Source organism: Lathyrus oleraceus, chromosome 7 (assembly GCF_024323335.1).
Source record: "Lathyrus oleraceus cultivar Zhongwan6 chromosome 7, CAAS_Psat_ZW6_1.0, whole genome shotgun sequence".
NCBI lineage: Eukaryota > Viridiplantae > Streptophyta > Magnoliopsida > Fabales > Fabaceae > Lathyrus > Lathyrus oleraceus.
Window position 1 is genome coordinate 353,816,521 of NC_066585.1, and position 72,089 is coordinate 353,888,609.

At 38.6% G+C, this 72,089-nt stretch overlaps 1 protein-coding gene across 1 annotated transcript; it reads right to left on the reverse strand.

Annotated features, from left to right (window-relative positions):
- Window positions 1-37,625: 37,625 nt before the first annotated feature.
- On the reverse strand, window positions 37,626-40,726 carry LOC127103818 (uncharacterized). The gene is made up of 4 exons (XM_051041061.1): window positions 40,003-40,726; window positions 39,285-39,822; window positions 37,878-38,925; window positions 37,626-37,631 (listed from the first exon to the last, which is right to left on the reverse strand). Exons 1-4 carry the CDS (start codon window positions 40,724-40,726, stop codon window positions 37,626-37,628), a joined length of 2,316 nt encoding a protein of 771 aa, XP_050897018.1.
- Window positions 40,727-72,089: the final 31,363 nt, after the last annotated feature.

Consider the following 72,089-nt stretch of genomic DNA (forward strand, 5'->3'; position numbering starts at 1 on the left):
AATGGTAATCACCAAAAAACATAAATAAACAATATATAATTGTCCATCTGCATAATATTTGGTCAAAAAATTCACTTCTCTAAAATCAAAATATCAAATCATTATGCAGGTTGGTTTCTAACCCCATTGAATATAATGATCCTTCTCCTTCTCCAAATTTTGAGTTCCCTGTGTTTGAGGCCGAAGAGGAAAGTGATGAAGAAGTGAGTGATGAATTATCTCGTTTTCTTGAGCATGATGAAAAGACCATTCAGCCATTCAAAGATCAGATTGAGCTAGTCAACTTGGGTTCTGAGGATGATGCGAAGGAAGTCAAGATTGGGTCTGGACTGTATCCAGATGTGAAGAAGGGGTTGGTTGATCTCCTTCGAGAATATTCAGATGTGTTTTCTTGGTCCTATCAAGACATGCCTCGTTTGGATTCTGATATTGTGGAGCATAGATTGCCGTTGAAGCCAGAATGCCCGCCAGTCAAGCAGGAGTTGAGAAGAACTCATCCTGTTATGGAATTGAAGATCAAGGAAGAAGTATAGAAGCAGATTGATGTCGGTTTCCTTGTGACCATTGAGTATCCGCAATGGGTGGCCAATATTGTGCCTGTGGTGAAGAAAGATGGAAAAGTCCGCATGTGTGTTGATTACAGAGATTTGAATAAAGCCAGTCCAAAAGATGATTTCCCTCTGCCACACATTGATATGTTAGTAGACAATACTGCTAAATTCAAAGTCTTTTCGTTTATGGATGGATTTTCCGGATATAATCATATTAAGATGGCACTTGAAGATATGGAGAAGACCGTATTCATTACACCTTGGGGAACATTTTGTTATAGACTGATGCATTTCGGTTTAAAGAATGCTGGTGCAACTTACCAGAGAGCAATGACTACTCTTTTTCCTGATATGATGAATAAAGAGATTAAAGTTTATGTCGATGACATGATTTCTAAATCAATTGATGAAGAGGAACATGTTGAGCATTTGTTGAAGTTATTCCAACGTTTGAGGAAGTATAAACTCCGCTTGAATCATAATAAGTGTACTTTTGGTGTTCGTTCTGGTAAGTTGTTGGGCTTTATAGTCAGTGAGAAGGGTATTGAAGTAGATCCTGCCAAGGTCAAAGAAATACGAGAGATGCCTGCGCCCAAAACTGAGAAGCAAGTCAAAGGTTTTCTCGGCTGCTTGAATTATATCTGAAGATTCATTTCACACATGACTGTCACATGTGTGCCGATATTCAAGCTTCTTCGGAAAGATCAGTCTTGTGATTGGACCGAAGACTTCCAGAAGGCTTTCGATAATATCAAGGAATATCTACTTGAGCCTCCGATTTTATCTCCACATGTTAAAGGAAGACCGTTGATCGTGTATTTGATTGTTCTTGAAGATAGTATGGGTTGTGTTCTTGGCCAGCAAGATGAGACTGGAAAGAAAGAATTCGCGATTTACTACCTCAGTAAGAAGTTCACCGACTGTGAGACTCGGTATTCTATGCTAGAGAAGACTTGTTACGCATTGGCTTGGGCTGCTAAGCGTCTGCGTCAGTATATGTTGAATCATACTACTTGGTTAATATCCAAAATGGATCCAATCAAGTATATTTTTGAGAAGCCTGCTTTAACTGGGAGGATTGCCCTTTGGAAGATGTTGTTATCAGAGTATGATATTGAATACCGATCTCAGAAAGCAATCAAAGGTAGTATCTTGGCTGACCATTTGGCTCACCAACCAATTGAAGATTACCAGTCAGTGCAATATGATTTTCCTGATGAAGAGATCTTTTACTTGAAAATGAAAGATTGTGATGAACCATTGCTTGAAGAAGGGCCAGAACCTGGTTCCCGTTGGGGCATGGTATTTGATGGAGCTGTTAATCAATATGGAAATGGCATTGGGGCAGTGATCATTACTCCTCAAGGCAAGCATTTTCCGTTTACAGCTAGATTGACTTTCAAGTGTACAAACAACATGGCAGAATATGAAGCTTGCATTATGGGGCTTGAAGAGGCCATTGATCTCAGAATCAAACACTTAGATGTCTTTGGAGATTCCGCTTTGGTTGTAAATCAGATCAAAGGTGAATGGGAGACGAATCAACCCGGTTTAATACCATATAGAGATTATGCGAGGAGGATTTCAACTTTATTTACAAAGGTTGAGTTTCATCATATCCCTCGAGATGAAAACCGGATGGCAGATGCTCTTGCAACGTTGGCATCAATGATCGTAGTAAAGTATTGGAATGAGGTTCCCAATTTGACTGTGATGCGTCTTGATAGACCAGCTCATGTATTTGCTGTTGAAGAGGTCAAAGACGAGAAGTCGTGGTATTATGACATCAAATGTTTCCTTCAAAGTCAGATTTACCCATCTGGGCATATTTGAAAGACAAGAAGACTTTGAGAAGATTAGCCGGAAATTTCTACTTGAATGGTGATGTACTGTACAAGAGAAACTTCGACATGGTACTGCTCAGATGCGTGGATAGACACGAAGTAGACTTGTTGATGACTGAAGTGCATGAAGGGTCCTTTGGTACTCATTCTAATGGACATGCAGTGGTAAAGAAGATGTTACAAGCAGGTTACTATTGGATGACAATGGAATTTGATTGTTGCAAGTTTGTGAAGAAATGCCACAAGTGTCAAATATATGCAGATAAAATTCATGTTCCTCTGACACTATTGAATGTTATTTCCTCCCCATGGCCCTTCTCCATGTGGGGAATTGATATGATTGGGATGATTGAGCCCAAAGCTTCGAATGGACATCGTTTCATTCTGGTGGCAATTGACTACTTCACAAAATGGGTTGAAGCGGCATCGTATGTAAATTTAACCAAGCAAGTCGTTGTGAGGTTTATCAAGAATCAAATCATATGCCGTTATAGTGTGTCAAGCAAGATCATTATTGATAATCGATCGAACTTGAATAATAATATGATGGAAGCTCTTTGTAAAGACTTCAAGATTGCACATCACAATTCTTCTCCCTATAGACCCAAGATGAATGGGGTTGTTGAAGCTGCAAACAAGAACATCAAGAAGATTATTCAGAAGATGGTTATTAAATATAAGGGTTGGCATGAGATGCTCCCATTTTCTTTCCACGGGTATCGTACATCCATCCGTACTTCAAAAGGGGCAACCCCTTTCTCTCTTGTGTATGGTACGGAAGCAGTGCTCCCCGTAGAGGTTGAGATTCCATCATTGCATGTGCTCATGGAAGCCAAGTTGACTGAGGCTGAATGGTGTCAAACCAGGTTTGATCAGTTGAATTTGATTGAAGAGAAGAGATTAACAGCCATGTGTCATGGTCAGTTATATCAGCAAAGGATGGAGAAAGCTTTTGATAAGAAGGTCAGACCTCATGTATTGAGAGAAGGTGACCTTGTGCTCAAGAAGATTTTATCGTTCAAACCAGATTCTAGGGGAAAATGGACTCCTAATTATGATGGCCCATATGTTGTTAAGAGAGCCTTTTCAGGCGGTGCTTTGATTCTTACAACTATGGATGGTGAAGAGTTCACTCGTCCTGTGAATGCAGATGCAGTCAAGAAATACTTCACATAAAAAGAAAGAACAACTCGCTAAGTTGAAAACCCGAAAGGGCGCCTTAGGCAAAAAAGGAGCGTCTCGGTGGATTGAAAACCTGAAAGGGCGATCCAGGCAAAAATTAGAGACATAAAACAGAAAAATTTATCCCGATAAATTGAGTACCCCACCTTGGGACAATGGATGCAAAAATTAGGGATTATGGCAAGTAACTGCATGCTACTGATCGTCAAGTATTGGAGAAACTTTGTTGAGCACAAGGGTTGATGGCGATTCATTATCCCCAGTGGCGGTCAAAAGAATAGTGGATATCAAAAGTTGGTAGAAGGATTAGTGGTCAATTGTATTCAATGTAACGCTTTCCATGTAAATTACCATTTTCAACTTTGTAAAGATCTATGGAGTCTTGTCATTTATAGACTACCATTCTATTAAATAAAGTTAAGCTTTTATCCAATTGTTTCTACTCTTATTAATTTCAGCCAAATAGTTTTAAATTTTATTATGATCATTTTTTAAATTAAATTTTTTAATCAAAATCATTTTCTTAGACATATAAAAGCAATAATTTTTCAGAGGCAATTTTAAAGCAATATCAACAGCATTTCGAAAAAACAGCAAGTCTTAAGTGTGGAGCTCTATTGGTTCCCCCGAGCAGTTAACCCTTCGGGTATCCTTAGCCGAGTTTGTTGATCCAATTCCCCTGCGGGGCGTTTGATTCCCAGTGGAGCTTCTGTACTTTTCCCAGCTGAGTTGGTTGATTCAGTCCCCGCCAGAGTTTGTATGCTCCTCAACAGGGTTGATTTTCTGTTACGATCTTCAGCAGAGTAAGATCGATTTACCTAGTGGATCGCGTTAGTTTCTCCGCCAATAATCATCCGACTCACTCCCTGTCAGAGTTTCCTCCTAGTTTCTGAGCAGCTATTTGTGTTTATCCTTTGTATGGTTGTCTCCCATTTGATATGGTGTTGGCCTAAAATTCCCTGCAGTTTCGATGATATTTCCTTTCCTCGGCAGATCTCCTCCTTCCCCAGATATGTTGAGCCTTTGGGATGTTGATCTCCATGTTCTCTGACAGTTGTATCCCTTTGTTATGGATTGACCAAGGATTGTACCGATGATTCAAGCTTTTGTGACACCTTTGTATCCTTTGCGATTGTTTTGTCCGCATAATCATCATACATATACATATACATATACATGTACACTCATATAATTTCATGATTACATATTTTTGCATAATCATATTTTTTGATTCATTGTTTGAGATTCTTATTCTTTGCTATGGAGGTACTTTATCCCCATACAAATTTGGCGTCTGTCCTCCCTTAATTGTAGAGTGTCAGCCCCTTAAGCAGAAAGAGTTTAACCTTTCTCCTTTCCCCACTGAGTTATTTCCTTGTGGATGATCATTGTTTTAGTTTCCTTCCCAAATGATTATCTGGAAGGAATTACTCCCCTTGAGTTATATCCTCATTGGGTTGAGTCTTGATTGACCTTTTCTTTCTAGATCTTACCTAGATAGATTCTTTTGGTCCCCTGAGAGTCTATTACCCGGTAACTGGTAATATTCTTCTCATGTTTTTCGCTTTTGCCCAACACCCAGCAAGAGCAACTTTTTCTCCCCAGCGGATTCGTTTTCACGTTTCCCCAGGAAGTATATCCTTGATATGTTCATCTTAACCGATGACGAATATTTTTTCTTCCCTTGTTTGGGTCTATCCTTGATATTTTCATCCTAACTGATGACGGATATTCTCATCCTTGGTATTCTACCCAGTAAAAAGGTAGTTGTAATCCCTATTTTGTTTCCCAGAGGGCTAATCCTTGATATGTTCATCCTAACCGATGACGAATTTCCTCCTCTTTGCATTCTTCTACCCAGTAACCGGTAGTTGTAAATCCTGCTATTCCCCTCAACAGAGTCTATCCTTGATATGTTCATCCTAACTGGTGACAGATTTTCTCTGTGATGGTCTTCTATCCAGCATTCGATAGATGTAATTCCTACTTTTTGTTCAGTTGGTTTATCCTTGATATGTTCATCTTAACCGATGACGGATATCCTCTCTGACAATTCCCATGCAAGTCCATCCTTGATATGTTTATCTTAACTAATGACGGATTTTCTTACCTGTTGAGTTTATCCTTGATATGGTCACCTTAACCAGGTGACGGGTATTCTCATCTTCGGTTATCTACCTAGTAACTGGTAGTTGTAAATCCTATTTCTACAGTTTTCCCCAGCACGACTATTCTTACCCAGTAACTAGTAATGAATATTCCCTCCTGGTGGTTCCCAGCGAGTCATCCTTGATATGTTCATCCTAACCGATGTAGGGTGTCCTCTCTGTTAGACTTTTATTATCTCCTTACCCAATAGCAGGTAGTGGATAGTAGATTTCTGCTCCTCCTGCGTTGAAGTTTATTTCTTACCCAGTTGAGTTAAGTGTGCATTTCCTTAGTGAAATCTCTTTTCTTGCATTGGTTCAAGTACTTTAGTTTTATCCTGATTTACTTGTAATCCCCTGCAGATGTTTTGTTTCCCCGATTGAGTCTTTCCATTTTATGGAATTCCTCTAGTCTGCCCAGCAGTTTTAAGTTGTAGCCTGGCCTACGCGTAACCTTTTATCCCCCCAGAGTCTCTGTCTCCTCAGTGAGTTTTCCTTACGGAATGCATTATACTCATGCGAATCTTCGAACTCTCTAATTTCTTTTCCTTTGTAGAAACATTTCCCCACAGAGAATTTACTTTTTATATTCATATCATATGCATCATGAGGTCTCTTAGGGACACAAATTTGTTTCTATGTTGTTATTTAAGCCCATTCTACTGAGTCGACGTGAAGATTTTAACCTTCACCTCCTCAGTTAGAATGTCCTTAAATAGGGGAAGCTGTAAGTGTCGCATCTTGCGAAAAATCAACCGGCGAGCTAAAAAATAAAAACACACAGAGCCGCCACTGCGCGTTATTTATCCCAAAATAGGGAAAGGAAACGCTCAGAGAAACCTGGAAAGAACATGGTCTCGCGACCAGAGAGAAAGGGTAAGGGAGTCGGTTACGCAAGGGGAAGGTATTAGCACCCCTCACGTCCGTCGTACTCGACGGGATCCACGTCCTAGAATAAAGAAAAGGTTGCTAAACATCATACACACACAGGGAACGCAGGTGGGGTTAAGAGAAGGGAGCTCGATAAGGTATCGCACCTTATGCCTACATATCTTGTCTGGAACAAGAATCAGAGCCACTGTAGTTCGGCTTACGCACGCCAAACAACACACCAAACAGACAAGGGTGGCAAACATGGAGCCCGACAACCACTGGATGGAATTACGTCGGCATCCGAACCAAAACACACTCAAAAGGGCAAACATGGAGCCCGACAGCCAATCCTGGGCTTACGTCGGCATCCGAACCAAAACACACTCAAAACGGCAAACGTGGAGCCCGACAGCCAATCACTGGGCTTACGTCGGCATCCGAACCAAAACCCAATCAGATAACAAACAAACACACGCAAAAAAGGAAAAGGTTGCCCGGAGAGGTCTCGCACGACCCCCTGCCTACATACCTTGTCTGGAACAAGGATCAGGGCGATGTAGTTCCCCTGAAAGGGACTGACTTGCTAACCAGAAACCAGGGAAAGACACACTACTAGGGAGCTGGACTCGAGCCTAGTGTTGTCATGCATCGTTACCCTAAGTTCGGTTTTCTATCCTACTTGCATAAGCAAACTACTCCTATCCAGGAAAGAAGCCAGCACACAAGCATACAGCATAATTCAAGCATACATCAAATGAGAACAAGCATCTCAAACAGATATTCACACAGCACGCACTATAACCAAACAAGTGGCTCACACAATAGGTTTGACTGCCGAAGCGAGTCGTCTGTACGGGCTGGGTTTGCTCTTAACCTTGCCATTACGAGGCTAAGGTGAAGCAGATGAGAGGTGGAGTGAGGATCAGACCTCACAGCTCTTATCCCTAACCAGGGAGAGCTTCTGACAAATGAGCATGGGTCCAGAATGGGGGAACCCTTCTATACTCAGAGACTCTGACACAATGTGCACTGCACGGATCTTGGGCTTATGATCTCAATGCTACAACCATGTAATGGGAGCAAGGAGAAGACTCACAGAATAGTGGGGGATAGATTGCTTATCCCTAACTTCCACCAATTGCCTCTTTAGAGGACTTTCACCTGCTTAGGCACAAAATTAAACAATCACAATCATCGCCTCTTAAGGAGGACTTCAGACATTTATTTGCCCGGCCCGGTAACAGCCGGGTCTCCAGACTACATGAAGTCAAGAGGACCTACCTCAATGCAAGTTGCTTAAGCAAAGCAAAGCAAAAGTTCACAAGGAACTGAGCAACTAAAAGTACCTGGAAACAGTCAAACACAGTTAGTACTCAGACAGACAAAACTAAACAGCAAAAGTTTAATCAGTTAATCTATACAGATCAATGCACAACAAAGCAAGTTCAAAGCTCAATCCCAAACTTCACAACCTACAAAACAATGTTATGTTAGTGTACAAACATCAAACAACATCAATTGCATTTAACTTGATTCATTCTCCATGTGCATTATGCTTTTGATCCTGAAAAATCAAGCAAATATTAGCAACAAGACCACTAGGCTAAGCCTAGGGTCCAAAGGCAAGAAAAATTCCTAAACAGCAAGGTATTCACCAACCAAAGTCAAATTAATGTCAAAAAAGAACCAACACAATTAGTCCCACATCCATATCATTCATCATGTTTATTTCATGCACAAAACAATCCAAACTAGTTCAAATGGAGCACCAAACATCCAAACAGAACTATTGCATTTAAATCCACATCAAAACAATTCTAAAAATTCTCAAATAAATTACACCTAAACAGGACCTAATCCAGGTATGCCATGTCAAATTTGAGCTTAATTGGGCAAATAGAACCATGTCAATGAAAATCAACAAAAACAAACACAGTTACATGCTCCAAATCACAACATCAACATATGCACTCACTTCGAAAATTCATAACTCAATGAAAACAGTAAAGAAATGAGTGAGACCAAAAGCATCATATCCTATCATGTGTCTACAACATTCCTACCAAATTTCATGATCATTCAATACCATATGAGCATTTCACACCAAATATTCCAACATATGTCACATGAACTTGCAAATTCAACTACCAGAGATGAAAAATGGAAATCAATTTGAAAATGCAACATAAAATTCCACTAAAATTCACATAGCATCTTAACATATTAATCAAACATCATGCAAAATTTCATGTCATTCCAACAAGTATAGGTCACTCAAAAAAATCCAGCAAATTGACATAATGAGGTGTGACACACATTGTCACACCTAAGTTCCAAAATTCGTATCTCAATGACCAGGTATCAAAAATTCATGAAATTTACATATAAATGAACATCAGCCAGTCAACAATCATCACAAAAATTGTCAAGAATTTATTTTACATTATGTGCATTTTATGAACAAAATGGTAGAATGTATCAAATTTGAACACATGTGAAACAAACCTAAGTCAATCCAAAAATATACCATGCACAACTTTGACCAATAGGTCAAACAAATTCTACACTCAACAACAAAGTCAACACAACAATTTCCATATTTTTCTGATTTTTCTACAATATTTTATGAATTTTTAAACATGTTAATGAATTTTTATGAATTATTTAAATTCAATAGAATATTCAGTGGCATTGTTGTAATTAGGTTATGGCGGGAGCGGGAAACACATTATTCAAAAATTTAAACAGAAAAACAGATCAAACATCGTTTCATCATCATCTTCAGTCCAGATTTTTCCAGAATTCTCACAAAATCGAAGAACACAAAATCTTCATGGAAATGAGCAAGCCTATAGTCATTCGAACCGTCTAAGAACATACAACACGAATATCAACTTATTTCAACCTAAAAGTTCCTATATCATGCGAATCGAAGAGGTTAGGGTTTGGACACTAAAATTCAAATCCAGATTTCGTGAACTACAGTCATCCATTTCACAAACCAAGCACATCACCATACTCTACGCAGCATGCTCTTTCAAACGCATATGAACATTAACCGTTTCATGAGATTCGAAAACTTGACATACCTGGAATGGCAGTGTAACTTGAGCTGTTCTTGAGCTTCAATTCCACAAAACAGATGAACTAGGATGATGAGGAAGATGTTTGATGCATTCAAATCCACTTGCCTTTGCTCCTAATGCTCAAAATCCGAATTCACCATTGATGAGGTTGATATGAACAGTCGAGATTCACAGCTCCTTCCCTTCCACACTCCACAAACAGTTGATGAGGATGATGATTGAAGATTAATGCAAAAAGAAATTCGAAGATTGGTTGAGATTTGATGATGAAATTTGGATTTGAAGTTTTGGTGTTCTTTATGAAATTGAGAGAATTTGGAAAGTTTCAGATCTGGATTTGTGATGAATGAATTTCTGTTAGGATTAGAAAGTGATTAGGCTTATATATGTGACCTTAAACCAAGTTTAATCATGTCATTAACCAAATGGAGTGTATTAGTGAAAATGGTTAACTTTCAAAGTGAGGGCAAAATAGGAATTTCACTTGCCAGCTCAATGCCACCTATTTGACAGCTCACACAACTTCCAAATGCCATGTGTGAGCTGTTGAAACTTGTCTCACTCTCATTGGTTGTGTAATTCTCAATTTCACTATGTATTTGCATTTTGTCCAATTTTACACTTTCATTTTTCAAGCCAAATCTCAAATTACAAGCCTTTGCCAAGAAATGATGATTCCAACAAATTTTAAATGCCATTCATGAGGTGTAGCAAAAATCCCCACTCAAAAATTCCAATTATTTTGAAAGTTGGACAATTTTGCCCTTGGTCCAATTTAACTGTCCAGTTGAAATTTGACTTTTTGCATTGACCACTTTTGGGAAAATCCAATTATGCACCATGAAAGTACATGTCAAATGGAGTTTGTGCATATAAAGAACTTGCAATTTGGACAAACCATGTGGAAGTTATGGCCTCCTGATTATGGATCATTTTTGAATTTCACTGAGCCCTAATTTTCCAACCATACATGGGATTTTCAAGTTCTTGGACTTTTTGGAAAGGTGAGAACAAGATCTACAACTTCCATGTTGAACAATTTTTCATTTGAAGCTTCCTTGGACACGTGGTCTTGAGGTCCAAAACTTTCCATTTTTGGAAACTTCAATTACAAGTCACTTTCTACTTTTGGCAGTTTTTGTCCTGACTTGATTTTCGTCATTCTTAAGCTTTGAGATGTCATATAACACTTGTTCCAACATGAATGAAATGTATCCAACTCATTTCCACCTCCACATCCATCAGATCATGTACAGTTGACCACAGTTGACTTTTCATCTGATAGATGAATTTGGTCATGCATAGATCAAATTAAGCCCCAATCTTCAACTGAAATGGCTCAAGGGTGAAACCCTAGCCTTAATAAGCTCAATAAAATCACAGAATGAACCCCATAACCACCATAGACCCCATCTCCTGATTATGCCCTGATTGGCCCAATGCAATTGATTAGGGTTGACCAGTGGTCAAAACCCTAATCTCAAGGAATGCTGATCCAATGTCCTGATGATATCCAACCATGATGATGATGATGTATCATTGCAATTAAGATGAAGACCAATATCCTTTGAGAATCATGAAACCCTAATTCACAGCCCAATCCTCAGATGGCTAATGATCAGTCAATAAACCCTAGGCTTGCACTTTGATTTTCTCATCCTCTGACCAAGACTTGGGAAGATAGCTTGCACAATGTAACCACATGATATGCAATGCCTAATGACCTAAAATGATATGTACAATGTTAATGCTAGTCCCAAGAGAGGAGGGCAAATTTTGAGGTGTTACAGCTGCCCCTATTCAATCCACTGTGAACCTGTCGATACGAAATAGCCTCGGCTTTCGGATGATCAGGATGAAGAGTGATTGAATACCAAGAACAGACGAACAATTTGCACTCTGATGGGATAATAATTAACAACGCCTGTCAGCATCGGTGAAGAAACCAACTCGAAAAACATCGACCTGGATACCAAAATAAATGGTAACGCAGGGATAACCATGGTCTGAACACCACTCATCCGCTCGGGATTAATATATCTCTTCTTTTTATGCTTTTCTTGAACCCCGAATTTTTTCTTTCGCGCAAATGATCCCAGATCACTGCATTTGAACCCCGAAAATTTTTCTTCTTCTTAGTCTGAAAACCACTTCGGTCTGGATACCACTTCGGTCTGGATACCACTTCGGTCTGGATACCGGGAAACTGGCCGGATTGCCACAAGTTCTTCGTCCTGATGGTTGAGAACCTCTTCGATCTGGAAATCGGAAACTGGCCGGAGTGCCGCAAGTTCTTCGTCCTGATGGTTGAGAACCTCTTCGATCTGGAAATCAGAAACTGGCCGGAATGCCACAAGTTCTTCGTCCTGATGGTTGAGAACTTCTTCGATCTGGAAATCGGAAACTGGCCGGAGTGCCACAAGTTCTTCGTCCTGATGGTTGAGAACCTCTTCGATCTGGAAATCGGAAACTGGCCGGAATGCCACAACGACCCATACTGAGGATGACAAGCCCTGAGCCGACTGCTCTCTATTCAACCCTGGCAGACAAACACTTCGCGTTTAGCTGGGGATTATCTTCTTTCTTGTTTTTCTTGAACTCCGGAATCGCGCTGATCGCGTAACGTCTTCTGATTTTATTTCCATCTCTGTCCGACGGAAACATTTCCTCCAATATCGCACTACTGGGGAACATTGCTGATCTGACGTCGTGATGCTGAACTCCTCGGAGTACCATCTTCACCATCTGATGAAACCAAACCTTCAAGCGGTAACCACGGCTTGAATCATGCTGATCGCGTAACCTTTCCATCTCTGCCCGACGGAAAAATTTCCTCCAATATAGCACTACTGGGGAATATCCTTGATTAAAACCATGATGCTAGACTCCTCGGAGTAACACCTTCACTGTCTGATGAAACCACCTCTCAAGCGGTAACCACGACTTGAGTCGCGCTGATCGTGTAACGTCCTCTGATTTTATTTCCATCTCTGTCTGACGGAAACATTTCCTCCAATATCGCACTACTGGGGAACATTGCTGATCTGACGTCATGATGCTAAACTCCACAGAGTAACATCTTCGCTTTCTGGCACAACCACCTCTCAAACGGTAACCACGGCTTGAGACTAGCTCTATGCTTGCAACAATGATGCATGATCTTTTTCTGCGTAATGCTCCATAATTATGGAAATGCTACGCGATTTATTATTTTTTCTATGCAATATGCTATGCTTACTCTACATGATGAATGCATAAAAAGTATCCCCCTCAAGGGACTCTTCTGAGGAGCACGAGACACTCCGTTGAGGAACTCGTCAATACTCCGATCTCCACCCTGCTGGGGAATAGCACTGTTGCTGGGAATAAGGCAACCCTTGCTGGGGAAGAACCTCCTTTGCACCCAATCCACTCGAGAAACTGCTGGGGATAAACACCACCCACACTCTGTGGGGATACAACAATCTGACTTGCTAAGGATATCAATCCTGACCCTGCTTCAGGAAACCCTCACAGATACCTGACGACTTCACTGGGAAATGCTCACAGATACTCCGCTGGGGAAATAGCAATCTCCAGGCCTGGCGATTGGGGAAGCATCAATCTGACACCTGCTGGGGATAACCATCCTGACCCTGCTAGGGAACCGCATACTACTCCGCTGGGGACAACCCATGCAATCCATAGATAGCATCAACTCAGCTGGGGATGCCAGAATCCATCCGCTACGGGAACTTGTTCAATCCACTGGTAGGATGAACACTGTTGGAGATATATTTCATTGAAAACCCGCTCCACTCGGGGAACTGCTGGAGATATATTTCTTTGAACCCGCTCCCCTCGGGGAACTGCTGGAGATATATTTCTTTGAACCCGCTCCACTCGGGGAGCCGCTGGAGATATATTTCTTTGAAAAAGACCCGCTCCACTCGGGGATAACAACCTTCAGACCTGGCCGCTGAGGAAACACCATCGTAAACCCGCCGGGGACAACCATCCTGACTCGGCTGGGAAGTCCACAGACATTGGATCTGCTTGGGAGTTAGTCCTATGACTCTGCTTGGGGACCTAGCTGGGAAATGAGAACAGTTGGTATAGAACACCCGTCAACTCGTCGAACCACGGTATCCAACTCCCAATCTCGTATCAGCTTTCCACTTTTGAGAATTCTCAGACTCGTCTGGACCTTTTCTGCTCCATCATCTTGTATTCCAAATCGCTCCGCGCTCGACGGAAACGTTCTCCTGGGATTTATACAGAAATTTCAACTTTCCGACTTTGAAGAGTCTTCTTGATTAATTCCAAAGGTTGTCGGACGTCTCGACGTCGTCTCTCCGTCCTCTCTTTCATTCCTGAGCAAACTCTCTGGGGATCTATTACAAAGCTTCCACATCACAACCTGCAAGTGAGTGAAAATATCTAACAGTTCCTGCAAAACAGGTCGTTAGATAAAACCGCGCCCCAGGCGTGTCAAGATCTCAACACTTGGGTCACTCATCCTTCCAAATAAGATTTCAAGCTTTATCTTATAAACATGCATTGGAAGGAACCTGTATGTTTTAAAATGCAAAATTCTTTATCAAAACAATCGGATGTTTTTGCAATCAAAGCGGTAATGAAAAACAAAAACCAAAATTATTTGACTGAATATGCATTTCATTGATTGGAAAAGTGTGTGGCTCAAATGAGCAATACAAAAGGAAGCAATTCCTGAAAAGAGGTAACTGCACAAAAGGAAAAATCTATCCTAATGGCAATGTGAAACCCGTGATCTCATCGAGTTCCAACTCGGTTACACCCCATATGTCCTCAGACTCTCCGTGCTTTCTGCCTTCTGAACAAGACGATTCTGATTGATCCCCACCGGGTATTATCCATGATGCTTTAACCAAAGCGCAAACGATCATGCTAGACGCAGTTGTTCGTTTCAATCCCTCTTTTGCCTGGACCGCCCTTTCGGGTTTTCAGTCCACCGGGATACCCCTTTTTGCCCAAGTCGCCCTTTCAGGTTTTCGACTTGCCGGGTGTACATTTTCATTTTATCCCTAATTTTTGCCCGAACCTTTCTTTCTGTTTTTGGTTCGCCGGGATGCCCATTTTTGCCTGGACTATTTTATTCTTTTCGTCCAGCGGGTCTCTTTATACGAAGTATTTTTTAACTGCGTCCGCATTCACAGGGGATGGAAAATCTTCGCCATCCATGGTCGTTAACAACAAGGCTCCGCCAGAGAAAACCTTCTTGACCACGAATGGACCTTCATAATTCGGTGTCCATTTGCCCCTTCGATCGTTTTGAGGAGGAAGGATCCTTTTCAGCACCATATCACCTACGTGATACACACGAGGTCGTACCTTTCGGTCGAAAGCACGCTTCATCCTCTACTGGTATAACTGCCCATGACAGATGGCCGCCAGCCTCTTTTCTTTGATCAGGCTCAACTCTTCGTACAGGGTCCTTACCCATTCAGCCTCTTGCAACTTCACGTCCATCAGGACTCTCAAAGAGGGAATCTGAACCTCAACGGGTAATACCGCCTCCATTCCATATACCAATGAGAAAGGAGTTGCCCCAGTAGACACACCGAAGATCAATACCCAGGATACCAGTTTCCTACTCAATCACACCGTCGTTGGTGTATTCAACGTTATCCGGGCAACAAAATCTTATTCTCCTTAACCTCCCCATCAGACATCAGAATCCGTTCGGATTTGGGGTCAGGCCCCTCCTCTGGGATCGGTCACTCTCAATCTTTCGATTTGAGTACCTCGAGATGTCCTCATCAGGGAACTCAAACTTCATCGGTTGATAACCCTCAATGGGTAGCGGAGCGATGTAATCAGACAATACCCCTTGATTGCTTTCCGAGAGTATCACAAATCAGTCAACATTCTTTTGCACTCTCGCAACCTGTCCGGCCGATGCTGGATTCTCAGATGTGTACTTGATCAGATCCATCTTGAAATCCACAAAGTGATATGAACCAGCATAAACTGTCTCAGTCGGCGAGCAGCCTATGCCAAAGTACATCAAGTTTTCTCGAACAGTGAATGTATTGTTTCACAGTCGGTAAACTTTTTGCTACGGTAAATTGCATGCTCTTTTCGACAAGACTCGTCATGCTGACCCAATACACCTCGTAGACCCCTCGAAGGCCGTCAAGCACAGATTAACAATTGTTCCTTCCACAAGAGACATCGGAATCAGAGGTTCCTGCACTTATTCTTTTTTATTCTTCAATGCCCCTTGGCAATCATTATTTCACCTGACCGTTTGATCCTTTTTTTTCAACATCTTGAATATAGGTTCGCACGTGGCTGTTAGATAAGATGCGAACCATGACAGGTAGTTCAATCTTTCTAAGAAACCACGAACCTCTTTTTCTTTCTCGGTTCAGGCATTTTTTTTTTTTAGCAGGATCAACCTTGATTCCTCCCTTACAATGAACCCCAACAGCTTACCGGATCGCACTCTGATAGTGCACTTATCTGAATTCAACCTCGGTTTAAATAATCTCAACCGGTCAAACGACTTGCCCCGATCTACCAGATGCCCTTCTCCTGTTTGGGACTTTGCTATCATGTCATAGCGTAGCATTCGGTTTCATGATGAATTATATCATGAAACAAAGTCACCATGATACGTGGCACCGACGTTCTGCTTCTCGGGAGGACAGTCTTCTCTCCATGGCAGCTTGTGCGCAATGTCATCGGTATCCGACCCTGGCATATCCTGACATGACCAGGTGAAGGCGTCCACATGCTCTTTCAACAAGGCTACCATTCTGCTCTCGACTTGCCTCTGAAGCGGCTCCAATTTTCACTTCCTTTCTGACCTCGGCGGTGCTCGGAATAACAATCTCAATCCGCTCTTCGTGCGGCTGAATCACCTTCTCCTCTTGTCTTGACAACCTGGCTAATTTCCAGCAGATCACAATCTTCTTCGTCTTCTTCTTCAGCCTGATCGCTCGGATTGTCGAAGTCATATGAGGTGTAACCAAATTGTTATCAACGAGATCCGGAGGATTATTTTTGAATTCGGAACGAGACAAACCAAAAAAAGAGAAAAAATGAAAATAAACATTGCCATTTTTATTTGTTTTTAAACTGCAAAAATAAATGAAAAACAGGGAACACCGCTTTTTGACTGAAAAACATCCATTTATTAATGATGCAGAAAATGCAAATTTATGAACATGAGGTGGCCCTTACAATGAACCATTACGTGTCGGGCAACACATATGGCTTTCATGCATATAAACTGAAAACAAGAAATATTACTCTTCAGGACGAGTGACAGTGTTGATCTTTTCAAGCCTTCCAGCTTCCTGGTACGCACGGCTTTATCCAACCATCAAACTTGCAGTTACCATCAGTCTCTTCACCCATCCCACAGGTGTGATCCGAATCTTCAGCAACTGCACTCACCATCGCCTGACCATGTGCCGGCATGGGATTGGCATTAACGTTGGGAGATGGAGCAAAGTTGATTGCTTTTGAATCCACCAGGTCTTGGACTACGTGCTTAAAAGCTTTGCAGTCCTCTACACTGTGCCCGGGAGCACCCGAATGGAATTCACATTTGACATTTTCATCAAAATTGGCTGGCCTCTGATCAGTTCTCATAGGCGCCAAAGTCCTCAACTGTACCAGCCCCATATCTTTCAACTTTTTCAATAGGACAGAGTATGTCACAGGCGGCCTGTCAAAATGCCGATCACTCATCCTCCTCCTGACTGGATAGCCTACCCTCTGAGACCTCTGCTGAAATGGCTGACGCTGCTGTTGCTGTTGTGCAGGCTGATTGTCAGCAGGAATAGTTACCGCAGCGGTGTGTTGGAAGTAACGATCCCTACTGGGTCCTCTCTGAGCGTAGACCGCACTGGTATTACCCTCATTTTTCTTTTGGCCATTTCCGAATGGCTTCTTCGACCCTGATGACGAAGCATTACCTTGTATCTTCCCCATTTTCAGCCAACTTTCGATTCTCTCCCCTGCCACCACAATGTCTGCAAAGTTGGTAACGGGACAACCCACCATTCTTTCAGCAAAAACCCCTTGCAGGGTACCCATGAAGAGATCAGACATCTCTCTATCCACTAGAGGAGGTTGAACTCTGGCCGCCAACTCCCTCCACCTTTGAGCATACTCTTTAAACCCCTCGTTGTTTCTCTGAGACATACCCTGCAGCTGGGTACGACTCGGGGCCATATCAGCATTGAACTGATACTGTTTAAAGAATGCATCTCCCAGATCCTGCCAGCTTTTGATGTCAGCAGATTTCAGCTTGGTGTACCACTCCAAGGATCCTCCAGACAGACTGTCCTGGAAGAAGTACATCCACAGTTTCTGATCTGTCGTGTACGCAGAGATCTTGCGGACGAAAGCCTGGAGGTGAGTTTCCGGGCAGGAACTCCCATTGTACTTGTCAAATGCGGGCGCCTTGAATTTTTGTGGGATCACAACCCTCTCAACCAATCCCATATTCGCCATGTTGATCATCCCCGGAGTGGCATAACTCTCCAAGACCTTGATCTTCTCAGCCAGCAGCTGGATCTCCTTATTTTGAGGCTGAACATTGTACTGACCCAAAGGCTCGTTGTGCATGGAGAATTGATCAGCTTCTCGGTCCTCCTCTCTATCATCATCAACCCCAAAGAATGGAGGAAACAAACTATCTTTCATATTATGCCCCGGTTGGCCACCAGCACCAGCATTATTCACCACACCAATGGTTGTCCTCTTTCCGCCGTCGCGAGAACCACCCAGCCCCTGGTTGGAGACTCCATCCAGGTTAACCCCACTGTTAGCAGCTGAAGCCCGCTCGAGCTTTTCAACTTTGTCAGCCAAAGCCTTCTGATCAACTGCAAAACCCTGCATGATGTTGATCAGCTCAGTCATATTGTCCTTCAGCTCGAGGATATCTGTGTTTGGGAGATCCATCAGTCGAGGAGTATTGCGTCTGGTGAAGTATCTGTGAGGACGGGTTGAGTGCAAAGGGATGACTCTACGAGCGCGAGCAATGATTCCTGCAAAACAGCAAACAGGTTAATATGCATGAATGCAACGTCCATCCATATGAGGAAGCTTCTGTCCTTTGATTCTGATTTCATCGAGACAGATAACATTTTGACATCCACATTCTGAAATTCAAGATGTCTCTCAACCAGATTCTCAATCTATAATACTCCCCATATGGCTAGACGTGAGTTTAGTGCAGATGAATGCAAAATGAGAATGATGCAGATGTATGCAATGCACTGGGCCATCCTCCAAGTCATCTGATCATCTGTTGCTCTGATTCACAGCCCGGATCTCTGAACCGATCACAACCATCTGAGGGAACATGCAACCACAAATCCAACTCAAGGGTTCCGAAATAAACGGAACTGACAGATACATCATCATCATCATCATCAGTCTCTGAGCAGACACCCATCTGAATCGGCCCGGGGAATCCTGAAATAAACGGATCCCCACTGATAAATATCTCGGCCCGGGGAATCCTGAAATAAACGGATCCCCACTGATAAATCTCGGACAGCACTCCGGCGTCTCGGCAATAAATGACCATAAATCCGACTCATAAATAGAACCCACGGAACAAATAGTCACCATCTGAGTCACCATCTGAACATGCATCTGAAAGAATCACTCTCCCCTCACAGGTAAATTCTAAACAGGTCATCCTAAGGCGGATAATAGTCTCGACAATCGGGCGGAGATACTCAATGGGTTTGCCCTTTCGGGTGTGCCATTGTAGCTCCCTTAAGATCGTCTAAACCAAAGATCCGGGAAAGATCGGTCACCAGAGTCAATAACTCAGATGGAGTAACTCAAACAAAGCGGAATATCCACAGAGATGAGCACTACCAAATGAGCCTCGTCCGGCTTGTGGTACATCACGCCGCCAGGCACATGTTGACTTAACATGAAAGAGGCGACATGAGACCACACTAGTCCTAGGTGTATACTCGGGCCTGGGTTTTAGCCCCACTCAAAACACCCACCCCAAACAGAGGAACCACCTGCAAAGAGGACGGCAACAACATGATAGTATGATGCATGCAGACATTAATGCAAATATATACACTGGTTAGAAAAATAAATGCAATAAATCACACAACAAGCAACCTAAACTAATCCTAGAACGCTAGGAAGGACTCGCTTAGGGACGATGGACCAGCACAGGTCTACATCGGTAGTCCCCAGCAGAGTCGCCAGCTGTCGCATCCTGCGAAAAATCAACCGGCGAGCTAAAAAATAAAAACACACAGAGCCGCCACTGCGCGTTATTTATCCCAAAATAGGGAAAGGAAACGCTCAGAGAAACCTGGAAAGAACATGGTCTCGCGACCAGAGAGAAAGGGTAAGGGAGTCGGTTACGCAAGGGGAAGGTATTAGCACCCCTCACGTCCGTCGTACTCGACGGGATCCACGTCCTAGAATAAAGAAAAGGTTGCTAAACATCATACACACACAGGGAACGCAGGTGGGGTTAAGAGAAGGGAGCTCGATAAGGTATCGCACCTTATGCCTACATATCTTGTCTGGAACAAGAATCAGAGCCACTGTAGTTCGGCTTACGCACGCCAAACAACACACCAAACAGACAAGGGTGGCAAACATGGAGCCCGACAACCACTGGATGGAATTACGTCGGCATCCGAACCAAAACACACTCAAAAGGGCAAACATGGAGCCCGACAGCCAATCCTGGGCTTACGTCGGCATCCGAACCAAAACACACTCAAAACGGCAAACGTGGAGCCCGACAGCCAATCACTGGGCTTACGTCGGCATCCGAACCAAAACCCAATCAGATAACAAACAAACACACGCAAAAAAGAAAAAGGTTGCCCGGAGAGGTCTCGCACGAACCCCTGCCTACATACCTTGTCTGGAACAAGGATCAGGGCGATGTAGTTCCCCTGAAAGGGACTGACTTGCTAACCAGAAACCAGGGAAAGACACACTACTAGGGAGCTGGACTCGAGCCTAGTGTTGTCATGCATTGTTACCCTAAGTTCGGTTTTCTATCCTACTTGCATAAGCAAACTACTCCTATCCAGGAAAGAAGCCAGCACACAAGCATACAGCATAATTCAAGCATACATCAAATGAGAACAAGCATCTCAAACAGATATTCACACAGCACGCACTATAACCAAACAAGTGGCTCACACAATAGGTTTGACTGCCGAAGCGAGTCGTCTGTACGGGCTGGGTTTGCTCTTAACCTTGCCATTACGAGGCTAAGGTGAAGCAGATGAGAGGTGGAGTGAGGATCAGACCTCACAGCTCTTATCCCTAACCAGGGAGAGCTTCTGACAAATGAGCATGGGTCCAGAATGGGGGAACCCTTCTATACTCAGAGACTCTGACACAATGTGCACTGCACGGATCTTGGGCTTATGATCTCAATGCTACAACCATGTAATGGGAGCAAGGAGAAGACTCACAGAATAGTGGGGGATAGATTGCTTATCCCTAACTTCCACCAATTGCCTCTTTAGAGGACTTTCACCTGCTTAGGCACAAAATTAAACAATCACAATCATCGCCTCTTAAGGAGGACTTCAGACATTTATTTGCCCGGCCCGGTAACAGCCGGGTCTCCAGACTACATGAAGTCAAGAGGACCTACCTCAATGCAAGTTGCTTAAGCAAAGCAAAGCAAAAGTTCACAAGGAACTGAGCAACTAAAAGTACCTGGAAACAGTCAAACACAGTTAGTACTCAGACAGACAAAACTAAACAGCAAAAGTTTAATCAGTTAATCTATACAGATCAATGCACAACAAAGCAAGTTCAAAGCTCAATCCCAAACTTCACAACCTACAAAACAATGTTATGTTAGTGTACAAACATCAAACAACATCAATTGCATTTAACTTGATTCATTCTCCATGTGCATTATGCTTTTGATCCTGAAAAATCAAGCAAATATTAGCAACAAGACCACTAGGCTAAGCCTAGGGTCCAAAGGCAAGAAAAATTCCTAAACAGCAAGGTATTCACCAACCAAAGTCAAATTAATGTCAAACAAGAACCAACACAATTAGTCCCACATCCATATCATTCATCATGTTTGTTTCATGCACAAAACAATCCAAACTAGTTCAAATGGAGCACCAAACATCCAAACAGAACTATTGCATTCAAATCCACATCAAAACAATTCTAAAAATTCTCAAATAAATTACACCTAAACAGGACCTAATCCAGGTATGCCATGTCAAATTTGAGCTTAATTGGGCAAATAGAACCATGTCAATGAAAATCAACAAAAACAGACACAGTTACATGCTCCAAATCACAACATCAACATATGCACTCACTTCGAAAATTCATAACTCAATGAAAACAGTAAAGAAATGAGTGAGACCAAAAGCATCATATCCTATCATGTGTCTACAACATTCCTACCAAATTTCATGATCATTCAATACAATATGAGCATTTCACACCAAATATTCCAACATATGTCACATGAACTTGCAAATTCAACTACCAGAGATGAAAAATGGAAATCAATTTGAAAATGCAACATAAAATTCCACTAAAATTCACATAGCATCTTAACATATTAATCAAACATCATGCAAAATTTCATGTCATTCCAACAAGTATAGGTCACTCAAAAAAATCCAGCAAATTGACATAATGAGGTGTGACACACATTGTCACACCTAAGTTCCAAAATTCGTATCTCAATGACCAGGTATCAAAAATTCATGAAATTTACATATAAATGAACATCAGCCAGTCAACAATCATCACAAAAATTGTCCAGAATTTATTTTACATTATGTGCATTTTATGAACAAAATGGTAGAATGTATCAAATTTGAACACATGTGAAACAAACCTAAGTCAATCCAAAAATATACCATGCACAACTTTGACCAATAGGTCAAACAAATTCTACACTCAACAACAAAGTCAACACAACAATTTCCATATTTTTCTGATTTTTCTACAATATTTTATGAATTTTTAAACATGTTAATGAATTTTTATGAATTATTTAAATTCAATAGAATATTCAGTGGCATTGTTGTAATTAGGTTATGGCGGGAGCGGGAAACACATTATTCAAAAATTTAAACAGAAAAACAGATCAAACATCGTTTCATCATCATCTTCAGTCCAGATTTTTCCAGAATTCTCACAAAATCGAAGAACACAAAATCTTCATGGAAATGAGCAAGCCTATAGTCATTCGAACCGTCTAAGAACATACAACACGAATATCAACTTATTTCAACCTAAAAGTTCCTATATCATGCGAATCGAAGAGGTTAGGGTTTGGACACTAAAATTCAAATCCAGATTTCGTGAACTACAGTCATCCATTTCACAAACCAAGCACATCACCATACTCTACGCAGCATGCTCTTTCAAACGCATATGAACATTAACCGTTTCATGAGATTCGAAAACTTGACATACCTGGAATGGCAGTGTAATTTGAGCTGTTCTTGAGCTTCAATTCCACAAAACAGATGAACTAGGATGATGAGGAAGATGTTTGATGCATTCAAATCCACTTGCCTTTGCTCCTAATACTCAAAATCCGAATTCACCATTGATGAGGTTGATATGAACAGTCGAGATTCACAGCTCCTTCCCTTCCACACTCCACAAACAGTTGATGAGGATGATGATTGAAGATTAATGCAAAAAGAAATTCGAAGATTGGTTGAGATTTGATGATGAAATTTGGATTTGAAGTTTTGGTGTTCTTGATGAAATTGAGAGAATTTGGAAAGTTTCAGATCTGGATTTGTGATGAATGAATTTCTGTTAGGATTAGAAAGTGATTAGGCTTATATATGTGACCTTAAACCAAGTTTAATCATGTCATTAACCAAATGGAGTGTATTAGTGAAAATGGTTAACTTTCAAAGTGAGGGCAAAATAGGAATTTCACTTGCCAGCTCAATGCCACCTATTTGACAGCTCACACAACTTCCAAATGCCATGTGTGAGCTGTTGAAACTTGTCTCACTCTCATTGGTTGTGTAATTCTCAATTTCACTATGTATTTGCATTTTGTCCAATTTTACACTTTCATTTTTCAAGCCAAATCTCAAATTACAAGCCTTTGCCAAGAAATGATGATTCCAACAAATTTTAAATGCCATTCATGAGGTGTAGCAAAAATCCCCACTCAAAAATTCCAATTATTTTGAAAGTTGGACAATTTTGCCCTTGGTCCAATTTAACTGTCCAGTTGAAATTTGACTTTTTGCATTGACCACTTTTGGGAAAATCCAATTATGCACCATGAAAGTACATGTCAAATGGAGTTTGTGCATATAAAGAACTTGCAATTTGGACAAACCATGTGGAAGTTATGGCCTCCTGATTATGGGTCATTTTTGAATTTCACTGAGCCCTAATTTTCCAACCATACATGGGATTTTCAAGTTCTTGGACTTTTTGGAAAGGTGAGAACAAGATCTACAACTTCCATGTTGAACAATTTTTCATTTGAAGCTTCCTTGGACACGTGGTCTTGAGGTCCAAAACTTTCCATTTTTGGAAACTTCAATTACAAGTCACTTTCTATTTTTGGCAGTTTTTGTCCTGACTTGATTTTCTTCATTCTTAAGCTTTGAGATGTCATATAACACTTGTTCCAACATGAATGAAATGTATCCAACTCATTTCCACCTCCACATCCATCAGATCATGTACAGTTGACCACAGTTGACTTTTCATCTGATAGATGAATTTGGTCATGCATAGATCAAATTAAGCCCCAATCTTCAACTGAAATGGCTCAAGGGTGAAACCCTAGCCTTAATAAGCTCAATAAAATCACAGAATGAACCCCATAACCACCATAGACCCCATCTCCTGATTATGCCCTGATTGGCCCAATGCAATTGATTAGGGTTGACCAGTGGTCAAAACCCTAATCTCAAGGAATGCTGATCCAATGTCCTGATGATATCCAACCATGATGATGATGATGTATCATTGCAATTAAGATGAAGACCAATATCCTTTGAGAATCATGAAACCCTAATTCACAGCCCAATCCTCAGATGGCTAATGATCAGTCAATAAACCCTAGGCTTGCACTTTGATTTTCTCATCCTCTGACCAAGACTTGGGAAGATAGCTTGCACAATGTAACCACATGATATGCAATGCCTAATGACCTAAAATGATATGTACAATGTTAATGCTAGTCCCAAGAGAGGAGGGCAAATTTTGAGGTGTTACAGTAAGACCCCAATTTTCACCCTAAGATCCCTCATGCAATTTCATCATATGCATTAGCATTGGGATCATACCTTGGCATCCACCTTACCCTTCTTTCAGTAGGTTTGTTTTGGGAGAGATCACCAAGCACTATGTGATTGTATCATACTTGTATTTTATCATTTCACTAACCAAAATACCAAAAAATATTTCTTTGTATTTGCCTAACTTTTTGTAGGTAGGGCATGATCCTAATTGATCTATCAAGTCCACACTTAGGGTTTGAGACCCTCATGGCTAAGAGCACAACCAAGGATTGATTCACAGTGTCTCAAAGCATCATATATGAGTCCCAATGATCTCTACATGTCATATTGATCAAGTATTCTTCAAGAGTTTGGAGGTGATTTGCCTTGGAAACCCTAGTTTGACTGGGTATCTTGAGTAACTTCTCCAACAAGCTATCTCACCAATTGATCAAATTTCTCCAGGGACACTTCAAAATTCATCATCTTATGCATATATGATCTACCACGAGCCTAGAAAGTCAAGATAATTGAAGGTTAGCAAGTTGGTTGATGGTGGTTGGCCAGATGAATTCATCTTATCAAAGCTGGGTCTCCCTAGACCCTATCTCCTACAATTTTCACCATATGAAAATTATTCCAAGAGCAACGTTACTCTAAATGACATTCCAAACAACTTTCATGTTAATACCTAGATCTAGTTTGGCTTGTAAAATTATTTTCTATGTTGAAACATTATAGGTCATTTTGTCTAAACTATAATTTGAAAGTCAACTTCCCAAGGCCATAACTTGCTCAATTTTTATGAGATGAACGATTTCCAAGTTGCACAATCAAATTCAATGTGTCTACTTAAACGTTTATGTTTGGAGTAAGAATTAATTCAACTTTTATGAGCATTTGATATGAGGATACATTATAGGTCATTTTTTACCTATACCATTGAACAAGTGATTTTTCCAAACTTCAAAAATGCACAACTCTATCATCTTAAATCCAAATGACATGAAATGGGTGAGCATTTTGAAGGTATTTGAAATAGATACAACTTTGATGAAGACACTTTCTCATTTGAAGCTCATATAAAACGTTAAGTAAGGTGGAATATTGAGATATATGGCTTGACACTTAGAAAAAATTTCAACATGTTGAAATTTCCAAACTTCCACCTCAAAATTCACCATGATCCAAGTTCCAAATGAAAAAGTGTCCAACATCGAAGTTGTTCCCCTTGATCTAAGCTTTCCAAAGAATCCAAGTTCATGCATTTTGGATAAGGATTGTTAGGGTTTCACATGGCTTTAACAGGTTTGCATGATTGGAAGAAATCAAATGCCAAAAATCACATTTCACATTGCCTTGACATCCAAGCCTCATTTGAACTTCAGAATGATTGTACATGGATCAAATTGGATTGCTTCATGGGCATGTACACGGCCATGCAAGTTTGTGCATCACAATGTCCAAATTTAGCAATTTTCAAGTGTGCAAATATCAGTCACAATTGCTATAAATACAGGCCCTTGGAGTTCAATTCAAACACACCTTGCACGCCAGCTTTTCCCCCCAATTGAAACCCTCACATTTCAAAGGAAAAACTGAGAATTTTCAACTTGAAAGTTGAGTTTGAATCTCACTGTTTGGAGTTTCAGAAACTCCAGGATCCAAAGCTTTGTACCACCGTCAAACCTCTCCTACAAACTTCTCAAGTGTGATTAGATCAAGGTTGAAGCAAGCAAGATCCATTTCTGCACAGCATTGAAGGTAAATTTCAGAAAACTTCTTCTTTTCGATTCTCATTCAATTCTCATCAATTCTCTTGAATCTTTGGTTGTCTGAAGTCCTACCAATGTATGCAAGAAGATTGAGTTGCGTTGAGGTCAAATCGAAACAACTCAGTTGTCACACCTCAAAATTCAACTCCTCATATCTTTTTTATATATTTGGAGTTAGTTAAAATTGAGGTTAGATTCGTGCTCTATACCATTTTTTCTTTCAGATCATGTCCTCCTTTTTTATTTTGGTGATCGTTGAGGGTGGACCAGTCCGGTGAGGTCCACCGAAGAAGAAAATTGCAGCTCTGGCTCCGGCGGTGTGTTGGCACGTCTCCCAGCCACAGGATCCATTTAAATTGTTTTAATCTTAGGGGTTGGTTTTGATTACCACGCGTGTGGCGCGCTGACTAAGTTCCATCATGGAACGTGTGTTTGTGTCCACTTGATTTGCCACCTCAATTAATGACGGAGATCAAGTGGCTCATGTTTTTTTTAATTCATTTGATTTTCATTAATTCATATTAATTTTAATATTGATCCAAAAAATATGAGAGTTTCACCAAAAAAATTTAAATAAATTCCTCTTTCATATTTTGAATTAAAATTATTTTTTGGATCATTATTAATATTTTTCATGATTTAATTGATTTTATGTTTATTTTTAATTGTTTAAAAATACTTTTAAGTCTTTAAAAATTCTGAAATTTTTTCTCCAAGGTCCTTTGACCTTGTTTGACCTATGATAAATCTATTGGCCATTTATATGGTGTTTTGATGAGGTTTTAGGAATTTGACAAACCATATTTAATTTAAATGCATTATTTTAGTATTTTTAAATTGGATAAATGCCAAATAATTGTGTTGACCTCTTGTGATGGTTTGTGTAAGTTTGACTTGTGTTGTTGGGCCATGGTCAAGGTTGATTTGACTTTGCTATTTTAATATCATTGGATTTAGGGGATTGATGGAATGTACATTCCATCTCCCAAAATGAATGAATGATATTAATTTGGTAAAAGTCCTCCTTTGACCAATTTGAGTTATGATTCATTCCCCTCCCTCTTCATTTACTTCCCTTTCTTTATGCATTCATTTCATTTGGTCTATGATGTCTCTAAATCCTAAGGCTAGTTGATTGCAAAATTGACATAAGTATGGATGAGATTATGCCACCTCTTTTGCATATTCTTTTTGTGTGTGGTATGTTTCATGACCATAGTCCATTATACTATGTCTCTAACATTCATTAACACCAAAATTCTATTGCCCGACCTCAAATAGTTGTGACTTCTACAAAAGTCCAATTACGGTTGCTTAACATAGCGCTAAGTTTTTGACACAAAAGGCATAGCATTCTAGTTAGTGAGATTGTAAGTCTCCCCTCTTTCAGGGTATTGTGTGGAAACTTGGCCTCTTTTCCTTCCTTTGGAAGATGTCTTGGCTCAAGGATCTATGCTTGTGATAAGTGGGTTGAGTGTTCTCCAAAGAATGACTTAAAACAAAAAGCAAAACAATACTAACTTCTAACTCATTAACAACTAACATTTAATTTCAAGCCATTTACTTTAATGCCATTTTATTTTAAGCTCTATTCATTTGCCATTTATTCATTCTATTCTAATTGTTTATGTTAATGTCATTTTCCCTTTGTCCATTTGGACCATATTGTGTGATATATCTTGCTTGTGTATATTTTGTTTGTTTGTGTGGTTTTGGACCATTAATGTACATAATAAGAATAAAAAACCCTAAAAAACTTTTGTGTGGACTATTGACTTGATCTTGGATAATTGGACTTAGAATCTAGGCAACCTCTCTATGCTAAAGGACTTGGCCAATGCCAATTTTTGTGTAACCAAGTGCTTGCAATTTGAAACTTCATCTGATACATCTTTGAAGATCTCTCTGATTTCATCTGCAACATGATCATTATGAAGTGTTATTTTGAACCTATAACTTGTGGAATTCATCTGCTACATGGGCAAATTTGAAAGAGATCATGGAGTGGCAAAAGCTTGGATGGGGCTATGTTTATTTGATTCCTTGCTCTTCAAGATAATATTGTATGCATTGTTTGTTGCTTGATTCTAATATCCAAGGGAATTTGGGGTTTCTATATGGCATTCTTGCCTATTGGATTGCTACCCATCGGTCAGATCTTTTCAACTCTTAACTTTTAATTTTGGTGCTTAAGATTAGTCTCTTCATCTCCTCCCCACTTATTTAATTTCAAAATCTCTCCCTCCTTTTAAAAATTCTTCTTTGCTTGAACTAGTTTTGTTCTAAACTTTGACCACTTTGCAAACTAGAAACTTTGGCCTTATGCCATTGCATTTTCAAACTTCTTTTCTCAATCAAACTTGTAAATCAACTTAATTATACTTGGCCTAAACCTTCAAAATTCAAAAAGTACTAACCCATTCAAACCATTTTTAGGCCTTTGTACCTTTCAAACTTATTTTTTGTTAAAAGCAATGCATCTACATTGAAATTTGTATCACAAACTACGATGTTTTGATCCCTCATTTTTATGTTGGTGCGTAGGCACAAGTCTGAAGGTCTTGTCAAACACAAAAATATAATTAATGAATTCTTTTCTCATCCCCCCATTCTATTTATTTGTAAACATCACTTTTTACAAAATACATATGCGCACAAAAAGGGCTCCCTAGGAGTACCTAGGACACTTTGGGTGCTAACACCTTCCCTCTGTGTAACCAACCCCCTTACCTGTAATATTTGACATTTTATTAGTTTTGATTTGAAAACTTCTTACTTTTGGGTTTTGTTCGTACTTTTTCCCTTTTCCCTTGGAAACAATAAAAGCGCGGTGGCGACTCTTGTTATTTGACGTCTAGCTTATCCATAGCTTGATGCTCATGAATTTACCGCTACAGCCCCTGATTTGATCGTATAATGACTATGAATTTGTAATTCCCTCAATATTATGTTTTCTATTCAGTTTCATTGTGCAATGTTTTTAGCGCTTTCATTATCAGAAAAATAAGGATTGTTATATGGTTAACAAGTTGCGGGATTGCAATTGTTAAGGTTTTTGCACAATGAAACTGTAGTAGACATAACCTAGGAATAGGGATACCCTATGGTTACTGGTTATATCTTGTTATTTCAAAAGGCTTGGTTTCATTATAATCCCCTAAGGACTTAAAGATTAGAATGAATGAACAAAGGGGTTAGGAGGAAACAATTTTAAGATCTAATAATTGCTTTTTTGAACTGTTTGAGGAGATTTACATTCAAGGTCATTATAGGAGATAATCATACACCATCCTTGGCATAATTTTATCAATTGTGTAAAAGCGTTATTCTGTATTCTATCTATAAGACCCCAATTTTGACCCTAAGTTCCCTCATGCAATTTCATCATAAGCATTAGCATTGGGATCATACCTTGGCTTTCTCCTTACCCCTCCTTCATTGGGTTTGTTTTGGAAGAGATCACCAAGCACTATGTGATTTTATCATACTTGTATTTTATTATTTTACTAACCAAAATACCAAAAATATGTCTTTGCATTTTGCCTAACTCTTTTGTAGGTAGGGCATGATCACCATTGATTCATCAAGTTCATATCTAGGGTTTGAGACCCTCATGACAAAGAGCACAACCATGAATTGATCCAATAATGGTTATGAGCATCATATATGGGTCCCATTGATTCCTACATGTTATATTGATCAAGTTTTCTTCAAGAGTTTGAGGGTGATTTGCCTTGGAAACCCTAGTTTGACTGGGTATCTTGAGTAACTTCTCCAACAAGCTATCTCACCAATTGATCAAATTTCTCAAGGTACACTTCAAAATTCATCATATTATGCATATGTGATATACCATGAGCCAACAAAGTACAAAGAATGGAAGGTTAGCAAGTTGGTTGATGGTGGTTGGCCAGATGAATTCATCTTATCAAAACCGGGTCTCCCTAGACCCTATCTCCTATCATTTTCACCATATGAAAATGTTTCCAATATAAAAGTTACTATAAATGACATTCCAAACAACTTTCATGTTTAGACCTAGATCTAGTTATGCTTGGAAAATCATTTTCTATGTTGAAACATTATAGGTCGTTTTGTCTAAACCCTAATTTGAAAGTCAACTTCCCAAGGCCATAACTTGCTCAATTTTTATGAGATGAACTATTTCCAAGTTGAAAAATCAAATTCAAGGTGTATACTTCCACTTTGATGTTTGGAGTGAGAGCTAATTCAACTTTTTTTGAGCATGTGATATGAGGTTACATTATAGGCCACTTTTGACCTATACCATTGAACAAGTGATTTTTCCAAACTTCAAAAATGCATAACTCTATAATTCCAAATCCAAATGAGATGAAATTGGTGACCATTTTGAATATCTTTGAAAGAGATACAACTTTAATGAAGACACTTTTCTCATTTGAAGCTCACATAGAAAGTTAAGCAAGGTGGAATATTGAGATATATGGCTTGACACTTAGAAAAAATTTCAACTTGTTGAAATTTACAAACTTCCACCTCATAATTATTCATGTTCCAAGCTCCAAAAAGTCCAATTTCATCCATTTTAGACAAGATTTGTTAGGCATGCGCATGGCTGGAACATTGCATCATCATTTGGCAAATATCAAACTTCAAGCTTCCATGTACAATTGCCTAGCACTCCAATTTGATTTCAAACTTGTTCACACTCAATTATGGATCAAATGGAATGATCTCATGGGCATGTACACGCCCATGCACACATGCATCACTCATTTCAAATTTTGGAAACTCATTTGGAAGGTGTAAATATCACATGATTAAGCTATAAATAGAGCTCCATATGCTCAGAATTGAGGACCCCTTCGCACCAGCTTTGATCCCAAACACCATTTGAGAGGATAATCCTGAGAATTTCCTTTGGAAATTGAGTTGGAATCTCACTGTTTTGAGATTCAAAACTACAGGGATCCAAGACCTTTTGTGCATTCTAAGCTACTTCTACAAGCACCCTGAACAAGATCAAGCACGAGCCAAAGCAAGAACAAGTGAATCCAGACCTGCATTGAAGGTATTTTCCAGAAAATTTCATCTCTTCAATTCTCTCTCAATTCCACTCAATTCTCTTGGATCTTTGGTTGTCTGAAGTCCTACCAATGTAGGAAAGAAGATTGAGTTGCTTAGAGGTCAAATCGAAGCAACTCAGTTGACACACCTCAAAATTCAACTCCTCATATCTTTCTATATATGTGGAGTTAGTTAAAATTAAGGTCAGATTCGTGCTCTATGCCATTTTTTCTTTCAGATCATGTCCTCCTTTTTCATTTATGATGTGGTGATGAATGGACCAGTCCGGCCATGGTCGCCTGAGAAGACGATCGGCGCTTTGCTCCGGCAATGATGTGGCACGGTCCAAAGCCATTAGATGGATTCAAAATGTTTTAATCATGAGCGTACATATTGATTACCAAGCGTGTGGATGTTTGACTCAAGCGCATCATGGAACGCGCGCGCTCAACCACTTGATCTGCCACCTCAATTAATGAGGCAGATCAAGTGGTCCATATTTTTTTTGATTTTTTAATTTTAATTTTTATTCCTTTGATTTTCATTAATTCATATTAATTTTAATATTGATCCAAAAAATATGAGAGTTTCACCAAAAAATTTCAAATAATTTCCTCTTTCATATTCTGAATTAAAATTATTTTTTGGATCATTATTAATATTTTTTATGATTTAATTGATTTTGCATTTGTTTGTAATTGTTTAAAAATACTTTTAAGTCTTTAAAAATTCTGAATTTTTTTCTCTAAGGTCCTTTGACCTTGTTTGACCTATGATAAATCTCATGGCCGTTTATTTGGTGTTTTGATGAGGTTTTAGAAATTTGACAAACAATATTTAATTTAAATGCCTTATTTTAGTATTTTTAATTTGAATAAATGCCAAATAATTTTGTTGACCAATTGTGATGACTTGTTTGTGTTTGACTCTTGTTGTTGGGCCTTGGTCAAGGTTGATTTGACTTTGTCAAGTTAATATCATTGGACTTAGGGGATTGATGGAATGTACATTCCATCTCCCAAAATTAATGGATGATATTAATTTAATAAAAGTCCTCCTTTGATCAATTTGAGTTTTGATCCATTCCCCTCCCTCTTCATCTCATTCCCCTTCTTTATGCATTCATCTCATTTGGCCTATGATATCTCAAAATCCTAAAGCTAGTTTATTGAAAAATTAACATGACTATGGATGAGATTAGGCCACCTCTTTTGCATATTCTTTTTGTGTGTGGTATGTTTCATGAGCATAGTTTATCGGTAAAATAGCAAGTGTACTATTTGCACCAATGTAGTAATAAAAAGGGAGTTATCCCGAGTATCGATCTCGAGGACTGCGTAGTAAATACCAATATGTATAACAATTCAATTGAACAAAAGATCATATGGGGTTGGATAATTGTTTTCAAAAATAATAAGAACGAGAAATAAAAATATTAAGCATATAAAAACTGTTTAACCGATATGAGAAAGTATGCTAGGGCCAGATGTATGAATTGCCGTGTAATAAACTTCTTCCATATTATATAACATCTATGTTGTAATAATTCAAAACCGTTTCTCAGGAGTTATTATATAACATCTATATTGATGTTATGAAATATGTAATTGATCAAGAATTAACGGTGACCACTGTTTGATCCTCATTCCTAAGTGATTAAACACGGGTTTTATTATACAACAAGCGATAAGGCGGTTTGTCCGACCTAAACCTTAACCAGAGATCAGAATTTCATTTGTCCGATAAAATAAAGCATTAAGAGAGTTGTATAATAATTTGAATTAAGAAAACATCGATGATTATAAGAACATAGATAAAAGATTCATACAGTAGCAATTCAGGGACACCCCCCTAACATTGGGGGGTTTAGCCTCTCATAATATTCAAAGACAGTAAATTACAAATTAGAGACATTACAATTTGTTGTTGATGAAGGTTGATCTTCAATCCCTTCCGATCTTGAAGATCTCTTTTCCTCTAAACACTTTGCAAGGTCGCTTCTTCTTTCTGTCCCTTTTCTTCTACGATCAAAAAATCCTTTACTCTATGTCCAAATTCAAACTAAATAGCTTCCAAACAACTAAAAACATTATGAAATGCCCAAACTACCCTCCGGATGTACAAAGGGGTTAAAACATGAAAAATAAGCAAATGGGGCGAAATGGCCAACACGGGCCGTGTCAGGTGACACTACTGCCCGTGTTGGCCCCACTATAAGTCCATCCTGCATCCCATGCTGACACGGGTTGTGTCAGCTGACACGGGCACCCGTGTCAGCCCCTTGTTTTCGTCTATTTTTCACTTTTATTAAGTCTTTGACCTCCATTCTTCCGGTATGCAACCTTTGGACTTGTTATTTGACCTGGAAACCAAACAGTACTACACAGAAACACATAAAATGCGACAAAAAGAGAAAACCTACTAATGCAACATAAAACAAGCGGAAATTCATAAAATTCAATAAACTAAAGAAATCACTAAAATAAAGAGCAAAATATTACCGGTTTTTGAAGATTCAATGCTGGATAGATGATGAAAACTAAGTGTAAATGGTGACCGATCACAACCCCAAACTTATCTCATTGCTTGTCCTCAAGTGATGTAAGAGACAACGCGGAGGTCAACCGTGGATTCTATTATCTCCACAACACAGTTGATGTTATTCGCAACTTATCTTTCTCCTTCCCGATTAAGCTTCTGGTTTACCCATTCGAACTTCTCCATTGCCTTATCATTTCAGAGTGTTCTTTTACCTGCAAACTTCTTCACAGTACTCACCAAATCTCTTGGGGTTAAGGTGTTTAGCACTCAAGATATCAAGGTATGCAATATCAACTCTTACTTTTTGAATAGATTCTACGTCAACTACACAAACACATATCACACACTTTAAGAGGTCTTCAGGGTTGTAACAGGGCTTAGGTACGATGGGAGAGTAGACAACAAAAATGGATGACAAATGGTTTTACAACTCAACATTCATGTTGTTGTTTTTCTTTGTGCAAGAATTATTTTCTAGGGTGTCGTCCAATATTGACTCTTTTTCACTCGAATTTTTCTTTAGATTATCACATTAATGCGTGAGTCTATTTCCAAGGCAAGTGCTTATTCTTCATTTTTCTATTTTTTCATTTCTTTTTCTCTTTTTTTTTTCGGTAGAAGCGGATGTTTCTACACAGTTTTTCTTTTCCTTTTTCTTGCACTTGCCTTTTTCCAACATTTCTTCTAAGGATTACCACCCCAAACTTATCTTTTTGCACAAATTTTATACTACAACAGTCATGCTGAGCAAGGGTAGGAAGTGTTTGGCTTTATGGTTAACATGACGATTTACACAAACAAGGGGGTACAGGCTCAACGGGGTTAGCAACGGATGAATACAACATTATGGATGGCTAGAAAGGCTAAAAGGGTGAAAACAAACAACGTGCCTCAGTGTGCATTTTTGTATTATGTTGTATCAGTAGAACTTACGCAAAATTAGAGAGATGAAGTCATACCTGAATGTGCTCTTTTTCTGTTTGGTTAAGCTGAAATCTCACCATGTTGGGTAAGCTTGCAGGCTCCAAACCACTCTTTATGACAGACATCTTCTTTTTCAGCTTGGGTTTACCTTCTCCTCTTTCAGTCTAGAGTTTCCAAGTTGCGTCCAACATTTTGTTTCTCAGCTGTATCACCTTCCAGGTTGCCTCGGGAGCAAATCCGGGGTTGTGTTTTTCCCTCACTATCCACTAGTTCTATCATTTTTCCAGCATAATCCACTTTCATCTGTAACTTAAAAAATAAAACAGTCACACAACGACAAACAAAGTAACACAACAGGAACAACTAAAACTAAAATATAAAGCAATTAACCCCCCCCCCCCCCCACAGACACACACTTGAACCAAACATTGTCCGCAATGTTTAATGTCAAGATAAGAGGGGCACTTATAGTGTTTACTATGGAGGTGGTTGCGGGTACGGATAATGCAACATCATGCGTTGCATCATTGCGTTCATCTCATCCAAAACCGTCCCTTGACGGCGTTGTTTGACTCCGAACTTGGTTAGCTCCTCACCTTGCCTGGATTGCTCCGTGCGAAGGTGACCAATCTCATCCTGAATCCAGCCCCATTGGTCTTGCGGCATGGAGTGGGAGCCGGAAGCTTGAGTTGGTTCTTGCGGTTGCTGGTAAAAGGGCTCCTCGGTGCTCGGTGCACCTTCCATCAGTTCATCTACAGGCAAAGAGTCAAAAAAAATCTTCGTCCCCCTCATCCAGGTCGGGACAGTCATAGAGTCAGTTAGCTCTGTTAGTAATACTGATGAAATCGTAAGCAGGTAAAGCAAGGACATGGACTTTTTGGCACATAAGAGAGTAATAATCTTGTTTTACCACAATCATACCTTGTTGGATCAAGGCGGCCATGTCCAGTTTGTTTTTACCTGGCACCTGTGGAGAGTCAGCGAGTGTAGCACCAAACCCAAAATGATCGGCAATCTGAGTAATCATGCCGCCAACAGAAATGTCGCCTGAAGTAGCGCGACCAACTCTTCCTAAGTAGTCAGCTGCAAATGTTGCTACGTTGATTGGAGTCTGGGATGTCATATTGTACAAAAATAACAGCTTCCTTTGGGTGGCTACACCGGTGCTATCTCCGTGACCAAACATGGTGTATGTCAATTCCTTTTGTGCATACCTGAAACACGGGTTATGGATACCCGATGCCTTTTCCCCTTTGGAAACATATTTAGTGTTACCTATTATGGCGGTCCAAAATTCCGCCGGGACAAACGTATCGGGCACCTCTCCAGGGCCTACGATTGGGAACTTTAAGATCCTCCCTAACTTATCCACAGTCAATTCCATATCAGTATTAAATAATCGAAATTGCAACGTACCGTAGTATTCTTTTTCCGTTCCATTCCACCTATTTTTCAGCTTAAATTCAATGGTGCTCAGGAATTCAAGCGTAATGCACGCAAAGTAGGCGCTTCCAGCTGCATAAATTCTAGCATCCCTAAGGTGTGGAACATACGGTGGACCTCAGCTTGCAATCCCAATTCCTGCAGAGTGCCATTACACATATACCTCGTGGGGGTTAATTTCCTTTTAAGATGAACCGCATACCTCTTCTGGTGCTCCAGGTTCTCGAACACAATGTCGTGCTCGTTCAGGGTTCTTCTCGCCCTTTGTCGTGGACGAGATGATTCCGCCACATTTTTCTTTTTTCAACTCGGTGAGACATATTCATACCTGCACACAACAAAAATAAACCAGAATTTGAAAAGAGAGGTTAGGCGAAAATATTAACGTATGAGGGTCAAGGGTGGAGAATGGTGGAACTTTTATGAAGACGGATGGAGAATTGATGGAAATATGAGGTGAAAGTAGAGAGCTTTGAGTGAGGAGAATGGAGGTTTTAGGTATTTTTGAGAGAAAGAAAGATAGTGGTGAAAGAGTATGAAGAATATAGGGTAAATAAGGAGAGAATGGGGGATAAAGTGTATTTATAGGGTGAATTTTCGTAGGTGGGACCATGCTCCAACGGTCATATTTAAAAAAAAAAATCACCACTGCGCTAGCTGACATGGGCGACCGTGTCAGCGCAACACTACCCAAGGACACCGGCCGTGTCATTCCAAAACGCGCTTTTTCCAGCTTAATCCACACAGGGGCTGACACGGACGACCGTGTCAGGCCCTTGGAAATCCAATTTTTTACCCTTCCTTGGCACATCCTGACACGGGCCGTGTTAGATGACACGGGCGCCCGTGTCAGGCCCCTGATTTCTCATTTTCCTTGGTTTCTTTTCTTGAGTTGTGCTCGGCTTCTGCTTCCGAATTTTCAGAGACTTTTTGCGACCGCTATCTTTAACTCCTTTATCAAACACTGTTCACACCTGCAAGTAAATAACACACAACCAAACAAAGAGAATAATCAGATACAAAAGCGTGGGTTGCCTCCCACGTTGCGCTTCGTTTAACGTCGCTTGGCTCGACGGTTGTGCATCTTATCAGACAAGATGAACAACATCAATGTGGCCCACTTCTTGCCCCACATTGTAAGGCTTCAATCTTTGGCCATTCACTTTAAAAATGTCCCCATTAGATGGATTTTTTATTTCGACTGCTCCATGGGGATATACCTTGTGCACCACAAACGGCCCCGACCATTTCGATCTCAGTTTTCTAGAGAACAACTTCATCCTTGAATTAAACAATAGTACCATTTGTGCTTCCCAGAATTCCTTCCTTTGGATTCTTCTATCATGCCATTTCTTCGTTTGATCTTTGTAGATCTTTGCATTTTCATATGCCCGGTTCCTAAATTCTTCCAACTCATGGAGTTGAAGGATTCGGGATTCTCCCGCTTTCACAAGATCCAAGTTAAGGAATTTTGAAGCCCACAAAGCTTTGTGTTCAAGTTCCAAGGGTAGGTGAAATGCCTTACCATATACCAATTGATACGGGAACATACCAATCGGTGTTTTGAAAGCAGTACGATATGCCCAAAGTGCATCATCAAGCTTACTCGCCCAATCTTTGTGAGAAGCATTAACCATCTTCTCTAGGATTTGTTTCAGCTGCCTATTTGACACTTCAACTTGACCACTTGTTTGCGGGTGGTATGGAGTGGCTATCCGATGTTTTACATTATACTTCAAGAGTAGTTTCTCCATTAGGTGATTTAAGAAGTGAGTTCCTTCATCACTTATTAGAGCTCTTGGCACTCCAAACCTGACAAATATGTTTTCTTTCAAAAACTTGACCACCACTTTTGCATCATTTGTTGGTAGAGCGACTGCTTTTACCCACTTGGATACATAATCCACCGCCACCGAAATGTAATTCTTTCCAAATGACGGTGGAAACGGTCCCATAAAATCAACACCCCACACATCAAAGAGTTCAACTTCCAGCATGGGGTTTTGCGGCATCTGATTTCTTTTCGAGATGTTTCCCATCCTTTGGCACTTATCGCACTCTTTGATCACTTGCTGCGCATCTTTGAAAAGTGTCGGCCAGTATAAGCCTGACTGGAGGACTTTGGCAGCGGTTCCACTAAAGTGTCCACCATAGTCAGAATTGTGACAAGCTTTCAGCACATCCCTTTGTTCTTCTTCGGGAACACATCTTCTGACCAACCCGTCTACTCCCTTCTTATACAAGAATGGGTCGTCCCACAAATAGAACCTGCAATCATGAATAAACTTTTTCTTATGGTTAGAGTCAAATCACTCGGGATCACCCTACCTACTAGATAGTTCACGTAGTCTGCGAACCAAGGCATCCCAATAACAGCAAGGATGTGTTCATCAGCAAACTCATCCTTTATTGGACGCTTTTCCTCATTCTCCTCTATGGGGGACATCCGGGAGAGGTGATCTGCCATAATATTTTCGCACCCTCTTTTGTCCCGGATTTTCACATCAAACTCTTGGAGGAGCAGGATCCATCACAACAGTCTTGGATTAGAGTCCTGCTTAGCAAACAAATACTTCAAAGTAGCATGGTCAGTATAAACAATGACTCTAGAACCCAACAGATATTGCCTGAATTTATCAAAGGCATAGACCACAACTAGCAACTCCTTCTCGGTAGTCGCGTAATTCATCTGTGCAGGGTTCAACACATGACTAGCATAATATATGAGATGCAACAGCTTATCCCTATGTTGCCCAATAACTTCTCCCACTGCAATGTCACTCGCATCACACATGATCTCAAAAGGTAGAGGCCAATCAGGAGCAATGACAATAGGTGTCGTCACCAATTTATTTTTTATCGTTTCAAAAGCAACGACACACTCTTTATCAAAAATGAAATCCTTGTCCTTAACCAACAGGGTAGTTAAGGGTTTAGCTATCTTGGAAAAATCTTTTATGAACCTGCGGTAGAAACCCGCATGTCCTAAGAAGCTTCTTATACCTTTTTCATTCATAGGAGGTGGTAACTTTTCTATTTCCTCAATCTTGGCTTGGTCCACTTCTATCCCTTTGTGAGAGATTTTGTGACCCAATACTATTCCTTCTCTCACCATGAAGTGACACTTCTCCCAGTTGAGAATCAGATTAGTCTGTTGGCATCTTTCTAACACAAGGGAAAGGTTAGTTAAACAATTATCAAAAGAAAAACCAAATACCGAGAAGTCATCCATGAAGACCTCCATATGCTTTTCGAGCATGTCCGCAAAAATGGAGGTCATGCATCTTTGGAATGTGGCTGGTGCATTACATAACCCGAATGGCATTCTTCTGTAGGCGAAAATACCATAGGGGCATGTAAAAGTTGTCCTCTCTTGATCTTCTGGTGCAACCTCTATCTGATTGTATCCAGAGTATCCATCAAGGAAACAATAGTACTCATGACCTGCTAACCTTTCCAAGATCTGATCAATGAATGGTAACGGAGAATGATCCTTTCTGGTTGCCAAATTCAACCTCCTATAGTCGATGCACACACGCCAACCCGTGACCGTCCTAGTAGGGAGTAACTCATTTTTCTCAATCCTTATGACTGTAGTTCCTCCTTTCTTCGGGACCACGTGAACAGGGCTCACCCAAGAGCTATCGGATACGGGATAAATTAACCTGGCATCTAACAGTTTAACAACCTCTTTCCTAACCACTTCCTTCATTACGAGATTTAGTCTTCTTTGTGGTTGCACCAGTGGTTTATGACCATCTTCCATGAGAATTTTATGCATACACATCGTAGGGCTAATTCCCTTCAAGTCTTCTATCGCCCATCCCATGGTACTTTTGTGCTTCTTCAAAACCTTGACAAGCTTGTCTTCTTGAGAAACCTCTAGATTAGAGCTTATAATAGTCGGGCATTTCCTTTCGGGATCTAGAAAAACGTACTTGAGATTTTCAGGCAATTGTTTCAACTCAGCCACTTTCTTGGTCTCATCTTTCTTTTCCTCAACTTGGGGTTCCCTTAAGTTTTCCCATCGGAGTGATCGGGATCCCTTAAAGGGCGGTTGTGTTGCCATCATAGTTACCACTTATCTTTCCTTTTCATTAACTTCTCGAGTGTCTTCAGAGATTGATAGACTTAGAACTCTCTCCAAGGGCAATTTTTGTTCACCTAGAGGATTTTCTTTCAGAACCATTTGATCAATCACCTTTATGTGTTGACTGGTGGCCACATCATCTTTGTATTTCATGGTGTTACGCACATCAATTTTTAACTCTTCGTCATAAACTTTTAGAGTCATGGTGCCCTCTTCTATATCTATCAAACATCTCCCGGTCTCCAAAAATGGTCTACCAAGAATGAGCGGTATCTCTTAATCTTCCGGCATTTCTAAGATCACAAAGTATACCGGAAACACAAACTTATCAATCTTCACAAGAACATCTTCCACCACTCCATAAGGTCTCTTCACAGAGTGGTCAGCAAATTGAAGTGTCATTCTGGTATCCTGCACTTTTCCAATCCCCAACCTCTTGTAGATGGATAACGGCATGAGGCTCACACTTGCCCCCAAGTCTATAAGGGCCTTTTTGAAAGATCTATCCCCGATAGTGCAAGGGATGGTTACCGAGCCTCGATCTTTTTTCTTTACCGGGTTCTTCATACCCTGCAAAATAGAACTACAAGTTTCGGTTAGTACAATAGAGTTAGTGTCAGTGCTCCTCCTTTTTGAAATAATATCCTTCATGGATTTAGCATAAGAGGGCATTTTCTCAAGTGCCTCCAAGAACGGAATGTTAATCTCAAGCTTTTTGGACATCTCCAAGAATTTCTCGAAGTTCTTCTCATGTTGCTCTTTCTTCTTATTTCTTGTGGGGAAAGGGAGTTTGACAACCGGCTTTAATTCACTAACTTTTTCTTTAACCACTGGTTTAGGTACCGTCACCTCTTCACTAACAACCTCATTTTCTTTTATCTCCAAATCAACTTCAAGCAATTGGTCTTCTTGATCACCATCTTTTTCAGGGACTTCTTTCGCCTTACCACTCCTTGTGGTTATCGCACTCACATTATTATGCTCTCGTGGATTTGTAACTATAGCACTCGGTAATGCACCTGGTGTTTGCGAACCTGCGAGTTGTTGAGAAATCTGACTCATTTGCACTTCCAGATTTTTTATTGAAGCACCATTGTTTCTCAGATTACTTCTAGTCTCCTCTTGAAATTGTGAACTTTGAGCTGCCATTTTTTCAATGGCAATTTCCCACTCTGCTTTTCTTGGAACCTGTTGTTGAAATTATTATTGGGATTGGTGAAACTACTGCTGCTGGTAAGGTTGTTGTTGTTGTGGTCGATACTGTTGTTGTGGTTGGCTTTGATACTGGGTGGGCGCTTGCTTCTGAGCATTTCCTTGTTGGTCCTTCCAAGAAAAATTTGGATGATTTTTCCATCCAGCATTATACGTGTTGGAGTACGGATTGTTCTACTTCAGAAAATTAATCTCTTCTACCTGTTGTGCAGTTGCCACACAATGCATGGCGAAGTGAGGACCTCCACAAATTTCAGAACTAACAACTTGAATAGGTTGGACCGGTTGCACTTGTGCCACCGTTTGAGTGTCAAGAGTCATTTTCTTGAGTCTTCTCTCTACTTCATCTATTATTTGATCTTCCATCTTCACAACTTGATTTGCTAGTTTGAGATCAATGATACCTTCAGGTTGACTTACACTGCGGTCATAGAGTTCCAGATGCTCATTTGTTGCAATGGCTTCAATGATTTTCTTTATTCCAGTGGTTGTTGTAAAATTTGTTGAGCCACCGGCAACTGTATCTATGAGTTGCTTAGTCTTCATTCTAAGTCCATTCACAAAATTTTGCATCTGTTCAGTTACATCCATGTTATGAGTAGGACATGCAACCAACAATCGCTTGAACCTCTTGTAAGCGTCTCCGAGTGACTCTCCTTCCTTCTGTTTGAAATTAACAATATCATATCTCTTGCGGATATACACAGAAACAGGGAAGTACTCATTCAGAAATGTTGTCTCCATTTGTTGCCAAGCTGTTATGCTTCTCGCGGGTAAAGAGTAAAACCACTCTTCGGCATCTTCCGATAGTGTAAACGGGAACATCACCAACTTTTTAGCTTCCTCTGAGTGTCCCTCAATTTTTAACGATGTCGTCATGGTCAGATATCTTTGTAAATGCTTATTGGCATCTTCGTTGATTTTTCCGAAGAACGGTCTCCTCTCGAGTTGACGAATCGTTGAAGGGTGCAGCTGAAAGTGATCAACATTTACCGGTTGGTTCACAATTGTTAACCTTCCAGTAGGAGCATTTGCACCCCCATAATCACTCAGAAGTCTTTCCGCAGGAGGTGGTGGAGCTTCAGCCATTGGTTCAAAAACGGCTTCGGAGTCTTCCAAATGAACTGAAACAGCTTCTTCTTTTTCAGACTCAGAAATAATAGGGGTTGCTTCTGAAAGTTCCAGCCTAACTTTTCGTCGTCTTGCACGCAATAATATTTCTGGTTCTGTGTCAAAAAGAAATTCAATTGCGGCCTTACCTCGCATACACAGATTAGACAATTATTAGAATAAACAATAATACAGAAAAAATTTAGCTGCAAAGCAACAAAATTCCAATTGCATTATTTTTCGACTTATACTTTTGGCAGTCCCCGGCAACGGCGCCAAAAACTTGATCGGTAAAATAGCAAGTGTACTATTTGCACCAATGTAGTAATAAAAAGGGAGTTATCCCGAGTATCGATCTTGAGGACTGCGTAGTAAGTACCAATATGTATAACAATTCAATTGAACAAAAGATCATATGGGGTTGGATGATTGTTTTCAAAAATAATAAGAACGAGAAATAAAAATATTAAGCGTATAAAAACTGTTTAACCGATATGAGAAAGTATGTTGGGGCCAGAGGTATGAATTGCTGTGTAATAAACTTCTTCCATATTATATAACATCTATCTTGTAATAATTCAAAATCGTTTCTCAAGAGTTGTTTTCTCTAATTCCTTAGCCGAAAACCATTAACAGTCAATTTCAATCCTAATTCCTTAGTTATTCAAATTGTTGTTATGAAATATGTAATTGATCAAGAATTAACGGTGACCATTGTTTGATCCTCATTACTAAGTGATTAAACACGGGTTTTATTATACAACAAGCGATAAGGCGGTTTGTCCGACCTAAACCTTAACCAGAGATCAGAATTTCATTTGTCCGATAAAATAAAGCATTAAGAGCGTTGTATAATAATTTGAATTAAGAAAACATCGATGGTTATAAGAACATAGATAAAAGATTCATACAGTAGCAATTCAGGGACACCCCCTAGCATTGGGGGGTTTAGCCTCTCAAAATATTCAAAGACAGTAAATTACAAATTAGAGACATTACAATTTGTTGTTGATGAAGGTCGATCTTCAATCCCTTCCGATCTTGAAGATCTCTTTTCCTCTAAACACTTTGCAAGGTCGCTTCTTCTTTCTGTCCCTTTTCTTCTACGATCAAAAAGTCCTTTTCTCTATGCCCAAATTCAAACGAAATAGCTTCCAAACAACTAAAAACATTGTGAAATGCCCAAACTACCCTCTGGACATACAAAGGGGTTAAAACATGAAAAATCACAAATGGGGCGAAATGGCCAACACGGGCCGTGTCAGGTGACATTGCTGCCCGTGTTGGCCCCACTGTAAGTCCATCCTGCATCCCATGCTAACACGGGCACCCATGTCAGCCCCCTGTTCTCTGGGTTTCCACTGGTTGTTTCTGCACATGCTGACACGGGACGCGTCAGCCCCCTATTTTCGTCTATTTTTCGCTTTTCATTAAGTCTTTGACCTCCATTCTTCCGGTACGCAACTTTCGGACTTGTTATTTGACCTGGAAACCAAACAGTACTACACAGAAATGCATAAAATGCGATAAAAAGAGAAAAGCTACTAATGCAACATAAAACAAGCGGAAATTCATAAAATGCAATAAACTAAAGAAATCACTAAAATAAAGAGAAAAATGTTACCGATTTTTGAAGATTCAATGCTGGATTGATGACGAAAACTAAGTGTAAATGGTGACCGATCAATAGTCCATTATACTATGTCTCAAACATGCATTAACACCAAAATTCTATTGCCCGACCTCAAATAGTTGTGACTTCTACATAAGTCCAATTACGATTGCTTAACATAGCGCTAAATTTGTGACACAAAAGGCATAGCATTCTAGTTAGTGAGATTGTAAGTCTCCCCTCTTTCATGGTATTGTGTGGAAACTTGGCCTTTTTTCCTTCCTTTGGAAGATGTCTTGGTTCAAGGATCCATGCTTGTGATAAGTGGGTTGAGTGTTCTCCAAAGAATGTCTTAAAATGGTAGGCAAAAGCAAAACAATACTAACTTCTAACTCATTAACAACTAACTTTTAATTTCAAGCCATTTACTTTAATGTCATTTAATCCTAGCCTTTATTCATTTGCCATTGTTCATATCATTCTAATTGTTTATGTTAATGCAATTTTTACTTTGTCCACTTGGACCATATTGTGTGATATTTCTTGTTTGTATATACTTTACTTGTTTGTGTGGTCTTTGACCATTAATATACATAATAACAACAAAAAACCCTAAAAAACTTTTGTATGGACTGTTGGCTTGATCTTGGACAAATGGACTTAGAACTTAGGCAACATTCCTATGCTAAAGGACTTGGCCAATGCCAACTTATTGAGAAACCAAGTGCTTGCAATTTGAAACTTCATCTGATATATCATTCAAGATCCCTCTGAGTTCATCTGCAACATGATAATTGTGAAGTTGTTATTTTGAACCCGTGACTTGTGGAATTCATTTGTTACATGGGCTAATTTGAAGAAGATCATGGAATGGCTAAAGCTTGGATGTGGCTATCTTTATTTGGTGCCTTTGCTCTTCAAGATAATATAATTGTGCATTTATGTATTGCTTAATTCTAAATGTCCAAGGGAATTTTGGGTTTCTATTGACATCCTTGTCTATTGGATTGCTACCCATTTGGTCAGATCTTTTCAACTCTTAACTTTTAATTTTGTGCATATGATTAGTCTCTTCATCTTGTCCCCATTTCTTTAATTTCAAAATCTCTCCCCCCCCCCTTTTCAAAATCTTCTTTGATTGAACTTATTTTGTTCTGATCTTTGACCACTTTGCAAAAAGATAGAAACTTTGGCCTTATGCCATTGCATTTTCAAACTTCTTTTCTTAAATCAAATTTGTAAATAAACTTAACTATACTTGACTTAAACTTTCAAAAAAGCCAAAAAGAACTAACTCATTCAAACCATTTTTAGGCCTTTGTGTCTTTCAAACTTATTTTTTGTTAAAAGCAATGCATCCACTTTGAAATTTGTATTACGAACTACGAGGTTTTGATCCCTCATTTTTATGTTGGTACGTAGGCACAAGTCCGAAGGACTTGTCAAACACAAAAATATAATTAATGAATTCTTTTCTCATCCCCCCATTCTATTTGTTTGTAAACATCATTTTTGTACCAAATACATATGCACACAAAAAGGGCTCCCTAGGAGTACCTAGGATACTTTGGGTGCTAACACCTTCCCTCTGTGTAACCAACCCCCTTATCTATAATCTCTGACATTTTATTAGTTTTGATTTGAAAACTTCTTACTTTTGGGTTTTGTTCGTACTTTTTCCCTTTTCCCTTGAAAACAATAAAAGCGTGGTGGCGACTCTTGTTATTTGATCTCTAGCTTATCCATAGCTTGATGATCATGAATTTACTGCTACACTATCTAATTCAATTAGAGAGCGACTTACTCCAAACCTTCAAACTACTTATTTTTGTTTAATTGAATCACATTTTAAATTCATATTACCGTGCAGTCCTCGAGATCGATATTTGGGAAACGTCCCGATTATTACTACATTGACAAATTAGCACACTTGCTATTTTCCCGATTAATCTTCTCGCATGCGTGATGTCCTGAACATCCTCTTCGTCTTCAAACTCAGAATCACTAGAAGAGACAGCTTTCCTCTTCCTAGTAGGAGTAACAACTTTACTCCATGATCTAGCAGGACCAACAAAGATTTTCCTATGGAACTTCGAGAGGGAGTGCTTTTCACACCACCAGATTTTCTTTTTATCTCCTTGGAGGGAGAATATTCAAACACCACAACATTTCCTTTTCTTCTCTAAAGCCTCTTGGCTATACCAAGAGTCACAATGTTGGTAAAAGGTACCTCATCAGATGTTAGGTCATCAACATTGATAACATGATCATCTTTCTTTTTACTTCTTCTCTCATGAGAAGCATGCTCCGAGACACATTCATCGGCCTTCTTCTTACTCCTTCTTTCATGAGCAGTATGCTCAGGGACACTTTCCTCAGCTTTTTCACTAGAATCACCATCAGGGCTAGTTTCTTTTTCCAAATATGTTTGAACATCTGGATCTGAGTTCACTTCCTTCAGCACAAAGGTAACAAAATTCCGAAGTTCCTTATCAATGGCACTCCTTTCCGCTTCAGTTTGATTCTCAGTGCCACCAGTATGCATAGTAGGGTTTCTCATCTCAAAACCTTTAGACCTAGACCCCTCTTCAACAACAGTTTTATCTTCACTAGGGATTGTAGGCTCAGAAGCAGACGACTTACCAGAATTTCTTGACATTCTTTGAAACATATGGCATAGCTTTCTTCTGAGGGGGTGGATGAGTCGTGGATAAGGGAGCAACATCCAAGACAAGATCAAACAGATTGATCATTTGGAATGGTTCATTTCCCCTAGCAGTTGGGGGAGGTGATCCACTGGTTTCAGTAGAGACATGTGTGTGCTTGGGTGAAGATTGTTTCGACATCTTAGGTAACACTTGATACATATGGAATTGGGAAAGACACTTGAGAGAAGGTGAGCACATATTTCAAGAGAGGAATGAAGCGTTTGAATGAAATGGGTAGCGTATTTTTGTCTAAAAGGTTACATAATGGAGTAATGGGTTTATACAAGCGTATCTTGTGTAATGATGATAATTAAAAGCTTGTCTGACGTACTTAAATAGTTGTAATTGCTATAAATGCTCATTAACACAAACCCCAAGTTTTCCTCTTAATTTTTCAAATTGAATTGCATCCAAGGCTTTGGTAAAAATGTCAGCAAGCTGATCTTCAGTGCTAACATGCTCAAGTGTTATGACTTTATCTTCAACAAGTTCTCTAATGAAATGATTCCTGATGTCAATGTGTTTAGTCCTACTATGTTGAATGGGATTTTTGGAGATATTAATAGCACTCAAGTTGTCACAGAATAATTTCATGACATCTTGTGTGACATTGTATTCAGTCAACATTTGTTTCATCCATATTAGTTGAGAACAGTTGTTGCCTCCTGTTATGTACCCAGCTTCAGCAGTAGATAGGGATACACAATTTTTTTTCTTGCTGAACCCTAAAATCAAATTGTTTCCAAAAAATAAACATCCTCTAGAGGTACTCTTCATGTCATCAACAGTACCTTCCCAATCAGCATCAGAATACTCCGCTAACATGGAATTTAAATCATGAGAGTACAACATTCCATAATCACATGTGCCATTCACATACTTCAGAATCCTTTTTACTTGATTGATGTGACTCACTTTGGGTTCTGCTTAATATATAGCACAAACTCCAACAACAAAATTTATATCCGGTCGGCTTGCTGTAAGGTATAGAAGACTACCAATAGTGCTTCTATATAAACTCTGATAAACACTTATGCCCTTTTCATCTTTAGATAACTTCAAGTGAGTAGGAGCAGGAGTTCCTTTGTGACTAGCATTCTCCAATCCAAATTTCTTCACAATATTCTTTGCATATTTTCTTTGATATAGAAAAATGGAGTCTTCCATCTGTTTGACTTGGAGTCCAAGAAAGTAAGTTAATTCACCTACCAAACTCATTTCAAACTCAGATTGCATTTGCTTGACAAAATGTTGGACCATCTCATCTGATATCCCTCCAAATACAATATCATCCACATAGATCTGAGTTATCATAAGTTTTCGATCCTTCTCTTTGACAAAGATAGTCTTATTAATTCCACCCTTTCTATATCCATGGTTGATGAGAAACTTAGTCAACCTTTCATACCATGCTCTTGGAGCTTATTTTAAACCATACAATTCCTTCTTTAGTTTGAACACATGATTTGGGAATGTAGGATCAACAAATCCTTTTGGTTGTTCAACATAGACATCTTCATTTAAATAGCCATTTAGAAAGGCACTTTTAACATCCATTTGGAACAACTTGAACTTTAAAAGGAATGACATTCCAAGTAACAATCTGATAGACTCCAAGCGAGCCTCAAGAGCAAATGTTTCATCGAAGTCCACTCCTTCCATTTGAGTGTATCCTTGAGCAACTAGTCTAGCTTTATTTCTGGTAACAACCTTTTGTTCATCTGACTTGTTCTTATACAACCATCTAGTACCAATAAAATATGTCCCTTTAGGTCTTGGTACCAAATCCTAAACCTCATTCTTTTGAATTGGCCAATTTCATCTTGCATAGCATCAATCCATAACTCATCAGTCAAGGCCTCCTTGATATTCTTGGGCTCAAATTTAGAAACAAAATAGGCATTTGACACAACTTCCTTTGATCTAGTAATTATCCTTTCATTTAGATTTCCTATAATAAGCTCTTTAGGATGATCTTTCTGAATTCTGATGGAAGGTCCTTTGTCAGTTGACTCAATCTCTGCAGGTTCCATATTAGCACTTGAGTTTGCAACATCTTCAGGAACATCATTCATAGGTGTTTCAACATCATCTGTGACTCCAGCTTCGTTAGTTGAATCATCCACAACAATGTATATGGATTCCATTATCATCTTGGTTCTAGAGTTGAATAACTTGTATGCTCTACTCTTTGTAGAGTATCCTAGAAAAATTCCCTCATCACTTTTAGGATCCATTTTTCTCCTCTTCCCATGATCTTCCAGAATATAACATCTACTTCCAAATACATGGAAATATTTCACAGTTGGCTTTCTTCCTTTCCACAGTTCATAAAGTGTAGCCTATGTACCAAATATGATAGTCACTCTATTAAGGATATAGCAGGCAGTGTTCATGGCTTCAACCGGTAAGACCCCAATTTTGACCCTAAGATCCCTCATGTTATCTCATCATATGAATTAGCTTTGGGATCACACCTTGGCATCCTCCTTCCCCCTCATTCATAGGGTTTGCATTGGGAGAGTCACCAAGCACATTTCATTGTATCATACTTTGTTTTTCATTATTTAGTAACAAAAATACCAAAAATATATCAATGTATAGTTTACTTCTTTTGTAGGTTATGTGTGTGTTCACCCATGCTCCATCAAGCTCATATCTAGGGTTTGAAGGTCATTTTTTAGGTCATTTTGATCAAGAAATCATCAAGAGTTTGAAGCTCGTTTGCCTTGGAAGCCCTAATTCATCTAGGTATCATATGTGACTTCCTCAACACGTTTCTTCACCATTTGATCAAATATTTCAAGGGATACTTCATATTACATCATATTATGAATATATGATTATCCATGAGTCCAATAGATTAATAGAAATTCAAGTTTGTAAGTTGGTTCATGGTGGTTGACCAGAGAAAGTCAACTGGTCAAGACTGGGGTTCCCTAGATCCTATCTCCTACACTTTTTGTCATATGAAAATGATTATAAGAGAAAAGTTACTCTTTATGACATTCCAAACAAATTTAATCTTGAAGTCAAGAGCTAGTTTTTCTTGGAAAGTCATTTTTTTATGGTGAAAGATTATAGGTCATTTGACAAGTTTCATTTTATTTTAATTCAAAAAATACCAAAAAATATGGTTGACCTTTTGACTTGCTATCTTCATTTCTCTTCTGTTTGGTGTTGGTTGATGTTGATTTGATTCACATTTAACCAATTGGATTTGGTTGTGGTCTTCTTTTTCCTTCCCTTTCATCTTCATCCCTTTCTTTCCATCAATGGCCAATGAGTTAAAGTCTTGAAGTTGGTCTTGACAAATGAGAAGTTTAACCTTCTTTGATCCAAACCAAACTCAACTTGATCCATGATCAAGTGAGTTGTTTTATGTCCAAGATAGGTTGCTTCTTGGTCAAGCAAATAACTAAAAGTCAATACAAGGCCCTTCCCCTTTTTTTTTGGCATGGAAAGTTTATGGAGCTTGGCTTACTAGTCATGATCTCTAACTTGTTTTCTTTGCCTATATTTTTATTGACCGGCCTCAGATAGGTGTGACTACTACATTAGTCCACTTACGATTGTTTAACATAGCGCTACATTGTCTTATGACAAGCTAACATAACTCTACTAATTACTAACTTTAATTTGAGCTTTTAATTTCTTGTCATTTACTCTTAATGTCATTTATTTCTTGCTCATTAATCATATTGATTTTCATCTTTGCTCACTCGAGCATATATTTTATGTTTATGTCATTTTTCTTTTGCTCATTTGAGCCCATAATTGTATATAAGTATATTGTTATTTTGTGTTGCTTTGTGATTGTTTTGTGTGAACCAAATGCAAAAGGAGACAGGACTTAGAATTAGGACTTACCTATGCTTAAAGGAGTTCAAGAGAAACTAGGCCTCATGCCTTTAGAATGCAAAACTTGTTGAAGAGAAACTAGGCCTCATGCCTTTAGAATTCTAAAATTCAAAGTTGATCTCAAAGGACTTCTCCTCCAACTTATTCTTTGTCCATTCCCTTTATTGTGTTGTGAACTTTTTGATGTTTGCTTTTGTGTGATAGGGATCCCACCTTGAGATTGTGAAAAGAGGACCATTGACATGAGTAGCCAAGTTAAGAGCCAAGCCAAGTGGAGATCCTAGGAGCTTGAATTCAAATTGTTTGGTTGCTTGTTTGTGTGCTAAGTCCAAAGGAAAAGAGCATCTTGAGCCATCTCTATGACTCCAAGAAAAGGAACTCCAAGGGTTTTATCTTTCCCCTCTTATCTTTGTATGCTTTAGGAATAACCCTTCTCTTCTTCTCCCCATTCTAACCAAGCCAAAAATCATTTTCAAAACTTTGACTTTATTTCGAATTAGAAACCTAGGCCTTAAGCCTTTGACTTTTCGAAACTTCTTTTCATAAATACTCATTGTAAATGAACTTTAATCCAACTTTGACTTCATTTTTTGTAAATAAATTTAACTTGTAAATATAACCCACTTCAAGTTGTTTTGTGGTTCCAATGGCCACTTTGTTAAAACCTTTTCATAAACATTAGTCATAGGTTTGAGTTATCACAGTGGTTGATGTAAATCTTACCTCATCCTTAGTGGTTGGATTATAAGTCTTCTATGCTTGTTATAGGGTTAACCCCTCACTAGCATGTTGAAGCCTTCCTCACATGGTGGATTATTGGTTTAGGTTGAGTTTTCTCCCTTTGATAACAAAAGACCTTAAGACCCTTGATCAAATCAATTCACCAATCTTTGAGATTTTTACCCCAAACTACGAGGTTTTGATCCTTCTTTGTGATGGTACGTAGGCAATGGGTTCATCCATTCAAACAACAAAATTTGTAAATATAATATATTCTCTTCCCATCCCTCCAATCTTTTTGCACAAATCTTTTCTCAAATACCAACCTACAACACATATTTGCAAAAAGGGTTCCCTTAGAGTACTAAGGATGTTTTGGGTGCGTAAAACCTTCCCATTTCATAACCAACCCCCTTACCTAGATCTCTGACATTTTTATTAGTTTTTGATTTGAAAAACTTCTTACTTGGCTTTTGTTCCCTTTTTAGCCTTTCCTTTGGACAAATAAAATTGTGGTGGCAACTCGAATTGTATGTTGACATTTGGTTTAGTCAATAAACCTAAAGGTAACGAAAACCCCGCTACACATATCAAGGATAAACCAACTGAATAGGAAGTAGGAATTACATCTATCGAATACTGGATAGAATACCAACAAAGAGAAACTTTGTCACTGGTTAGGATAAACATATCAAGGATAGACTCTGTTGAGGGAAAGTAGGATTTACAACTACCGGTTACTAGGTAGAAAACCATAAAGAGAAGGAAACCTATCATCGGTTAGGATGAACATATCAAGGATTAACTCTCTGGGGAACAAAATAGGGATTACAACTACCTTTTTACTGGGTAGAATACCACATGATGAGAGTATCCGCCATCGATTAGGATGAACATATCAAGGATAAACTCAAACAGGGGAAGAAAGATATCCATCACCGGTTAGGATGAATATATCAAGGATATACTTTCGGAAAAAATGAATCCACTGGGGACTCTACTGATGGGGAAAACATGGGTACTTTTGCCGGTTATTGGGTAAGAAGTAACGAACTGCAAACTAAGAAGAATACCACCAGTTACTGGGTAATAAACTCTTAGGGGACCCAAAGCATCTATCTAGGTAAGAGCTAGAAAGAAACGGTCAATCAAAACTCAACCCAATGAGGATATAACTCAAGGGGAGTGATTCTATCCAGATAATCAACTGGGAAGGAAACTCAAACAATACTCATCCATGAGGAAATAATTCAGTGGGGAAAAGTAGAAAGGTTAAAGTCTTTCTGCTTAAGGGGATGACACTCTAAAATTGAAGCAGTACAGACGCCAGATTTCTATGGGATAAAGTACCGCCATAATAGAGAATAAGAATCTCAAACAATGAATCAGTAAATATGATAATGCAATTATGAAATCATGAGTGTATATGTATATGTACATGTATATATGATGATTATGCTGATAAAACGATCGCAAAAGATATAAAGGTGTCGCGAAATTTGAATCATCGGTACAATCCTCGGTCAATCCACAAAATGAGGAGACAAAAGCTGGAGAAAAGAGAGATCAACATCCCACAGGCTCAACCCTAACCGGGGAAGGAGGAGATATGCTGAGGAAAGGAAACATTATCGAATCTGCGGGGAATTTTAAGTCAATACCATATTAAATGGGGAGACAACCGTACAGAGGATAAACGCAAATAGCTGCTTAAAAGCCAGGAGGAAACTTTGACTGGGAGTGAGTCGGATGGCAACTGGTGGGGAAAATAAAGTTATACTGCCATCACGCAAACTACTGAGGAAACCCTCCTCACTCTGCTGGAGATCAAAACTAGCTGGGTAATCACCGTATCTGTCGGGAACTTATGCACAAACTTCGTTGGGGACAAACACTCCGTAGGGGAACTGATTTGACCAACTCAGCTAGGGATAACCGAGGGTTAACTGCTTGGGAACCATTAATGCTTCACACTTAGGACTTGCCATTTTTTGAAATGCTGTTGATATTGCTTTTAAAATTGCTTTAAAATCCTTGCTTTTATATGTTTTAATAAAAAATGACTTTGATTTAAAATTTTAATTTCAAAGATGATCATAAAATTTAAACTATCTGGCTGAAACAAATAAGAGTAGAAATAATTGGATAAAAACTCAACTTTATTTAATAGAATGGTAGTCTGTAAATGACAAGACTCCATAGATCTTTACAAAGTTGAACCATATTTTTAGTTTTTCTTGGAAAGTCATTTTTTTATGGTGAAAGATTATAGGTCATTTTGTCTGAACCCTAGTTAGAAGGTCAACTTCCAAGGACCATAACTTGCTCAATATTTATGAGATGAAATCCATTCAAGTTTCATGATCAAATTCAAGATGCCTTATCCAACTTTGATTCTTGGAAGAAATTCAAATTCAACTTTCAAATTCATGTGCCAAGAGGAAACATTATAGGTCATTTTGGGCCATTACCTTTAAACAAGTGATTTTCCTCAACTTCTAAAATGCATAATTCTTTCATGCCAAATCCAAATAAGGTCAAATTTGTGACCAAATTTCATAGGTTTGAAATAGGTACAACTTTTATGAAGGAAAATGTTCCATTTGAAATCCATAGAAAAAGTTATTCAAGGTGGAAGAAGTGAACATTTGACTTGGTACTTAGAAAATTTTCAAATATGTTTGATTTTCCTAACTTCCACCTCAAAATACATCATGATCCAAGCTTCAAATGGAAAAATGTTCAACATGAAAGTTGTTCCCCTTGATCTCACCTTTCCAAAAAGTCCATGATCATCTCATTTGGCCAAGAATTAGAGGACTTACGCATGGTTTCTTTTCAAGGGTTCATTTGGATGAAATTCATGATCACATCTCAATTACCATTGCATGATCACATGACATGATTTCAGCATTGCACATGAGGGATTTTGGACCTGATCACATCATTTCATGGTCCTATCACACGCCCATGCAAGCATGCAAGTGAATTGCTAGTTTTGGCCAAATTTTGGAAGTGTGTAGAAAGCAATTGCCTTGCCTATAAATAAGACCCTCATTGCTCAGAATTAAAGACACCTTGTCCAAGATTTGAACTTGCAAGAATATCCTTTTGTTTTGAGATTAAAACTCCAAGAATCTAAGTCTTTCTTTGATCTAATTCAACTTCTACAAGCTTCTAAAGTCAAGCCAAGGCCAATTGGGAGCAAGATCAAGCAAGTTTGAAGCTCACTCGAAGCTAATTTTCCAAAATTTTCATCTCTTTGATTCTCTCTCAATTGTTCATAATTCTTTGTGATTTTTGGTTGGCTGAAGTCCTACCAATATAGGCAACAAGATTGAGTTACTTTGAGGTCAAATTGAAGTAACTCAGTTCATAATCCTCAAAATTCAAATCCCTGCATCTTTCTATATACTTGGAATTGAAGAAAATTGAGGTCAGATTCGTGATCCTGAGCATTTTCTCTTTGAAATAATGTCCTTGTTTTTCATTTTTCATTGATATGAAGTTGGACTAGTCCGGTGGAGGTGACTAGAGAAGATGACCGGAGCCCTATCTCCGGTGGTGTGTTGGCACACCTCCTGGTCATCTCATCATGATTGGATGTTATAATCTGGACCATTGCTTTTAATTACCATGCGTACATCTCTGATGGCCCTTGTTTTTTCTATTTTGTTTTTAATTTCTTATTTTATATTTAATCCTTTTATTTTGTTTAATTCATATTAATTTCATTTTTAATCCAAAAAATATGGGACTTTCACCAAAAATCTTTAAATTATTTTCTCTTTCATATTTTAATTGATTTAGAATTTAATTGATTTAGATTTTAATTGATTGAGATTTTAATTGATTTAGAGTTTAATTGATTTAGATTTTAATTGATTTAGAATCTAATTGACATTAGGATATAATTAACCTTTTCGACTATATTTGATTCTAGAGTTTAATTGAGTTCAATTACTCCTAATTAACCTTCTCAGTCACACCAAGTAGTGGATTATACAAGATAAATCAAAGGTCAACACTTGGTAAATACGATTCAAATTGTAGGAAACGAGCCTTAATTTGATTTTTAATTGAATAGTTATTTAAAATCATTTTTTGGATTAATTTTGATATTTTTCATGAATTAAATGTTTTTGTGCATATTTTTAATTCTTTAAAAATACTTCCTGCTTTTTAAAAATCATAAAAAAATTTGTCTAAGGTCCTTTGACCTTGTTTAACCTAGGATAAATCTCTTGGCCATTTATTTGGTGTTTTGAAGAGATTTTAGGTTTTGACCAAATAAAAATGTATTTTAATTCATTTTTAATTGAATTTTTAATTGATTAAATGTGTAAAAATTATGTTGAGCCACTTTTATGGTCTTGTGATGTTTTACTTTCTGTTTGGGCCTTGGTCAATGTTGATTTGACTTTTGTTGGATCAAAACCATTGGATTTAGGGGATTGATGAAATGTACATTTCATCTCCCAAAATGGATGAATGGTTTTGATTTGATAAAATCCTCCCTTGGTCAATTTGTGTTTCCATTTCCCCCTCCCTCTTCATCTTCATCCCTATTCTTTCCCATTCCTTCATTTGACCTATGAAATCTCTAATGTCTTAAGGCTAATTGATTCATCAATGACCTTGTGTCAGATGAACCAATACAAGTATGACTGAGATAGGTCCCTCCCTCTTGATCTTTTCTTTTAGTGTGTGGTATGTGTTAGGAGTTTGGTTCTTCATACCAAATCTCTAACATGCATTAACACCTAAATTTCTATTGCCCGACCTCAGATAGTTGTGACTTCTGCATATGTCCAATTACGATTGCTTAACATAGAGCTAAATTTGACCCTAAAGGCATAGCATTCTAGTAAGTGAGATTGTAAGTGTCCCATTGTTCATGGTATTGTGTGGAAACTTGACATTTTTTCCTTTCTTGAGAGCTAGTGGCATACTTGTTAAATTATCCAAGTTGGAGCCTGTAAGACCCCAATTTTGACCCTAAGATCCCTCATGTTATCTCATCATATGCATTGGCATTGGGATCACACCTTGGCATCCTCCTTACCCCTCATTCATTGGGTTTGTATTGGGAGAAATCACCAAGCACTATTTGATTGTATCATACTTGTTATTTTATCATTTACTAACCAAAATACCAAAAATATGTCTTTGCATTTGTCTAACTCTTTTGTAGGTAGGGAACATGATCACCTTTGATTCATCAAGTTCATATCTAGGGTTTAAGACCCTCAATGCAAGGAGCTCAATCAAGAGATGGTCCACAAATGGCTCTAGGCATCATATATGAGTCCTTACAATCTTTACATGGTATTATTATCAAGAATTCTTCAAGAGTTTGGAATTGGTTTGCCTTGGAAACCCTAGTTCATATGGGTATCTTGAGTAACTTCTTCACCAAGCTTCTTCAATAATTGATCAAATATTTCAAGGGGTACTTCAAATTTCATCATATTATTCATATATGATCTCCCATGAGTCCCAAAAGTCAAGAGAATTGCAAGTTAGCAAGTTGGTTGATGGTGGTTAACCAGAGGAATTCATCTAATCAAAACTGGGGTCCCCTAGACCCTATCTCCTAGAATAGTTATCATATGAAAATGATTCCAAGAGCAACGTTACTCTAAATGACATTCCAATCAACTTTCATGTTGATGTCTATAGCTATTTTTGCTTGGAAAGTCATTTTTTATGGTAAACGATTATAGTTCATTTTGTCTAAACCCTAATTTGGAGGTCAACTTCCCAAGGCCATAACTTGCTCAAATTTTATGAGATGAAAGATTTCCAAGTTGCACAATCAAATTCAGTGTGTATACTTAAACTTTGATGTTTGGAGTAAGAGTTAATTTAACTTTTATGAGCATGTGATATGAGGATACATTATAGGTCATTTTGGACCAAGGCCATTGAACAAGTGATTTTCCCTAACTTCAAAAATGCATAACTCATTCATCTCAAATCCAAATGTGGTCAAATTGGTAACCATTTTGAAGGATTTTGAAAGAGATACAACTTTGATGAGGACACGTTTCTCATTTGAAGCTCACATAAGAAGTTAGCCAAGGTGGAATAAGTGAGCATATTGCTTGACACTTAGAAAAACTTTTGATATCTTAAAATTTCCAAACATCCACCTCAAAATTCATCATGATACAAGCTTCAAATGGAAAAGTGTTCAACATAAGAGTTGTTCCTCTTGATCTAAAATTTCCAAAGAGTCCAATTTCATCCATTTTGGAAAAGGTTTGAGTGTTCTGCGCATGGCTTGAACAGGGCATCATCATTTGGCAAAGGCCAAATTTCAAACAGCTGTACATATTTTCCTTGCACTCCAACTCACATTCATACTCATTTGCACTTGATTATGGACCTAATTGAGTGACTTCATGGGCCTATACACGCTCATGTAAGCATGCATCATCCATTGCCAAATTTGGAAATTGAATTTGAAGGTGCAAATATCACAAGCTGCAGCTATAAATAGAGGCCCCTAGCATCAGAATTAAGGACCCTTGCGCGCCAGCTTTGTTCCAATACCTCAAACCCTCATATTTGAAAGGAGAAACCTGAGAACTTTCTTTGAAAATTGAGTTTGAATCTCACTGTTTAGAGATTCAAAACTCCAGGGATCCAAAGCTTTTGTTCAATTCTAAACCACTTCTGCAAGCTTCCTGAGTGAGATCAAGCAAGAATCAAAGCAAAAGCAATTGAGTTCTGCACAACATTGACGGTAGTTTCCAGATTTTTTCTTCTCTTTGATTCTCTCTCAATTATCATCAATTCTCTTGGATCCTTGGTTGTCTAATATCCTACCAATGTAGGCAAGAAGATTGAGTTGCTTTGAGGTCAAATTGAAGCAACTCAGTTCATGTACCTCAGATTTCAACTCCATGTATCTCTCAATATACTTGGAGTTAGGATGAATTGAGGTCAGATTCGTCATCAGTGTCATTTTTACTTTAAAATCATGTCCTTCTTTTTCATTTTTGTGATGGTGATGAGTGGACCAGTCCGGCCAAGGTCGCCTGAGAAGATGACCGGTGTTTTGCGCTGGTGATGAGCTGGACTGTCTAGAGCCACATGATCATTCCATTATGTTATAATCACGAGCGTTAGTTTTAAATACCATTTGCGTGGCGCGCTGAATCGTGTACATGGTGGAACGTGCGTTCGGATCCACTTGATCTGCCACCTCAATTAATGAGGGAGATCAAGTGGTCCACGTTTTTTCTGAATATATGAATTTCATTTTATTTCCTTTATTTTCATTAATTCATATTAATTTTAATATTGATCCAAAAAGTATGAGAGTTTCACCAAATATTTTTAAATAAAATCCTCTTTCATTTTCTGAATTAAAACTATTTTTTGGGTCATTATTAATATTTTTCATGATTTAATTGATTTTATGAATATTTTTATTTGTTTAAAAATACTTTTAAGTTTCCAAAAATTATGAAAAAATTTCTCCAAGGTCCTTTGACCTTGTTTGACCTATGATAAATCTCATGACCATTTCTTTTGTATTTTGATGAGGTTTTAGGAAATTGACCAACCATTATTTAAAATAATGCATATTTTTATTATTTTTAATTGTTTAAATGCCAAATTAATTGTGTAGAGCCATTTTAATTGACTTGTTGAGTTTGACTTGTGTTGTTGAGCCTTGGTCAAGGTTGATTTGACTTTATTAGGTTAAGATCATTGGATTTAGGGGATTGATGGAATGTACATTCCATCTCCCAAAATGAATGAATGATCTTAATTTGGTAAAAGTCCTCCTTTGACCAATTTGTGTTGAATCCATTCCCCCTCCCTCTTCATCTCACTCCCCTTCTTCATTCATTCATGTAATGGACCTATGACATCTTTATATCCTAAGGCTAGTTGATTGCAAAATCAACATGAGCATGGATGAGATTAGGTCCCCCATTTTGCATATTCTTTTGTGTGTGGTATGTTTCATGAGCATAGTTTATCTTACTATGTCTCTAACATGCATTAACACCAAAATTCTTTTTCCCGGTCGAAAATAGTTGTGACTTCTACATAAGTCCAATTACGATTGCTTAACATAGCGCTAAATTTGTGACACAAAAGGCATATCATTCTAGTTAGTGATATTGTAAGTTTCCCCTCTTTCATGGTAGTGTGGAAACTTGGCCTTTTTTCCTTCCTTTGGAAGATGTCTTGGTTCAAGGATCCATGCTTGTGATAAGTGGGTTGAGTGTTCACCAAGGGATGACTCCCTATGCAAAGGACTTGGCCAATGCCAACTTTCATGAAGCCAAGTACTTGTGAAGTGAACATTCATCTGATATAATATTGAAGATCCATTTGAGTTCATCTGCAACATGATCATTGTGAAGCTGTTATTATGAACCTGTGTCTTATGCCATCTTTGAAATCATATGATACATGGGAAACTTTGAAGAAGATCATGGAGTTGCTAAGCTTGGATGTGGATATCTTTATTTGATGCTTTGTTCTTAATCTTGCTACTTGTGTATTTATATTGCTTGATTCTAAAGTCCAACGGAAATTTGGGTTTCTATATGACATTCTTGTTTATTGGATTGTACCCCATTGGTCAGATCTTTTCAACTCTTAACTTTTAAATTTGTGCTTAGAATACGTCTTTTCATCTCCTCCCCACTTATTTAATTTTAAATCTCTCGCTCCTTTCAAATTCTTCTTTGGTTGTGTTTGTTTTCTAAGCTTAGACCATTTTGCAAATTAGAAACTTTGGCCTTATGCCATTGCATTTTCAAACTCTTTTCTCAAATAAACTTAACTATACTTGACTTAAAATTTTCAAAAATCCAAAAAGAACTAACACTCATTCAAACCATTTTTAGGCCTTTAGTGCCTTTGTCAAACTTAATTTTTTTGTTAAAAGCAATGCACCCACTTTGAAATTGATACCACAAACTACGAGGTTTTGATCCCTCATTTTTATGTTGGTACGTAGGCACAAGTCCGAAGGTCTTGTCAAACACAAAAATAATTACTGAATTCTTTTCTCATCCCTCCACTCTATTTTATTGCAAACATCATTTTGTACAAAAACACATATACACAAAAAAGGGCTCCCTAGGAGTACCTAGGACACTATGGGTGCTAACACCTTCCCTATGTGTAACCAACCCCCTTACCTGTAATCTCTGGCATTTTATTAGTTTTGATTTGAAAACTTCTTATCTTTGGGTTTTGTTCGCACTTTTCCCTTTTCCCTTGGAAACAATAAAAGCGCGGTGGCGACTCTGGTTTTATTGACTTCTAGCTTATCCATAGTTTAATAATGGTCATGAATTTACCGCTACAGAAATTAAGTGGTGACTCTGCTGGGGACTAGTCTCCAGTGGGTTTAGCCTATTTTTTTATGTGTATATAATTGTATATTTGATGCTTGTATATTTGTTTGTATGATATAATATGCTTGTTGTGCTTGGTGATCTCTGAGTGGTGAGATAAGTTCTAACCCGAACTTGAGTGCAATTAAGATAGGAGGATGGTATAGTCATGTTCGACTTGTGTGGAGTAGTCCTTAACCTGTTGGCTTGAGACCCATCTAGTCAGTGGAGACCCTTTTGGAGTTAGAAATGTCACACAAGTTATTAGTGGTTAGGCATTAATATCTCTGATTTGGAGTCCGAGAAGATGAGGGTCGTAGATAATTTAACCCCTCTTGGCCTATTTAGGACGTAGTGCGGAAACTGTTCAAGTGTAGACTTGATAACAGTTGTTACACGATACTACACTCATACGAGTTTCTCTTGAGAATATTATGGGTTGATGAGTCAGTCATCCTAACCTGTAATATCCGATAGATGGAACTAAGACTCTGGGAACTTTTTAGAACATGATCTAAAGGTTTTTATCCTTATTTCACTCCTTTGGGATGGTTCTTACCCAGACTCCATGCTTGTGAATCACAACAAACCCTTGATTCTTGGTTGATCCAATCAAGTCTTGTCAATATGAATGGAACTTGGATGTTGATAAGGTGAAAACCATAATCCACCAAAATGGATGATTGATCTTGACAATGACTCGATTCATCCCTTGACCTTTGTTTGTTTGTCTTGTGTGTGATCCCTTATTTGTGATTGTTACATTCATGCATCCACGCGCATCATGACATTCACCACACGAAAATTTCAAGGAACTTAGGTCTTATTTGCAAATATTTTTCAGACCATGGATTATGGACGAAGGAACACTAAGAAGTACAGTTTCAGATGTCCCGACTTGAAAGAGTTAAGGAAGTTGTCATCTTTTGTATTAGATCCCTTGGACTTTAAGCAATGTCATGAGAAGCTTTTATATATCTTATCTACTGATGTGGTTGAAGGACTTCTGAGTGTATTGGTTCAGCTCTATGACCCTCTCTACCGTTGCTTCACTTTCCCTGATTATCAGCTTGTGCCTATGTTGGACGAGTATGCCCATCTCTTGGGAATACCCATTTCTGACAAAGTGCCTTTTAGTGGATTGGAGGAGATTCCCATATCTCATATCATTGCTGAAGCTCTTCACTTGAAGAAGTCTGAGATAGAGGCTCATTGGGTGAAGAAAGGAGGGTTGTTTGGATTGACTTCTGAGTTCCTCATCAAGGAAGCTACTGCCTTTGCTCAGGACGGTAGTGTGGATGATTTTGAAGATATCTTTGTGTTGCTCATCTATGGATTAGCTTTGTTCCCTAACATTGACAATTTTGTTGATGTTAACGCCATTAGAATTTTCTTGATTGGGAATCCTGTGCCTACTCTGTTAGGAGATATGTATTTCTCTTTGCATCTAAGGAATTCTAAAGGTGATGGAACTATTGTATGTCGTGTTCCTCTTCTGTACAAGTGGTTTATTTCGCACTTGCCTCAGACACCTACTTTTATGGAGAACAAACAATGTCTACCGTGGTCTCAGAGACTTATGTCTCTCACTAATGATGATATAGTTTGGTATGATTCTTCATTAAGCAGTTTGGATATTATTGATAGTTGTGGTGAATTCTCTAATGTGCCTCTCATTGGTACACAAGGAGGAATCAACTACAACCCTGCTTTGGCTCTGTAGCGGTGTATTCGTCACTTTATGATTTATTGATTAAATCAAAAGCAAAGCATACAAAGATAGAGTCGCCACCGCACTTTTATTTATCCAAAGGAATGGCTAAAAAGCGAACAAAATCCTAAGAAGTTTTACACATAGAAAACTAATGAAAAGGTCAGAGATCTGGGTAAGGGGTTAATTACGCAATGGGAAGGTGTTAGGCACCCAAAACGTCCTAGGTACTCCTAGGGAGCCCTTTTCACAACTTGTTGTATGAAATGTTATTTGTTTATGAAATATTTATTGTGCAAACATGGATTGAAGGGATGAGAAAAGAATATACAAGTTATTATTTTTGTGTTTGAACGGATGAACCCGTTGCCTACGTACCTTTCCATGGAAGGTAAGGATCAAAACGCTGTAATTCGGCTAAAAGATTTCAAAAAGGTGAATTGATTGATTTTAAACAAAAGCCCTAAGGTCTTTCATTATCCACGGGAGAAAACTCAACCTATATCAACAACAAGTCCACCATGTGAGAATAGCTTCGACATACTAGAGGGGTTAACCCTGTTTTCAGTATGGAAGTCTTACGGTTCGATCACTAAGGACAAAAGGCGAGATTAACATCAACCACTAAGATAATTGATATCTATGGCTAATGTATGAAAACTTGATTAAGAAGTGGACTTGGGCCACAAAAGCAATTGAGTGAGTGAAATTAACCATTTTGGAGTGTTCACAAAAATGAAGTCAAAGTATGATTAGAATTCAATTCAGAAGAAGTATTGTCAAAATGAAGTTTGAAAATCAGAGGCTTAGGGCCTAGGTTTCTAATTTGAAAAACAAATGAAAATGTTTGCACAATAGTTTTCAGGTTTTGGGTTAACATGCAAATGGAGGTTTAAAGAAACAAAAGGTGGGAGGATGAGGAAGTAAAACTTCTTAGATGTTCACCTCTTGAGATCATATGTAGATGATTCAAGTGATTCCTTTGGAAAAAGCAACAAGAAAGTAACAAATGAACAAAGTAAATGGATACCGGATGCCAATCAATGGACTTATTCCAATCTCACAAAACAAAATGGATACCGGACGTCAATCAATGGACTTATACCAATCCCCTAAAACAAAATCAAACATGGATACCAGATGCCAATCAATGGACTTATACTAGTCTCCTCCCATATCATAGGAAACAACTGCCAATCAATGGACTTATGCTTGCCTCCTCCATGGACAAAACAAAATGTTACAAAGTGATGAACAATGTTTATGAAATGATATACAAGTAATGATGATAAATGCACAAAGGCACACTCAAGCAAATATGCACAGATGAATCAAGTAAGCAAACAAACAAGTCAATTAGCACACACTATACACAATCAATTAGGCTCAAGCAAGGTTAGGCTTTACAGCCAACTGGAATGGGTATTTTGAACTCTTAACCCTAACATTGAGAGTTAGGGTGAAGCAGATGAAATGGAGATGAGGGGTGTGCCTCATAGCTCTTATCCCTGGTCAGGGAGAGCTTTGATCAATGGAAAGTGTGGGAGTTCAGAAAGTAGGAACTCTTCTCCACAAATGATTGACTCTATAAGATTTTGGGTTCTTATCCACAATGCATCAACACATGGTGTGAGCAGAGTGAATGACACACTGAGTAGCAGGAGATGGATTACATATCTCTTTTATCTGCCAATTGCCTCATAAGAGGATTTTACCTGCTTGGCACAAAATTAAACAACCACAAGCATTGCCTCTTAAGGAGGGCTTCAGACAGGTGCCTACCAATAACAGTAGGTCTTCCAGACTACATGAAGATTAGGGATCATACCTAACTGGCTAAGCAACCAAGCAAAGCAAAGTTCAAATGAACTTAAAGCAACTCAGGTACCTGTGGAAACAACTAACAAATCAGTACAATGCTCAGACAAACAGACAACAGTCAATAAGCAACAGACAATCCCAATGTACAAGATGTGTAAGCCATAAGGCAAACTCAAATGAGTTAGCATCAACCTACAAAACACACAAGTGTTAGCAATCAAGAGAAAACATCAACAATCACATGATGAAGCATCATCAACTAGGGAACTTGGATGCTTAAACCTGAAATCAAAACTCAACTGTAAGCAACAAACCACTAGGTCAAAGCCTAGGGTCAAAGATGGAGAAAAAATTTAAAACAGGAGCTGAAATTTAACACAAAGTAACTTCAAACACATATTGACAAGTCCTAAAAAGGCTCACATCAAAATCAATCATCAAATGCATTTCATGATCAAAAGAAGTCAAAGGCAATTTCAAAGCTCATATGTGATCATCATGAATGAAAAATTCAAATCAAAACAGAAATGATTCAAATAAATCTGGAAAAATTCATGAACATTTAAGACATCTAACATGATCAACATATAAATAATCAGAAGAATCAGAGATCATTTGGCATGGAAATTAAATGGTACACGTTGGACATTCAAAGGTGTGACACAAATTGTCACACCAAGTTAGCACATGCATAAAACAGAAATGGAGCATAGGAAAAATACCAAACCAAAACCAAAATGTCCAGCAATGTGTCTAGAATCAACATGCAAAATTTCAAGTTCATTGGATTAAAAACAAGCATTTCACAATGAGATAAGCAAGGCAAGGTCACAATTAGACATATGATCAATCAACCTAGAACAAATTAATTTTCCAGCTAGGCACAACTTGCAAATTCATGATCATAAAAATCTAGACAGAATGAGGAGCATTTTGAAAAAAATTGGGATGAAATTGGATGATTTTTCAATTTGTCATGATTTTTCTAAGTTGAGGAAAAAATTAAAAATCAAAATGGACAAGTAGTATGAAATAAGGAGGGAATAGGAATAAATGAGTGAACATTTGAAATAAGTCCCTCGCTGGGAATCGAGCTCGGTATGAGTTCAAAAGTGGCGCGCATTTCAAAACGACAACGTTTTGACTGTAAAACCCTAGCGCGCATGGAAATCCAGAATTTCGTAGCAAATGAAGAAGTCGTAGCTAATTCGTAGCAGACTCATAGCAAATCTGGAAAACGTATGATCTTCATCTTCTTCCTCATGAAGATGATGAACTTCATGAGTGAATTTCCAGAAAATTTCAGAAAACTCCAGAAATCAAAAACAAGCACATCATTTGAATCCTCATTTCATGTACATCAAAGATCAACAATCAAATCATGCTAAAACATCATAACAAGCTTGAATCGAAGAAAAACTTTTTTGCACCTCATACTTCAATCATGCATAACTTCATGGATAATGCACCATTTCACTCAATTTTTATACCAAAATCATCACCAAGCCAAGATCTACACAAATATCATAATGAATTCAAGAATAATTGAGATCGAGACTTGACCTCTTGAAGAACAGCCAATTGAAATCGCGTGCTACAAGGCTCAGCAATGGTCCAAAACACTTCTACAATGCTTGTTGAGATGATTGATGGAGAGATTGAAGCTCAAACACGCACGAATCCAGTTGAATTTGAAATTTCCATTGAACCTTCAAGCTTCAAGTATGGTCCAAACTGGCACGAATCCTTACAAATCCACGTTCAAATCTCCTCAAAAACACTTCCTGATCATGAATCCATCAATAGAAATGGCCTTTGTGTGAAGAATTTGGAAATATTTTTGAGAGAAAAATTTTGTTGATTTTGAGACCTAGATCTGAAAACTGTGGTTAATGATGAATGCAGTTATGATTAACCTTATATATCACTTGCTAATGATGCTGAAAACCTGTTTAAGCCAAAACCAATTAGGATTAACAAGTTATGAGGTGTATGTACAAAATGGATTTTCACCCCCATGCATGAAATGCATGCGTGAACAGTGCATAATGCTGATCCAAAACCACTTAAATAAGGCCCATGCAAGTTTTGGAATTGATATTTTATGCATATGATCAACCAAATTGATTTTAGAAATTTTCTTTCAAAAACTTCATGAATGAGCACATGATCATGCAAGTGAAATTCATGCCATGTAATGAGATATTTGGAAAGTGTATGTCATGATGAACAAAATGCCAAAAGAACCACCAAAATTGGAGCCTTGGTTCAAAAGTTATTCCCATTTGAAGTTTTAAGCATACTTTTCCATGATTGGATCATATCTCCTCAACCATACATCATAAATCCATGATCTTGGACATTTTGGAAATGGGAGAGAAATATCTACAACTTTCATGTTCAACAAAATTTCATTTGAAGCTTTTTTGATGATGTAAGATTGAGTTGAATTTGGTCCAAAACCTTTCCATTTTTGGAAAGTTCAAATTATGGGTCACTTTCTATTTTGGGAAATTTTTGACTGGACCTCAAATTCTTCAATGTGAGTGTTTAAAATGTCAAATGAGACTTGTTTGAACATGAATGAAGTATTTCTAATCACTTCCCACCTCCAAATCCACAGTTGACTTTGCAGTTGACTTTTTAGGTCTTCAGTTGACCTGAAAATGTTCTGATGAAATTTAACCTCTACCACTTGGGATTTTGCTTCAAAATGACATCATAACTCATATGAACTCTTGTGAATGATTGTGGGGTCCAAATCTCAAGAATGACCACCATCTATTGCTCAATGAATGCCTTTAACTGCTTTGACCTGTTATTGCTTCATCTGCAAGACAAAGGTTAGATGACATATTTTTGTACTTTTGGTTAGTAATTAAAAGAAAATAAATGACATATAAATGCAAGGAATGCTTGGTGATCAAGAACCACTCAAAAAGATAACCCACCCACAGGGAAGGAAGCAAGGTGTCCAATGATCCTTGAGGCAATGCAATGATATGATATGATGCCATAAGGGATCTCAGGGACAAAATTGGGGTCTTACAGGCTCGACGTCAACTTGGGTTCCTCTTGAGAGACAAACTTAATAACACTTTGTTAGAAGGTCTTTTCTATCAAGAAGGTAAAGATCCCCAACATTTGAAGTAGAAGATTGTGTATGATTGGCATAATGTGCATAGGAAAAGAAGATTTGAGCTTGGTCCGTGCAATTGTGTATCCTTGGAAGCTTACACTCTTTGGGTGAAGAAGAGAGCTTTGGAGTTGAAGATGCCTTATGCTTGCGAAAGACCTATGTTTATGGTTGTGGTTGAGCCATTAACTCTCCCAAACCAAGATGTAGAGGAGTTGGAAGACGCGCTCGCCAAGATGAAGCAAGAGAAGGATATGTGGGAAGAACGTTTCCATGCTTTGAACCGAAAGCATGAGAAGTTGCAGCTTGAGTCTAGGGATTGGACTGAACATTACCAGAAATCTTTTGACAGTATCAAGGAATATCTGCTTGAGCCTCCGATATTGTCTCCGCCTGTTGAAGGAAGACCGTTGATCATGTATTTGACTGTTCTTGAAGAGAGTATGGGTTGTGTTTTAGGTCAGCAAGATGAGACTGGAAAGAAAGAGTTTGCTATTTACTACCTCAGTAAGAAGTTCACTTATTATGAGACTCGGTATTCTATGCTTGAGAAGACTTGTTGCACATTTGCTTGGGCTGCTAAGCGTCTGCATCAATACATGTTGAATCATACCACTTGGTTGATATCCAAAATGGATTCAGTCAAGTACATTTTTTAGAAACTTGCTTTAACTAGGAGGATTTCCCGTTGGCAAATGTTGTTATCAGAGTATGATATTGAATACCGATCTCAGAAAGCGATCAAGGGTAGTGTCTTGGCTAACCATTTGGCTCACCAACCGACAGAAGATTACCAGTCAGTACAATATGATTTTCCTGATGAAGAGATCTTGTACCTAAAAATGAAAGATTGTGATGTACCATCGCTTGAGGAAGGGCCAGAACCTGGGGCATGGTATTTGATGGAGCTATTAATCAGTATTGTAATGGCATTGGGGAAGTAATCATTACTCCTCAAGGCACTCATTTTCCATTTACATCTAGATTGACTTTCAAGTGTACAAATAATATGGAAGAATATAAAGCTTGCATTATGGGGCTAGAAGAGGCCATTGATCTCAGAATCAAGTACTTAAATGTCTATGGAGATTTAACTTTGGTTGTGAATCAAATCAAAGGTGAATTGGAGATGAATCAACCTGGTTTGATACCATACAGAGACTATGCGAGGAGGATTTCAACTTTCTTTACAAAGGTTGAGTTTCATCATATCCCTCGAGATGAAAATCGGATGACAGATGCTCTTGCAACGTTGGCCTCAATGATTATGGTGAAGTATTGGAATGAAGTTCCCAATTTAACAGTGATGCATCTTGATAGACCAGCTCGTCTGTTTGCTGTTGAAGAAGCCAAAGATGAAAAGTCATGGTATTTTGATATTAAATGTTTTCTCCAAAGTCAGATTTACCCGCCTGGGGCATGTCTGAAAGATAAGAAGACTTTGAGAAGATTAGTCGGCAATTTCTACCTGAATGGTGATGTTTTGTACAAGAGAAACTTCGATATGGTTCTCCTCAGATGTGTGGATAGACACGAAGCAGACCTATTGATGACTGAAGTCCATGAAGGTTCCTTTGGTACTCATTCTAATGGACATACAATGGCGAAGAAGATGTTGCGAGCATGTTACTATTGGATGACAATGTAATCTGACTGTTGCAAGTTTGTGAAGAAATGCCACAAGTGCCAAATTTATGCAAATAAAATTCATGTTCCTCCGACACTGTTGATCGTTATTTCCTCCCCGTGGCCCTTCTCCATGTGGGGAATCGATATGATTGGCATGATTGAGCCCAAAGCTTCGAACGGACATCATTTCATTCTGGTGGCTATTGACTACTTCACAAAATGGGTTGAAGCGGCATTGTATGCAAATGTAACCAAGCAAGTTATTGTGAGGTTTATCAAGAATCAGATTATATGTCGTTCTGGTGTGCCAAGTAAGATCATTAGTAATAATGGATCGAACTTGAATAACAATATGGTGGAAGCTCTTTACAAAGACTTCAAGATTGAATACCATAATTCTTCTCCCTACAGACCTAAGATGAATGGGGTTGTTGAAGATGAAAACATGAACATCAAGAAGATTATTCAGAAGATGGTTGTAACATATAAGGATTGGCATGATATTCTCCCATTTGCTTGGCACGGGTATCATACATCCATCTGTACTTCAACAGGGGCAACCCTTTTCTCTCTTGTATATGGTATGGAAGTTGTGCTCCCCGTAGAGGCTAAGATCCCATCATTGCGTGTTTTGATGGAATCCAAGTTGACTGAGGCTGAATGGTGTCAGACAAGGTATGATCAGCTGAATTTGATTGAAGAAAAGAGGTTGATTGCCATGTGTCATGGTCAGTTATACCAGCAGAGAATGAAGAAAGCTTTTGATAAGAAGGTCAGACCTCACATGTTTAGAGAAGGTGACCTTGTGCTCAAGAAGATTTTGTCTTTCAAACCAGATGCTAGGGGTAAGTGGACTCCTAATTATGAAGGCTCATATGTTATTAAGAGAGTCTGTCATACGGTGAACTGACTTGGGGTGTTTTGCTTTTTATCGCAATGTCGCGGATAGCAAGAGTCGCCACCGACTTTTCTTTTATCCAATAAGGAAAGGTGGAAAAGAACAGGAAAGACCTCAGGAAAAACCTCAATAGATTTTGGGTTCGGGAGGTACATTATACAAAGGGAAGGTGTTAGCACCCTTTGTATCCATGGTTATCCATGGGCTCTTAATTACTGGATCACTTATATTTTTGTCTGAAAAGTGTCGGTGAATGGCTTAAAAAATGTTTGAAAGAGAGTTTAACTTTGTAATGATTCTCGTATGAATGTATACAAAGTATTTATCTCATTTGATTTTGAAAATGGTTTAGAAAAATATAACTCGGTAATGATTCTAGTATGAATGTATACCAAGTGGTAATTTTCTAGGATTTGTAAAGTGTAAAGTGTGAGGGGTGGAAAATGTTTTAGGTTATGATCCAGTAATTGAGAGTTATACCTTCCTGAGGTCGTTATGGGCATTTCCTATCCTTATGAGGGTAAAACTGTCCTTACTATTGAGAAGTAAGTAGTTTTATCCTTTGGATGTAAAAGGGTCATCGTAGGGTCATCGATAGGTCATTGAAGGCAACAGTTGTAAGGATACCTTAGCATTCGAAGGGACGATCATCATTTAACCGTAGGCTATACCGAAGGGTCATCGAGGGACAAAATCATATATTCGAAGGCAACATCCGAGGGACTATGATTTATTTTAAAGGGACATGATGATTTAATCGGAGGGTCTTTGCTAAGTGTATCCCTACATTCGCGGGACATGACCGTTATACCGTAATATCGTAAGGCAAAAGAGAGGTCCAAGATCACATATTTAAAGGCCATATTTTAAAGTCAATTAGGTGATTTAAGGTGAATCTCCACATCAAAATCAATACATTAAAATTAATACATTAAAATTAATACATTAAAATTAACACATTAAAATTAATTAAGCAATTTAGGGTGAGCCTCCACAAGGGTATCCCACAAATAAAGTGGAAGACCTAACGGCGGTCTTTTTTTTCTGGGACATATGAACCTTTGCAAAATTCAACAAACGGGTTAGCATACCAAATCAGGGTGCAATCGAGGATTACACCGCAAAAGAAATCACAACAGTAATAGGATCAAATAAACAATGCCTGGCTATGATAAAACATGAATGAAAAGTCATAACAGAAAAGCTGGCTACTGTCAGGTTCGCGCCTGCCTCGCCTAGCGAAGGCTTAGCGAATACTCGCTGCATGCTCGCTTAGCGATGTGCTAGCGAGCGGCTGCGGATTCCGGTTTTAATAACGATATAATGGCAGCAAGCTTCACACTTTATAGCATTCATTACAGAGATTACGTGGTTAGACATTCAACGGTTCATGCATACTTAAATTCATATGTAAAACTTAAGATAGTTTCATAAATTCAATCATGATACCATGTGCAAATTAAGAACATAGGGTAGTAATAGCAATGCCAACCTGTTTGTAATCGAATTGTAACCTTGAATTGGCTGATCGGATCGAATTGAGCGGAAGT

What these genes read in the sequence shown, in the direction of transcription:
- LOC127103818 (XM_051041061.1), bottom strand. Translation starts at nt 40,726, where the DNA reads ATGGCAACACAACCGCCCTTTAAGGGATCCCGATCACTCCGATGGGAA. An exon ending in AACTTTTACATGCCCCTATG is followed by an intron (nt 39,823 to 40,002) that starts GTATTTTCGCCT and finishes CCCTTGTGTTAG; the next exon opens with AAAGATGCCAACAGACTAAT. An exon ending in TATGCCTTTGATAAATTCAG is followed by an intron (nt 38,926 to 39,284) that starts GCAATATCTGTT and finishes TCATGATTGCAG; the next exon opens with GTTCTATTTGTGGGACGACC.